The sequence below is a fragment of the Stegostoma tigrinum genome, chromosome 1 (assembly GCF_030684315.1).
Source record: "Stegostoma tigrinum isolate sSteTig4 chromosome 1, sSteTig4.hap1, whole genome shotgun sequence".
Taxonomy (NCBI): Eukaryota; Metazoa; Chordata; class Chondrichthyes; order Orectolobiformes; family Stegostomatidae; genus Stegostoma; species Stegostoma tigrinum.
In genome coordinates, this window is record NC_081354.1 from 3,477,773 (window position 1) to 3,549,249 (window position 71,477).

Sequence of the window (71,477 nt, forward strand, 5' to 3'; positions counted from 1 at the left end):
GTATTTCAAAAGACAGCGCCTCCAACAGTAGAGCACTCCCTTATTTCCAACATGGGAGGGTAAGCCTGGGGTTTTGTCCCAGAAGATTACAATATACAACACTCTGACTTAGAGCCCTGAGTCATAGTGACAGATGACACACACAGTTGAGCTTAAAATCTACTTTTCTCTATATTCTGGAGGCAACTTCCCCTTTCTGAAAATACTGTGGTGGCGAAACATTTATTTCATTCCATGTGAGTGAAAGCTGTGATGGTTATGAAATGCTTTTAAGAAGGCCTGAGGTTATAATTGAAGACTTTGCAAAGTGCAACTCCTTTCCCTCATTTAGGCATGATCAGATGTTCATGTTAATCCAATCATAACCACCGATTCCCATTTTGTTAGTACAAGTCGACCAAAGAAATTAAAAGGCAAAAGCTGGATCAGAAAACAATATTTAGGCTGCAATCAAAGCAACAGTTACCAGAGTGTGGAGTGAAGAGGCTTACAGTTCGGAGTAAGAGTGCTGTTTCTTTGCCTGTGCTGAGATGTGGCTTTGTGTGTAGTTGGTGTTGTGGAGACTTGCTGGGAATACTTTGTCAGCAGCAATTTTACTGGATCTGATAAAGGAGGCGGCTGGAGCTACAATCTCGCGAGTGCTCGGGGCCCCTTGAAGCAAGCAGACTGAGCAGCTGCAGGAGCAGGAGCAGAAACCTACATTTGGAACAGCAGAGAAACCAGAGCTGGCAGGAATCGGGACCAGCAGCAGCTGGAACCTGCACTGGGAGTGGCAGGAGCGTGGATTAAGAGCAGCTATAAGGAGGAGTTTACTTGGTGACAGTCAGCTGTAGCTGGTGAAGTCTGTACCCCTTGGAAGCTGACCATCAGTCTGTCTTCCATAGCTCGTCCCCCAGATTACGGGACCCGAATGAAACCATGAGCTTCTTATTGTGAGTACAAAAACAACTCGACCATGGGATACATCCATCAGAGTGTCAGCCTGTCCCCCCCATCCTGAAACTGTTATATTCCCATCAGATTGGCCACTAATAGATTAGCATGTAATTGATTGGATTTGTAACAGATTGGCCTGCAACAGTTTGGCCTGTGACAGTTTGGCCTGGATCAAATTAGCCTGTAACAGACCGGCCTGTATCAGATTAGCCTGCATCAGATTGACCTGTAACAAACTGGCCTGTAACAGAGCGGCCTGTATCAGTTTGGCCTATAACAGATTGGCCTGTAACAGACCGGCCTGTAACAGTTTGGCCTGTATCAGATTAGCCTGTAACAATTGGCCTGTAACAGACTGCCCTGTATCAGATTAGCATGTAACAGGTTGGCCTGTAACAGACCGGCCTGTTTCAGATTAGCCTGTATCAGATTGACCTGTAACAGACTGGCCTTTAACAGACCGGCCTGTAACGGACCGGCCCGTGACAGAATGGCCTGTGACAGACCGGCCTGTGACAGACCGGCCTGTAACAGATTGGCCTGTAACAGATTGACCTGTAACAGACTGGCCTATAACAGTCTGCCCTGTAACAGATTGGCCTGTAACAGACTGGCCTGTAACAGATTGGCCTGTGACAGACCGGCCTGTAACAGTTTGGCCTGTATCAGATTAGCCTGTAACAATTGGCTTGTAACAGACTGCCCTGTATCAGATTAGCATGTAACAGGTTGGCCTGTAACAGACCAGCCTGTTTCAGATTAGCCTGTATCAGATTGACCTGTAATGGATTGGCTTGTAACAGACCGGCCTGTAACAGACTGGCCCGTGACAGACCAGCCTGTGACAGACCGGCCTGTGACAGATTGGCCTGTAACAGACTGGCCTATAACAGACTGCCCTGTAACAGATTGGCCTGTGACAAACCGCCCTGTAACAGTTTGGCCTGTATCAGATTAGCCTGTAACAATTGGCTTGTAACAGACTGCCCTGTATCAGATTAGCATGTAACAGGTTGGCCTGTAACAGACCGGCCTGTTTCAGATTAGCCTGTATCAGATTGACCTGTAATAGACTGGCCTGTAACAGACCGGCCTGTATCAGATTAGCCTGTATCAGATTGACCTGTAACAGACCGGCCTGTAACGGATTGGCCTGTGACAGACCGGCCTGTGACAGACCGCCCTGTGACAGATTGGCCTGTGACAGACCGGCCTGTAACAGATTGGCATGTAACAGATTGGCCTGTAACAGACTGACCTATAACAGACTGCCCTGTAACAGATTGGCCTGTAACAGACTGCCCTGTAACAGATTGCCCTGTAACGGACTGGCCTGTGACAGACCGGCCTGTAACAGATTGGCATGTAACAGATTGGCCTGTAACAGACTGACCTATAACAGACTGCCCTGTAACAGATTGGCCTGTAACAGACTGCCCTGTAACAGATTGGCCTGTGACAGACAGGCATATATTAGATCACGCTGTATGTGATATATCAGATTGTCACTATGTCAAAACACAATCAGACTGGGGGCCCGTGACCAGGGGTGTGCCGCAAGGATTGGTGCAGGGCCCACTGATTTTTCTCATTAATATAAACAATTTGGATGAGAACATAGCGTGTACGGTTAGTAAGTTTGCAGATGATACTAAAATTAGAGGTGTAGTGGTCAGCGAAGGAGGTTACCTCAGAGTACAGTGGGATCTTGATCAGATGGAGCCAATGTGCTGTGGACTGGCAGATGGAGTTTGATTTAGATAAATGTGAGGTGCTGCGTTTTGGAAAGGCAAATCAGAGCAGGGCTGATAAGAGTAAGGTCCTGGGGAGTATTGCTGAACAAAGAGACCTTGAAGCGCAGATTCACAGTTCCTTGAAAGTACAGCCACAGATAGACAGGATAGTGAAGGAGGAGTTTGGTACGCTTGCCTTTATTGGTCAGTGCATTGAGTATAGGAGTTGGGAGATCATGTTGCAGCTGTACAGGACATTGGTTAGGCCACTTTTGGAGTACTGTATGCAGTTCTGGTCTCCCTGCTATAGGAAGGATGTTGTGAAACTTCAAAGGGTTCAGAAAAGATTTACAAAGATGTTGCTGGGGTTGGAGAGTTTGAGCTACAGGGAGATGCTGAATAGCCTGGGGCTATTTTCCCTGGAGCATCGGAGGCTGAGGGGTGACCTTATAGAAGTTTATAAAATCGAGAGGGGCTTGGGTAGGGTGAATAGACAAGGTCTTTTCCCCAGGGTGGGGGAGTCCAAAACTAGAGGGGCACAGGTTTAAGGTGAGATATAAAAGGGACCTAAGGGGCAGCTTGTTCACACAGAGGGTGGTGTGTGTATGGAATGAGCTGCCAGAGGAAGTGGTGGAGGATGGTACAGTTAGAGCATGTAAAAGGGGCCTGGATGGAGACATGGATAGGAAGGGTTTTAGAGGGGTTTGGGCCAAATGCTGGCAAATGGGACAAGATTAACTTTGGGTGGTGGCGGATGAACACAGCAGGCCAAGCAGCATCAGAGGAGCAGGAAGGCAGACGATTCAGGTATAGACCCTTCTTCAGAAATGAGGGAGAGGAAGGGGATTCTGAAATAAATAGAGAGAGGGGGAGGTGGATCGAAGATGGGTAGAGGAGAAGATAGGTGGAGAGGAGACAGACAAGTTAAAGGCGCGGGGATGGCGCCTGTAGAAGTGAGTATAGGTGGGGAGGTAGGGAGGGGATAGGTCGGTGTGGGGAGGACGGACAGGTCAAGGGGGTGGGATGAGGTTAGTAGGTAGGAAATGGGCGTAGTGCTTGAGGTGGGAGGAGGGGATGGGTGAGAGGAAGAACAGTTTGGGGAGACGGGTACGAGCTGGGCTGATTTTGGGATGCAGTGGGGGAAGGGGATGAGCTGGGCTGGTTGTGTGATGCAGTGGGGGGAGGGGACGAACTGGGCTGGTTTTGGGATGCGGTGGGGGAAGGGGAGATTTTGAAGCTGGTGAAGTCCACATTGATACCATTGCGCTGCAGGGTTCCCAAGCGGAATATGAGTTGCTGTTCCTGCAACCTTCGGGTGGCACTGCAGGAGGCCCATGATGGACATGTCATCTAAAGAATGGGAGGGGGAGTTGAAATGGTTTGCGACTGGGAGGTGCAGTTGTTTACTGCGAACCGAGCGGAGGTGTTCTGCAAAGCGGTCCCCAAGCCTCCGCTTGGTTTCCCCAATGTAGAGGAAGCCACAACAGGCACAGTGAATGCAGTATACCACATTGGCAGATGTGCAGGCGAACTCTTCTTAATATGGAAAGTCATCTTGGGGCCTGGGATGCGGGTGAGGGAAGAGGTGTAGGGACAGGTCCAGGAAGGAGAGAGAGGTATTAGAGATGGCCCAGGTGAACTTGAGGTTGGGGTGGATGCTGTTGGTGAAGTGGATGAACTGTTCGAGCTCCTCGTGGGAGCACGAGGTGGCGCCAATACAGTCATCAATGTAACGGAGGAAGAGGTGGGGTTTGGGGCCTGTGTGGGTGCGGAAGAGGGACTGTTCCATGTAACCTACAACGAGGCAGGCATAGCTGGGGCCCGTGCGGGTGCCCATGGCCACCCCCTAAGTCTGTAGGAAGTGGGAGGAATCGAAAGAGTTGTTGAGGGTGAGGACGAGTTCGGCTCGGCGGATGAGGGTGTCGGTGGAGAGGAATTGGTTGAGCCTGCGGGACAGGAAGAAGCAGAGGGCCTTTAGGCCATCTGCATGGGGAATACAGGTGTATAGGGACTGGTCGTCCATGGTGAAAATGAGGTGTTGGGGGCCAGGGAATTGGAAATTCTGGAGGCGGTGGAGGGTGTGGGTGGTGTCACAGATGTAGGTAGGGAGTCCCTGGACCAAGGGGGAGAAAATGGAGTCCAGATAGGTGGAGATGAGATCGGTGGGGCAGGAGCAGGCGGAGACAATGGGTCAGCCAGGGCAGGCGGGTTTGTGGATTTTGGGAAGGAGATAGAAGCGGGCCGTGCGGGGTTGGGGAACAATAAGGTTGGAGGCTGTGGGTGGGAGGTCCCCTGAGGTGATGAGGCTGTGGATAGTTTGGGAGATGATGGTTTGGTGCTCGGGGGTGGGGTCAGGATCCAGGGAGCGGTAGGAGGAGGTGTCGGAGAGTTGGCCTTTGGCCTCGGCGGTGTAGAGGTCAGTGTGCCATACTACCACTGCGCCTCCCTTGTTTGCGGGTTTGATGGTGAGGTTGGGGTTGGAGCGGAGGGAGCAGAGGGCTGCACGTTCTGTGGGGGAGAGGGTGTTGTAGGTGAGAGGGGTGGAGAGGTTGAGGTGATCGATGTCTCGACGGCAGTTGGAGATGACTAGGTCGAGGGAGGTTAGGAGGCCTTGAGGTGGTGTCCAGGAGGAGGTGGTCTGTGGGAGGCAGGAGGGGGGGTCAGTGGAGGGAGGGTTAGGCTCACGATTAAAGAAGTAAATGTGGAGGTAGCGGAAAAACTGTTCAACGTCCAAACGTGACTGGTATTCGTCGATATGTGGGTGGATGGGGGCAAAGTTGAGCCTTTACTGAGGACTGACCCATTCGCCCTCAGTAAGGGGGCAGTCTGGGGGGATGGTGAAGACCTGGCAGGGCTGGGTGCTACTGTTATTTTAGGATATCTGATCAGCGTGGACGAGTCGGACTGAAGGATCTGTTTTCAGGCTGTATATCTCTATGATTGTATTCGCAGGAAGAATGTTATAAATGGGAGATCTGCATTAACATGAATTCTAAAATGAGTTATTGATTGATTAAAGAAGACGCTGAAATAACTGGTCCCAAAGTGTTTTAAAACAATGAACTGCCTTTGATGTTCTGTTCATGTTAGTAAAATATATAACCCAAGATGCGCACTCACCAAGATCCTGTAAACAGCAATTGACCGATTTTTATTAAGTAATGTCTCACTAGTTTAGTTGTGTTAGTGGAGAGGCAGAAATATCGAATCGAATGTTTGGAAGTATCACTGTACTTCACTGCAGATAGGGCAGTATCTTGGCCCATTGCTGAGATGTACCATCTCTCACTGTATCTCTCTGGCAGGTCAGAGGAGGAGTGTGGCGCAAGGTAAAACTGACATTTATAAAATGTTACTGATTTATGCAAAGCTTTTAATCTATAGATAGATACTTACCTATTAAGCAGGGCTCCTCCCAAATGCTCCCGCTCGGAGTTAGCTGTCACCAAGCCAGAATATCATGTATCTCCGGGATAACAAAGTGTGGGGCTGGATAGAGGCACAAGAGAGTTGCAGTGGGAGAGAGATCCCCTGAGGCTTCTCCGGAGGGAGGAGGGTAACTTCTTCAGTTTAGGCATCCCTGGAAGAGGCTTCGCAGTGAGGTTAAAATTGTATCCTCACTGCGAAGCCTCTTCTAGGGATGCCTAACCTGAAGAAGTTACCCTCCTCCCTCCGGACAAACTTCAGGGGATCTCTCTCCACTGCACCTCTCCACCTATCTTCTTTTCTCTCCATCTTCGGTCCGCCGCCCCCACCTCCCTATTTATTTCAGAACCCTCTCCCCATCCCCCTCTGTGATGAAGGGTCTAGGCCCGAAATGTCAGCTTTTGTGCTCCTGAGATGCTGCTTGGCCTGCTGTGTTCATCCAGCTCCGCACTTTGTTATCTTGGATTCTCCAGCATCTGCAGCTCCCATTATCTCTATCCTGTATCTCCAACTGTTTGATATCCAGAATGTTCTATTATTTACCATTGAGGGTTTCTGCAGCTCTCCACTGAAGTAGTTTACATTGGCACCAAAGACAGCCTTTTATTTCCTTTTATTTAAAAGGAATCTACAGGCAGAAACATAACATCACTGGATTGACAGAGGGCAGTAAGATTGTGGGGCATTAAGGGACAGGGGATACTGTGTGAAGGGGGAGCTCAGGTAAAAGATAAGCCACGATTGGACAGTGACAGAGTGGGTTCAGCAGCAGACTCCTGCTTCTCTTTTCTACAAGTTCCTCCGACAGTCCCAGTGCCTTACAGATCGAGCCCTGCCCTACCACAGCTTCCAACTTTTAATTCAGGCCCTGTAAGACCACACAGTGTAGAAGCAGATGTAGGCCATTTAGCCCATCGAGTTTGCTCAGCAATTCAGTGGGATCATGGCTAATTGGATCATTCTGCCTTTTCCCTATAACCTTTCATTCCATTCCTGATTAAAAACCTATCTCTCTCAGCCTTGAATATACTTAGTGACCCAGCAACAACAGCCCTCTGTGGTAACGAATTCTGCAGATACAAACCCTCCTTGAGGAGTAATTCCTCCTCATCTCTGTCTTAAGTTTGTAGTCCTTTATTCTCTCCCCCCAAGGGGAAACAATCTTTCCACTTCTACCCGGGCAAGTCCCTTAAGAATCCTAATTACTTCAATAAGGTTCCCTCTCATTGTTCTAAACTTCACTGGGTACTGACCCAACCTACTGAACCCCTGCTCATAAGACAGCCCTTCTTTACTAGGATCAACCCATGAACCTTCTCTGGTACATCTCAGCAATAGGCCAAGATACTGCCCTATTTGCAGTGAAGTACAGTGATACTTCCAAACATTCGAGTCAATATTTCTGCCTCTCCACTAACACAACTAAACTAGTGAGGCTTTACTTAATAAAAAATCAGTCAATTGCTGTTTATCTCCGTCCTAGCAGGGACCGACGCACTTCAAAACTGTTTCATTGGCCATAAACTATTTTTGAGATGTCCTGAGGTTGGGGAGTTTATGCAGTGATCACCTGGAACTCTGCTGCTTGTACCCTAACAGGTCTATCTGTCCTGTGATAAGGGGCACAGAAACTGTTCACAGTGTTCCAGCTGAGGTCTAACCTTATATAGTATCAGCAAAACTTTCATACTCCATTCCCTTTGAAATAAAGACCAACAGCCCTTTTTCCTTCCCTACTAACTGCTGAACTTGGGTGATAGATTTTTGTGGTTCATGTATGAGGGTTCCCAAATCCCTCTGTTCTGTAGCTTTCTGCAGTCTTTCCCCATTCAAATCATATTCAACTCCTGTAAAAGTGCATAAACTCACATTTCTCCATATTTCTCCCTTGGGGAGGCAAGGGCCTCGTGGTATTATCGCTGGACTATTAATCCAGAAACTCAGCCACCGCCCTGTGAGCCTTGGTTCAAATCTCATTATGGCCAGATGGTGAAATTTGAATTTAAGGAAAAATCTGGGAAATGATGATATGTGTCCATTGTTGATTGTTGGAAAAACCCATCTGGTTCACTAATGCCCTTGAGGGAAGGAAACTGCCATCTTTACCTGGTCTGGCCCACATGTGACTCCATACCCACAGCAACGTTGTTGACTCTTAACTGCCCTCTGGACAATAAATACCGACATAGCCAGAGACGCCATCATCCTGCAGATGATTTTTTAAAAATTCCATCTGCCACATTAATGCTGAGTCACCTAATCTGGCCATGCATTGCTATGTTACTACTCCCCAAACCCAGGGCTCTCATTGAGTGGCACCTTCTTATATGGCAATTTATAAAACACCTTCAAAAAGTTAAAAATGCATCATATCCACTGCTGTCCCTTTAATTCCCTGCTTGTTACCTCCACAAAGATTTCCAACAAATTTGTCAGGCGTAATTTCCCCTTTGCGAGTCACCCCAATCAAATTAACAGACAGGATCTCCCAGGACTGCTTTGAAACCCCCACAGGTTTTCCCCTGAGTGATTCTCACTAAAACCGACTATCTGATTGTTATTATATTGCTGCTTGGGGAATCACACTGTGCACATATTGTCCACTGCTGTTTATCTCCGTCCTAGCAGGGACCGACGCACTTCAAAACTGTTTCATTGGCCATAAACTATTTTTGAGGTGTCCTGAGGTTGGGGAGTTTATGCAGTGATCATCTGGAACTCTGCTGCTCGTACCCTAACTCCACACACACACACACAATCCCGTTGAAACACCAAACCCCAGCCTCTAGCAACCATTTCGCAGAACACCTACATCTGCAGAAAATGATCCAGAGCTTCCAGCTGCCTGCCCACATTAACACACCACTCTGTTCCCTGGCCAGCATCTTTGACTCAGGCTTGCTGCAGTGCTCCAGTGAAGCTCAGTGTAAACTGGGAGAACAGCATCTCATTTTTCACTTGGGGGACCCTGCAGCCTTCTGGGACTCAATACCGAGTTCAGTAATTCCAGAACCTGAATACCTTCTCCCATGTCCTTCACCACAGGCCCTGTGATCGCATGGGCAGCTTTCAGCACAGCCAACCTACATTTACCCACTTATGGTCCTCAATATCTACTTTTCTTTCCCTTGGCATGCCATCATCTGTGCCTCTATCTTCCTGTCTTTCTCTCCCTCTAGGTCCTGTCTCCACCTAACACTCACCCCTTTACTCACTTCCCTCCGCCCTCAGTCAATACATGCCACCGTTTCCTCATTACTGTGTGGTTCTGATAAAGTTGGCAAGGTGTTCCAAAACTCACAAACTCTTCAGAGAAGAAATTCCTCCTCATCTCAGTCTTAAATAGATGCCCCTTCATTCTGAGACCTCTGGCCCTAGACCCTCCCCTGAGGGGAGACATCCTCTCAGCATTTGCCCTGTCAAGCCTCCTAAAAATCTGATATGTTTCAATAAGATCACCTCTCATTTTTCGAAACTCCAGTGAGTAGAGTCCCAACCTATATAATCTTGGCTCATAAGAAGATCTCTCCATACCAGGGAACATCATCATGAACTTTTCTGAACTGCCTCCAATGGAATGAGATCTTTCCTTAAATAAGGGGACCAAAAGTGCTCACAGTACTCCAGACATGGTCTCCCCAGCAGCTTGTAGAGTTGCAGTAAGACTGGCCTACTCTAAGACTCCAATCACCTTGAAATAAGGACCAATATTCCATTACCCTTCCTGATCACCCTGCTGCCTGTGTGCTAGCTTTCTGTCGTTCACATACAACTTCCCCCAAGCCTGTTTGTGTTGCAGCTTCCTGCAGTTTTGCTCCATTTAAATAATGCAGTGTTCTTTCGTTCTCCTTTCCAAAATGAACAATTTCACACTTGCCCACTTTGTACACCATTTACCAACATTTTGCCCATTAGTTCACCTATCAATATATCTCTGTTAACCGTTTATATCCCTCACAATGTGCATTACTGTCAATTTTAGTGTCATCTGCAAATTTAGCTACAGAACATTCATTTCCTTCCTCCAAGTCAGCAATATACATTGTAAACAGTTTGTTCTTAGCACTAATCCCTGTGGAATCCCACTGGTCACGGGCCACTAACCTGAAAAGGAACCCTTTACGACCGCTCGCTGTTTCTTGTCCTTGAGCTCTGTTTCAGCTAAACTCTATACTGAGTTTGAAAGAAAACTTGATTCAATTTTACAGAAGCAAAATAAGGCTCATACACGGATTCCCATTCTGCCCTGTCCCTTGGAAAATAGCTGAAGTGTTGATGTCCTACTGAAATGGGGTGATGGGTGAGTTGGATCTGGTGAGCTTTAGGATACAAGCAGGAGAATTTTCGAGGAATTCATGTTTAGGGAGTGGGAATGTCAAGCTGTGTGGTATTAGAGATATGGATACGGGCTTCAGCAGAGCCGAGGGGTGAGACAGGCCATGCTACAGAATGTGGAAGTAGGAGGTTTTGGGAACGGCATGGAAATGTCGCCTCAAGATCAGACTCACCCTCGAGAATAGTTTGGGTTAATCTCTGATGTTGGCTGGCAGACCAACAAAGGCTGTGGGTTAGGGAGCAGAGGGTGGGCCAGGGACCGAAGTCAGTGGCTTTCATCTTCCATGCATTTAATTTCAATTATCTGGGCCTAATTTGGTTAGCTCAGTTGGCTGGACAGCTGGTTTGTGATTTAGAGTGATACCAACAGTATGGGCTCAATTCCTGTCCCACCTCAGGTCACCATCCACATTCTACCTTCTTGACTTTGCCCCTTCCTCTGAGGTGTAATGACCCTCAAGTTAAACCACCACCAGTTCTCTCTCTCTAGTGAGACTGTGGCAACAATACCTTTTAATCCCAACACTCTCCCATACACCATCCTGACTCCAATAGGGGGCTGTCGTTCCTGGGTTTAGGGAATCTGATCTGGTTGGATTGAAAATGACACCAGTTACTGTATTTTGTTGTAATATAGTCCAGAGCCTTGGGTGCAGGTATCTACTTATTGCTGTACTTGTGATTGGTGTTGATTGACCTTCTATACCTGGGATCATCACTGGATGATCCAGACGATGGAGATATGACTCCCTGGATGAGGAGACCTTTGGAAGGCACAACAGTCTGAGCCAGGTTTGTACTGTACTCTTGTTTAGACAATGAGGTCTATTGTAAGGCATTAACATCACAAGAAAGTCTTTGATAATGGGAATTGCAGATGCTGGAGAATCCAAGATAATAAAATGTGAGGCTGGATGAACACAGCAGGCTTTGTTGGATTATAGCACGGGGTAATTTCCTTTCACACTGTGACCTCAGTCTGCGGTGAAGGAGTTGTTTCGATCCTGCTGTCTAATTGAGGTGCTGGGTAAATAGAACAGCCCCATTAGGATCATCCGAAACAGCAAACTGTGGCCAAATCTTCCCACACACCCTGCACTTTCCCTGTTTGCTTGCAAATACTCTGTCTCCAGGGATGTGTCCCAGCTTCTCCTCCTCCGCGGGAAGCTGCTAGCACATGGTATCGGTGTTGGACCTAGTAATCCAGACTCCAGGCAATGTTCAGTGCTCTGGTTTCTAATCCCATCATGGTGGCTGGGGGAACTATGAGTTTATGTAGTTCTTAGGGCTAAAGGGATTGAAGGAGATGGGGAGAGAGCAGGAACAAGGAATTGAGTTGGATGATCAGCCATGATCATACTGAAGGACGATGGGGCCTGAAGGGCTGAATGGCCTCCTCCTGCTCCTGTTTCCTAAGCCTCTATGTCTTGGATAATACTGTGTCCACCATGATTCCAGGGCACCATGTTGTGTTTGCTGCCATTTGTGTCTTTCTAGGCCTGTGGTTCTGTGGACGCTGATGAGATCAGTAAGAATTGTGCGGATGCAATAAGTTCAGCTCTGTCAAAAATAATACACAAGGCAATCTCAAGTTATTTAACTAATGTGTCAGCGTGAGTCTCAAGCACAGCATCGTATCGAAACTACAGTGCCATTCAGCCCAACTGGCCAGTGCTGGTGCTGATGGTTGACATGAAATGGGTGGCACAGTGGCTCAGTGATTAGCACTGCTGCCTCACAGTGCCAGGGGCCCAGGTTCGATTCCAGCCTCGGGTGTCTACCTGTGTGGAGTTGGCACGTTCTCCCCATGTCTGCGTGGGTTTCCTCCGGGTGCTCCGGTTTCCTCCCACAGTCCAAAGATGTGCAGTCTATGTGGATTAGCCATGCTAAATTGCCCATAGTGTCAGAGGATGGGTCTGAGTGGGATGATCTGAGGGTCAGTGTGGACTTGTTGGGCCGAAGGGCCTGTTTCCACACCGTAGGGATTCTGTGATTCTAAAGTTCCTCCCTTCCCCTCCATCTTCCAGCTATCCTGCAGGCAGGGTGAAGGGGAATAGGGCAGGAGTGGTGTTAGGCAGACTGAGGGCTGGCCACTCATTAGGGTTGGGAGTATTGTGAGCAGGCAAAAAGGAACAGAGATAATGATTGCAGAATGACAAAATTATTGCTGTGCAGGTGGCCATTTGGCCCATCACAACTGAACCAGCTCTCTTTGTGCCAATCACCTACTGTTTCACTGTAACCTTTGCACAATGTTTCTATTTAAATAATATGCAATGTCCCTCTTGAAATGCCTTGATGGAACCTGCCACCACCACATTCCCAGCCAGTGCATATACCCTCTCATTGTTTGTCCTGTGACAATTGGGAATGGTTTCTCCCAGTCTGTCTACACTCCACATGGTTTTAATACCTTCTATTGGTTCTCCTCTGAGTTTCCTTCTCTCCAAGGTGAACATTCCCACTCTTCCAATCTACCTTCATCACAGAAGTTCCTCATTCCTGGAAAACCTTCTTGTAAATCTTGAATATTGCATGCAGTTCTGGTCACCGCACTGCCAAAAGGATGTGGATGCTCTGGAGAGGGCGCAGAGAAGGTTCACCAAGATGTTGCCTGGTTCAGAGGGTTTTAACTATGAAGAGAGGTTGGATAAACTCATTGTTTTCACCGGAAAGACCGAGGCTGAGTGATAACATGGTAGAGGTCTACAAAATTATGAGAGGCATAGATAGGGTGGAGGGTCAGAGGCTTTTTTTCCCAGGGTGGAAAGGTCAACTACAAGAGGTCACAGGTCCAAGGTGAGAAGGGGGAAAGTTTAGTGGTGAAGTGTGAGGAAATGCACTGCCAATGGTGGAAGCAGGAACATTAGCAACATTTAAGGTGTATCTTGACAGACACGTAAACAGCAGGCAAACAGAGGGATAGAAACCGCGTATGGGCCATGCGTAGGGAGACTAATTAAGGAATAGGAATCAGCACAAGCTTGGTGGGCTGAAGGGCCTGTACCTGTACTCTATTTGTCTTAGTTCTAACTCACTTCCAGGGCTGAACAGAGTCTGTTCCTTTTAGTGCGATCTATTTAAGGACAACATCGAGTTAACCTTGTCCATTCTGCGCTTTACAGTGGAAACCGTTCGTCTAAGACTTTCAAGCCGAGGAAGAACATTCCAGAAGGGTCGCATCAGTATGAGCTGTTGAAACATGCAGAGACCACCCTGGGCAGTGGTAATCTGCGCCTGGCTGTAATGTTACCGGCTGGTGAAGATTTGAATGAATGGATTGCTGTCAATAGTAAGTGCTTGAGGAAGCGAGTTCATTTCAGTCATATGTGGGGATTAATCTTTTATCTACAATAATAGAACCACACAGTGCAGAAGAGGCCCTTCAGCCCATCGAGTTGACACTGTCAAAAACACACCACCGTTTACACTAGCCCCACTCCCCTGCATGGGGCCCATAGCCGTGAATGTTATGAGATTTCAGATGCTCATCCAAGTATTTTTTAAAGGTTGTGAAAGGTTGGCTGCCTCAATTACAATCCCAAAAGTGCATCCCAGATTCCCACCACTCTCTGGGTGAAAAAGATTTTCCATGAATGTCCCCCCAAACCTCCTGCCCATCCCCTTAAAATGATGGTCTTTTTATTAAATCCTTTAACTGAGGGGAACAGCTGTTTTCAATCTGCCCTGCCCATGCTCCTCATAATCACATACACCTCGACCAGTTCCCTCTCAACCTCCTCTGCTCCAGACTGTTGGCTTTGAGCCAGTTCTGAGGAAGGGTGACCGGACCCGAAACGTTAACTCTGTTTTTGTTTTTCTGCTGCCAGACCTGCTGAGCTTTTCCAGCAACTTCTGTTTTAGTTCCTGATTTGCAGCATCCGCAGTTCTTTCGGCTCTGAGCGTTGTGGTCGCTAAGGTGGGTTTGACAGAGACAATGCTGAGAGAGGAGAACACCTGGAATACAAGGACATCACTGTGCAGACCAATACAAAGTCCTGAGTCCAGATGGCAGCATTGCTTCAGACCGGGGCTTATGCCCAAAGACAAATCCAAAAGAGAAAAGACAAGTGGGGCCAGGAGACACCGCTCCAACAATATGCTAACTGCCAAGATGTGTGTGCAGCCTTTTTCTGTCCCAGCTATAGACTGAGGATGAATGGGCAAAATTCCTTTCACTGCTTATGTTTACGTGGCAAGTCCAGTCAATGGTAACCCCCAGCATGTTGATAGTGGGTGGCTCAGTGATGGTAACACCATTGAATGTTAATGGGCAGTGGTTAGATTGTCTCTTATTGGAGATGGTCATAGCCTGGCATTTCTGTGGCGCGAATGTCACTTGCCACTTATCAGCCCAAGCCTGGATATTGTCCAGATCTTGTTGCATGTGAACATGGACTGCTTCAGTATCTGTGGAATCACGAATGGTGCTGAACATTGTGCGATCACCAACAAACATCCCCAATTCTGACCTTATGATGGAGGGAAGGTCATTGATGAAGCAACTGAAGATGGTTGGGCCTAGGACACTACCCTGAGGAACTCCTGCAGAAATGACCTGGAGCTGAGATGACTGATCTTCAACAACCACAACCATCTTCCTATGGGTCAGGGATGACTCCAACCAGCAGTGAGCCTTCCCCTGATACCCATTGATTCCAGTTTTGCCCAGGGCTCCTTGATACTACATTTGGTTGAACGCAGCCTTAATTTTAATGACTGTCACTGTACCTCACCTCTGCTCACATCCAGATTCGGTGTGGAATTGGGAGAGGAAGAAATCCCCTGACTTCAGAAATTTGTAACAATCTTCAAGAAGGGAGAAAAACCATGCAGTAGAGATTATCGTCTTGTCTCTACTAGGGAATGCCCACATCCCCATGAATCGCCTGCTAAGAAAGCCCTCCCAGAGACAATGTGTGGTTTCAGACCTTCCAGAGGGACCTCTGATGGTCTGCATTATCAGAAATGTCCAAAAGAAATGTTGCGAACAAGACCTGGAGATATTTTAATTCGTTCTGACAAAGAGTTATACCAGATTTTTAACACTGACGTAAGTCAAGTGGGACTATCGTAGATTTAGAGTAGTTTCTCATTGGTGCATTCTCGCTGGGCCAAAGGGCTCTTCTGCACTGTAGGATTCTATGATTTCAGCTCAACCAACTTTGTCTGATGCTACTATTCAAAATTTGTTTGTGAAAGTCCATATCTCACAAATTTGATTGAGCTTTTTGAGGATGTGACCAAGAAGATAAATGAAGGCAGAGTGGTAGATGTTGTCTGCATGGACTTTAGAAAGGCCTTAGACAAGATTTCACAGAGTAGACTGGTTAGTAAGGTTAGATCATATGGTACCCGGAGGAGCCAGCCACTGAATACAAAATTGGCTTGAAGGTAGGAGACAGAGAGTGATGGTGGACATTTGTTGTTCAGACTGGAGACCTGTGACGAGTGGTGTGCTGCAAAGATCAGTATTAGATTCCACTGCCATTATAGAAATGATTTGGATGAGAGTATAGGAGACATGGTTATTAAGTTTGCAGTTGAGACCAAAATTGGAGGCGTAGTGGAGAGTGAAGAAGGTTATCTAAGAATACAATGAGATCTTGACCAGCTGGGCCAAAGAGTGATAGATGGAGATTTATTTTGATGAACGTGAGGTGTTGCACTTTCGTAAGACAAACCGAGACAGGGCTTCCATGTTAATGTCAGAGCCCTGGGAAATGTTGTCAAACAAAGAGACCTCGGGGTACAGGTGCATAGATCCTTGAAAGTGGAGTCGCAGGTAGATGGGGCGGTGAGGGAGGTGTTTAGTACATTTGCCTTCATTGATCAGTGCATTGTGTACAGGAGTTGGGAATGTCGTGTTGTGGCTGAACAGGACATTGATGAGGCCACTTTTGGAACAGTGTGTACAATTCTGGTTGCCCTGCTTTTGGAAAGATATTATTCAGCTGGAAAGAATGCAGGAAGGATTTACAAGGACGTTATCGAGACTGAAGGGTTTGAGTTATAAGGAGTGGCTGGATAGGCTGGGACTTTGTTCCGTAAAGCAGTTGAAGCTAGAAGTGACCCCTATAAAATTTTACAAAGTCACGAGGGGCATAGATAAGCTGAATAGCCAAGGTCATTTCCCCAGGGTAGGGTAGTCCAAAGGTGGAGGGCGTAGGTTTAAGGTGAGGGGGGAAAGATGTAAAAGGGCCCTGAGGAGTAACTTTTTCACACAGAGGGTGGTGCATGTATGGAGTGAGCTGCCAGGCGAAGAGGTGGAGGCTAGTACAGTTACAACATTTAAAAGGCATCTGGACAGGTACATGGATATAAAAGGGTTAGAGGGATACGAGCTAAGTGAAGGCAAATGTAACTAGTACAGTCTGGGAAACCAGGTCAGCATAGATGAGTTGGGCTGTTTCTGTGTTGTATGACTGTAAAATTGAGTTGGATTTTTGAGGATTTCCTGGATTGGTTTGGAGATGATCCGGGAATTCTGTTCCTTTGTTGGGCTGGTTTTAGCTGGGCTTGGGTGTTCTTCCTGTCAGGCCCTGGCGTGTTCTAGAGTCTTGGTGTGATGTGGATTTCATCACTCTCTGAAGAATCGGTGAGCTGACCCCTCCACCCCCCAACCCCAACACAGATCAGGTGGTACAATCATCACTTTGACCTTTGGTCTAATTGAGTCACAGCCAAGCTGACATTAATGCCCCCCAGGAGGATGACCTTTCCTCCATGGGGAGTGGCAATGAGGGCTTGGCCAGGGTCAGATTGGACACACCTCACCCTCCAGCTCCTAAGGGTAGTCGGTGATATTGACACGGATGTCCTATGTCATACTGCGAGGGGACGAGGAATGACTCACTCTGGCTTTTATATCCTGAATACCTTTCTCAATCGATCATTTACTTTTGAATGTCAACAAGCCTGGTACCAAAATGTGCATAGCAAGATCCCACACGACAATGACAGGTAGTTGCCCGGTTGGGTTGAGGGATGTATGTTGGCCTGCGTTCCTGGGGGACATACTGCTGCCAGAGGTGTGCTTTTTTTTAAACAAATGAGGAAGAGCAGGATAAGAGTTTAAGGTGTGACCTGAAGCCGCAAGTGCAACTTTCATTCCTGGAGGAGGAAGCTTTAGCACAGCAGTAGGGACAATACTGGGTGAGTGGGACGAGCTGGATAGCTCCTTCAGAGAGCTGTGACTGGCCCGATGGGCTGAGTGACATTCTTCTATACCAGCAAGATTCCAACAACTAAATATGAAAAATGCTGGAAATACTCCGCAGGGCTGGTCGCTTCAAGGGAGTGAAGGAAAGTTAACCTTTTAGGCTGTTAATTTTCCATCAAGATTGTGCTCATGCTGGTGACAGTAAAACATGTAACACCGCTGCATTTTAACACGGTGATTCTTAAAAATATTTTGTGTTTGTTTCATTCCCAACATTAGCCGTAGACTTCTTCAATCAGATTAACCTGCTGTATGGAACAATAACAGATTGCTGCACTGAGGATGGATGCCCTGTTATGTCTGCTGGTCCCAAGTAAGTACGAGGTTAAAATCCTTTGTCTTTTCGTGCACTTTCTTGTTCAATCTTCCATTATTTATGAGGTTCGATTTCCCAGCTGGCTGAGAAAGGAGCGCTGCAAAGTGTGACATTGAGAGCCTTTTGCTGGAGTATGTTTGTATGAAATGAAACAGAGGAGATTGCTTTGAAGCAGGTCCAAAACGCATCTGTACTTTCTCATCATATCTCAGTGTTCTAAGAGAATTATTTTACATTTATAAAGCACTTAGAAACACTCCACATGCTGGATCATTTCAGTGTGACCAGTTCTGAAGTAAATATTACTCTCACGCTGACTCGATCAAACAGGAGGAGCTATAGAGTCACCGAATCACAGATATACAGAATGGAAACAGACCCCTCAATCCAACTTGTCGGCGCTGACCAGATATCCTCAATGGATCTAGTCCCATTTGCCAGCATTTGGCCCATATCTCTCTAAACCCTACTTAGTCATACCTCTATCCAGGCCCCTTTTTAATGCTGTAACTGTACCAGCCTCCTCCACTTCCTCTGGCAGCTCATTCCATACACACACTACCCTCTGTGTGAAAAAGTTGCCCCTGAGGTCCCTTTTAAATCTTTTCCCTCTCACCTTCAACCTGTGCCCCTCTAGTTTTGGACTCCCCCAGCCTGGGGAAAAGAGCCCCAATGTTCTCACTGCTAACGTCAGAATGGGGTCACAGTGGGGGAAATATTTGGGAAGCACTACCTCAGCACTTAAAAAGTAATAGATCTAGGCCTTGTGTCTACCCAGCCAACAAGAACCAACTGTGCCGTGGGTTTTTAACAATAACAACTGCATGGCAACCATCAGTCTCCATTGTGTTCATTCCAGACGTCATTGACTGCGAGTTTCACCAGCTGTTGTGGTGGGATTTGAACCTAGTGTCCCAGAGCAATAGCCTGTGGTGCTGGAGTGCTACACGATTGTACCACCTCCCCTGCGTTTGACCTGGTCACCCTGTTCTCGGAAGGATATTATTAAGCTGGAGATGGCTCAGAAGAGATTTACCAGGATGTTGCCGGGAATGGAGGGTTGGATTTTTGCGAGAGGCTGGATAGCCTGTGATTTTATTTTTCCCTGGAGCGTAGGAGATTGAGGGGTGACTTACAGAGATTTATAAAATCATGAGAGGCATGGACAGGGTCAATAACAGGTGTCTTTCCCCAGGGTGGGGGATTTCAAGACGGGGGCATATTTTTAAAGTGAGAGGGGAAAATTTAAAAAGACATGAGGGCAAGTTGTTTACGCAGAGAGTGGTTGGTGCATGGAATGAACTTCCAGAGGGATGCAGGCACAGTTACAATGCTTAAAAGAGATTTGGAGAAGTGCATGAAAAGGAACCGTTTGGACAGATTTATTTAGTTTCGGACTACGAACAGCATGGACTGGTTGGACCGAAGGGTCTGTTTCCGTGCTGTATCACTCTATGACTTCCATACCAGAGTTTTCTGTCCTGCATAAACAAAGATCCAGCCCATTGAACCAGAAACCCTCATCGCTCCTGGGCAGTTTCTGAGTCTCGCAATGTTTTTGGGGACTGAAGGCCAAAGTCCAGGCCGACAGAGCACGCAAACACTGAGATGGTGACATACCGCAGAGGAACAAGCAAGAAGCCACACTGAGATAATAAAATGTGAGGCTGGATGAACACAGCAGGCCAAGCAGCATCTCAGGAGCACAAAAGCTGACGTTTCGGGCCTAGACCCTTCATCAGGCTGCAGATGCTGGAGAATTCCAAGATAATAAAATGTGAGGCTGGATGAACACAGCAGGCCAAGCAGCATCGATGAACACAGCAGGCCAAGCAGCATCTGATGCTGCTTGACCTGCTGTGTTCATCCAGCCTCACATTTTGTTATCTTGGAATTCTCCAGCATCTGCAGTTCCCATTATCTCTGATACTATTTTAGCCACACTGAGGCTGTTTGTCAGGTGGAGGTGGAATTCCACGCCCCGCAATGCCACCCCCGCCCCACCGCCAACACTGCCAGCCAGCTCCTCCACCCCATCCAAAGAATCTGCCGGAGGCAGTGGGGGGGAGGCAATGGTTAGGGTCTGGAATGTACTGTCTGAGAGTGTGGGGGGAGGCAGTGGTTAGGGTCTGGAATGTACTGTCTGAGAGTGTGGGGTGGAGGCAGTGGTTAGGGTCTGGAATGTACTGTCTGAGAGTGTGGGGGGGAGGCAGTGGTTAGAGTCTGGAATGTACTGTCTGAGAGTGTGGGGGGAGGAGGCAGTGGTTAGGGTCTGGAATGTACTGTCTGAGAGTGTGGAGGGAGGCAGTGGTTAGGGTCTGGAACGTACTGTCTGAGAGTGTGGGGGGAGGCAGTGGTTAGGGTCTGGAATGTACTGTCTGAGAGTGTGGGGGGGAGGCAGTGGTTAGGGTCTGGAATGTACTGTCTGAGAGTGTGGGGGGAGGCAGTGGTTAGGGTCTGGAATGTACTGTCTGAGAGTGTCGGGGGGGAGGCAGTGGTTAGTGTCTAGAATGTACTGTCTGAGAGTGTGGGTTGAGGCAGTGGTTAGTGTCTGGGCACTGTCTGAGAGTGTGGGGGGAGGCAGTGGTCAGGGTCTGGAATGGACTGTCTGAGAGTGTGGGGGGGAGGCAGTGGTTAGGGTCTGGAATGTACTGTCTGAGAGTGTGGGGGGAGGCAGTGGTTAGGGTCTGGAATGTACTGTCTGAGAGTGTGGGGGGGAGGCAGTGGTTAGGGTCTGGAATGTACTGTCTGAGAGTGTGGGGGGGAGGCAGTGGTTAGGGACTGTGCACTGTCTGACAGTGTGGGGGGAGGCAGTGGTCAGGGTCTGGAATGTACTGTCTGAGAGTGTGGGGGCAGGCAGTGGTTAGGGTCTGGAATGTACTGTCTGACAGTGTGCGGGGGAGGCAGTGGTTAGGGTCTGGAATGTACTATCTGAGAGTGTGCGGGGGGCAGATTTGGTTTTCAAGCTGCATTTTAGGTGGTTGTTGGGAGAGAAAGGATGTTCAAGGGCGAAAGGGAGAGATGATGTTCACTCGGAGAGCTGGCACTGACATGTGGGCTAAATGGCCTCCCTCTGCTGTTTACCAGTTCTGTGATGATTTCAGATCATCTCGTTGTGACAGAAACGTAGAAAGTGGGGGCAGAATTCAGCCATTCAGCTCAGAGAGCCTGCTTCACCATTTTATAAGATCTGGGCTGATCATCCACCCCAATGCCATACCCTCCTTTTTCTCCAAAATCTTTGATACTTTTTTAACCGAAAAAATGCATCTATCTCTGTCTTTTCCTCCGGTGCCTTTTGTGGCAGAGAATTCCAATGGTTTGCTACACTTTGAGTGAAGAAATCTTTCCTGATCTCAGACTGACGTGGTCCCCCCTGCACCCTGAGACTGCGTCCCTGGCACTAGACTCCCCAAGCAGGGGAACATCCTCTCTGTCTGCCCAGCCCTGTTCTAAGTTTACAAGTTCAGTCATGTCCCCTCATTTCCTTCAAAACTCACTAGTGAATGTCAGTCCAATCTAATCAGTCTCCCCTCTGGACAGTCCCGCCATCCCTGCTTAGAGAATCTCCACTGCACTGCCTCTGTAGCAAGTATAACCTCTCTTAGTTAGAGAGACCAAAACTGCACACAGTACTCAAGGAGCGGCCTCACCAAGGCCCTGTGTAACTGCAGTGAGGCACCCCTACTTCCAAACTCTCATCCTCTTGCAATGAAGACTAGTGCACCAGGTACTTTCCTAAATGCTCACAGCACCTGCCTGTCTACTTTCAATGAGAGGTGTGCAAGGAATTGCAATGATCATGTTGCTATCCTTGTGGGATCTTGCTGTGTGCAAATTGACTGCTGCATTTCCTACATTACAAAGTGGCTGCACCTTAGAAGTACCTCATTGTTTGCGGGGCGTTTTGGGACTCCCTGTGGCTGTGAGAATCACTGCGTAAATACCAATATTTTTCGATTGACACTTGTGGAGAAGACCATCTTGAAGGTTCACCAGTTAATTCAGGACAGGCGTCATCTTAAAGATTTTAATAAATGAACAAAGGTCAAAGACTTTTTATTGTCATTTGCTCATTACATCTGTGCAGCAAAACCCATGGCACATTCACCAGTGAGATCATCATTCAACAAGGGCATAAACACATTTACCAATTTTAAAGAAATTGAACAGAGCGGGGAGAGAGTGGGAGTGCGGCCCTGAGGTAGAGGATCAGCTGTTGTCATACTAACTGGGACAATAGGTTTGATGGGCCGAATGCCTGCTACCGCTCCCAGTTTCGATGTTCATCTGTCATGTGAGAATCCAGGATTGTGTAAAACCTTGTCTCAGATACTGTTTGAACCTACATTAAAATAACTCATTTATTCACAGACTTTCTGCTGTACAATGAACAAATTTATACAATGGTACATGTTGCAGACTTTCCGAAGATCAGCATTAACTGTGATATTGGACTAAGAAAGAAACTGGAGCGTCCACATTCAGAATTCTCCGAATGACCTCAGTGACCAGGCACAATGGCATTTTCCCTCCTGATTGCTGCATCATCAGTGAAGTCTGTCTTATGACAAAACCAAAATAAATATATTCTGCTTCTGCTTTTTCAGTCATGAGACCAAACAGAAAGCCTCATCCAGTGTCCCAATGACACCACCCAGAAACTTGGGGCGGGGGGGGGGCAGCACCTCATATTCCACCTCGGGACCCTACAGCCCGATGGCCTAAACATGGTATTCACCAGTTTCAAAATCTCCCCACCCCACACCGCCCTCATCCCATGACCAACCCTCCCTCTCATCCCCGCCTCCTTGACCTGACACACACCCTGTACATCATCTCCCCAACCTATCCGCTGCTCCCACCTCACTGACCAATCCCCACCACCCCCGACCTGCACTCACCTATCACTGTCCCACCTATCTTCCCCAGCCCCACCCCTCCTCTCTCCATTTATTTCGGATCTCCCTTCCCCCTCCGCCTTTGTGAAGAAGGGTCCTGACCTGAAACATCAACTTTCCTGCTCCTCTGATGCTGCCTGGCCTGCTGTGTTCCTCCAGCTCCACACTGTGTTCCCTCTGATGCTGCCTGGCCTGCTGTGTTCCTCTAACTCCACACTGTGTTCCCTCTGATGCTGCCTGGCCTGCTGTGTTCCTCCAGCTGCACACTGTGTTATCTATAGCTCACAGTGGTAACTGTTCTCAATAAGCTGGACCTTAAATGACAGAAAGACTCTGTAAGGCACAATGGTGTTTCTCTCAGATGATATGATTTATTATTGTCATGTGTATCTAGGGACAGTGAAAAGATTTGTTTTGTGTGCAGCACTTCAGATCGGACCATGCAAAGACCATAGGGTGCTGGTACAGAGCGAGGAATACAAAGTTACAGCTTCAGAGAAAGTGCCAGATCAAAATTAGATTAGAAATTTGAAGTCTAGTAACGGTAGGGAAGAAGCTGGTTTTGAGCCTGTTGGGGCGTGTGATTAAGCTTTGGTATCTTCTGCCTGATGGAAGAGGTTGAAAGAGCTTACAACCGGGTGGGGGGGGAGGAGGGGTCTCTGATGATGTCGGCTGCCTTTCCAAGACAGCGAGAAGTGTAAGTGGGGTCAGTGGAAAGGAAGTTGGGGTTTGCATAAGGGCCTGGGCTGTGTTAGCAACGCTCTGTAGTTTGTTACGGCCCTGGACGAAGCAGTTGCTGTACCAAGCTGTAACAGAATACTTTCTATGGTGTATCTATAAGAGTTAGTGAGGGTACTTATGGACAGGGTGAAATGTTGGTGACGCTGTGTGTCTGCTTTTCTGTGTGTATCTGTGGACAGACGCTGCCCAAGCACCTCCTCGTTAACCTTTGCCCATTTCTCCAGGTCGGAGTTTTTGAAGCCAGGATGTTTGGAAGTTGCTGTTCTGCAGTAGCCTCACAGAATCAGAGGGCATTCTGATCAGAGAGTGATGAGGCTATTAGTGCCCCTCAACCTGGAATCAGTACCACCCCCATGGGCGCAGAGGTCCTGCCTGGCAAGAGTGACTGGTCAATTGGGTGGCAACAGCTCTTGAAATCAGCAATGCCATGAGGAGAGTGCTAGCTGCCAGAGGGAAAGGCACGGGAGTCTCGGGTCATTGGAATTGTTGGGGGTGGAGGTAGTGAGGGTTTTTGGTTGGGGGGAGAGGGTGATAAACACAGGGAGGAGGGTGCAGGGGGAAAGGCGTTTCACAAACAGGGGAATTGGGATGTCTCCTGATGCGCATTTCCTTGACCAAGCACTAATAGCCTTTTATTGAGTGATCATACTCTGCTCCCACCGTGACCCGACAAGCAAACCATACCGTGTGAGCTACCCTGCATGCTGCTGAGCGACAGCCGCAGTTACACCAGAATCCAGCCCTTAAACACCTTGATCGGCCAACCATCAGCCTTCCCACTGAGAATGTAATCCTGGGGAGTGTGGGATCACCTACACCACTATCTTGTCTAAAGAGTTCTCCCACAGGTAGAGGCCATTCAGCCCATCTATCAAATGCTGGATCCTCAAACTGCAAGCCTGTCAGTTTGCCCACCCTCTGCCCCTTCTTGGTTCAGATGTTCGGATGGCAGGCTGTCAATTTCCTGGAAAGCCAACATGACAGCAAATCCTGCATTCTCAGAATGATACAAATCAGTTGTGAATCATGGTTGTAATTCATGATCTACTTATAGATGTTAAAACAAAAATCAGAGATAATTCAGATCATTTCAGCAGACAAATGATGACAATATCTCGCAAAATAGAAGTTTCCTTAATTAACAGATTAGAAATGAAAGATGCATTTCTCTCTCTAAGTTATGTACATTGCCCATAGATCATTTGTCCATTAACTTCTCAATGATTTCCATCTCTTTATGAATTTTATAAAGTAGGGAATCAGATGAAGTAGGGTGCATGGAGGATTGTGTATGTCTTTAAAAACCTGCATTGACAGGGTCAGGGCTGAGTGGCCTCTTTCAGTGCTGTAAATTCTAGTAGTAATCTTGGTAACCAATGGCTATGCCAATCTGTGTTTCCTTATAATATTTCAGGTACGAATATCACTGGGCAGATGGGACAAATATAAAGAAACCGATTAAATGCTCGGCACCAAAATACATTGATTACCTGATGACCTGGGTACAGGACCAGCTCGATGATGAGACACTGTTTCCATCCAAAATAGGTAAGATATTCACAGCTTAACACTAGCTGCTGGAATATTTATTACAATCTCAAAACCTCTTGTAGATTAAACAAAACTGTGGAAGTGACAGGGAATTTTATAGTACACATTTAAGGTCATAAAGTTAGGCATCTAATTGTTGGGAACAGAGGCATTTCTGAAATTTTACATACTGCTCTGGCCAGGAGCAATGCAAGAATACCAAATTTCACACAAGCACAACAGTTTATATCGAGGGAGGGAGTGCGTGTTCCCAGATGTGGGTGTGTTGTCAGGTGTCAGTGCACGTTCACGGGTGTGAGTGTGTTCTGGGTGTGTGCACACACGTGCGCACATGTGTGTGTGTGTGTGCGTGTGTCTGTATGTATGTTTGTGTGCCCACACACTCCCAGGAGTTGAGTGTGCGTGTTCCCTGGCCGTGTCTACGTGTCCCCCGGCCGTGTCTGCGTGACCCCGGCCGTGTCTGCGTGTTTCCTGGCCGTGTCTGCGTGTTCCCTGGCCGTGTCTGCGTGTTCCCTGGCCGTGTCTGCGTGTTTCCTGGCCGTGTCTGCGTGTCCCTGGCCGTCTCGTTGTGTCTCCGGCCGTGTCTGCGTGTTCCCTGGCCGTGTCTGCGTGTTCCCTGGCCGTGTCTGCGTGTTTCCTGGCCGTGTCTGCGTGTCCCTGGCCGTCTCGTTGTGTCTCCGGCCGTGTCTGCGTGTTCCCTGGCCGTGTCTGCGTGTTCCCTGGCCGTGTCTGCGTGTTCCCCGGCCTTGCCTGCGTGTTCCCTGGCCGTGTCTGCGTGTTCCCTGGCCGTGTCTGCGTGTTCCCCGGCCGTGTCTGCGTGTTCCCCGGCCGTGTCTGCGTGTTCCCTGGCCGTGTCTGCGTGTTCCAATGGCCGTGTCTGCGTGTTCCAATGGCCGTGTCTGCGTGTCCCCGGCCGTGTCTGCGTGTTCCCCGGCCGTGTCGTTCTGTTCCCCGGCTGTGTCTGCGTGTTCCCCGTCCGTGTCGTTCTGTTCCCTGGCCGTGTCTGCGTGTCCCTGGCCGTCTCGTTGTGTCCCTGGCCGTCTCGTTGTGTCTCCGGCCGTGTCTGCGTGTTCCCCGGCCGTGTCTGCGTGTTCCCCGGCCGTGTCTGCGTGTTCCCTGGCCATATCTGCGTGTTCCAATGGCCGTGTCGGCGTGTTCCCTGGCCGTGTCGGCGTGTTCCCGGCCGTATCGTTCTGTTCCCCGGCCGTGTCTGCGTTTTCCCTGGCCGTGTCTGCGTGTTCCCCGGCCGTGACTGCGTGTTCCCCGGCCGTGACTGCGTGTTCCCCGGCCGTGTCTTCGTGTTCCCCGGCCGTGTCTTCGTGTTCCCCGGCCGTGTCTGCGTGTTCCCTGGCCGTGTCTGCGTGTTCCCCGGCCGTGTCTGCGTGTTCCCCGGCTGTGTCGTTCTGTTCCCGGCCGTGTCTGCATGTTCCCTGGCCGTGTCTGCGTGTTCCAATGGCCGTGTCTGCGTGTTCCCTGGCCGTGTCTGCGTGTTCCCCGGCCGTGTCTGCGTGTTCCCCGGCCGTGTCTGCGTGTTCCCCGGCCGTGTCTGCGTGTTCCCCGGCCGTGTCTGCGTGTTTCCTGGCCGTGTCTGCGTGTCCCTGGCCGTCTCGTTGTGTCTCCGGCCGTGTCTGCGTGTTCCCCGGCCGTATCGTTCTGTTCCCTGGCCGTGTCTGCGTGTTCCCCGGCCGTGTCGTTCTGTTCCCCGGCCGTGTCGTTCTGTTCCCCGGCCGTGTCGTTCTGTTCCCCGGCCGTGTCGTTCTGTTCCCCGGCCGTGTCTGCGTGTTCCCCGGCCGTGTCTGCGTGTTCCCCGGCCGTGTCTGCGTGTTCCCTGGCCGTGTCTGCGTGTTCCCTGGCCGTGTCTGCGTCTTCCCTGACCGTGTCTGCGTCTTCCCTGGCCGTGTCTGCGTGTTCCCGGCCGTATCGTTCTGTTCCCCGGCCGTGTCTGTGTGTTCCCCGGCCGTGTCTGTGTGTTCCCCGGCCGTGTCTGTGTGTTCCCCGGCCGTGTCTGTGTGTTCCCCGGCCGTGTCTGCGTGTTCCCCGGCCGTGTCTGCGTGTTCCCCGGCCGTGTCGTTCTGTTTCCTGGCCGTGTCGTTCTGTTTCCTGGCCGTGTCGTTCTGTTTCCTGGCCGTGCCTGCGTGTTCCCTGGCCGTGTCTGCGTGTTCCCTGGCCGTGTCTGCGTGTCCCCGGCCGTGTCTGCGTGTTCCCCGGCCGTGTCTGCGTGTTCCCCGGCCGTGTCTGCGTGTTCCCCGGCCGTGTCTGCGTGTCCCCGGCCGTGTCTGCGTGTCCCTGGCCTTGTCTGCGTGTTCCCGGCCGTGTCTGCGTGTTCCCCGGCCGTGTCTGCGTGTTCCCCGGCCGTGTCTGCGTGTCCCCGGCCGTGTCTGCGTGTCCCCGGCCGTGTCTGCGTGTCCCCGGCCGTGTCTGCGTGTCCCCGGCCTTGTCTGCGTGTTCCCGGCCGTGTCTGCGTCTTCCCCGGCCGTGTCGTTCTGTTCCCTGGCCGTGCCTGCGTGTTCCCCGGCCGTGTTTGCGTGTTCCCGGCCGTGTTTGCGTGTTCCCCGGCCGTGTTTGCGTGTTCCCCGGCCGTGTTTGCGTGTTCCCGGCCGTGTCTGCCTGTTCCCCGGCCGTGTCTGCGTGTTCCCCGGCCGTGTCTGCGTGATCCCCGGCCGTGCCTGCGTGTTCCCGGCCGTGTTTGCGTGTTCCCCGGCCGTGTTTGCGTGTTCCCGGCCGTGTTTGCGTGTTCCCCGGCCGTGTTTGCGTGTTCCCCGGCCGTGTTTGCGTGTTCCCGGCCGTGTCCGCGTGTTCCCGGCTGTGTCGTTCTTTTCCCTGGCCGTGCCTGCGTGTTCCCCGGCCGTGCCTGCGTGTTCCCCGGCCGTGCCTGCGTGTTCCCCGGCCGTGCCTGCGTGTTCCCCGGCCGTGTCGGCGTGTTCCCCGGCCGTGTCGGCGTGTTGTGTGCTCGTCGTTGTACCTGGCGGGAGCTTTCACAATAAACTCACCCATTCTTAAAAACTGGAAACTCTGCAAGGCCCCGGCCAATGAAGAACGAAACACCAATCAATCAGTCCAGTTTTCTCCTGCAATTGTAAACACGGAAATTACTGGGGAAACTCAGCATGACTGGCAGCATCTGTGCAGAGAGAAAACGGGGTTAATGTTTTGAGTTTGAGAGACAGTAGGAACTGCCAATGCTGGAGAATCCGAGATAACAAGGTGCAGAGCTGGATGAACACAGCAGGCCAAGCAGCATCTCAGGAGCAGGAAAGCTGACGTTTCAGGCCTAGACCCTCCTTCAGATATGGATTTAGATAGATACATGATTAAGAAAGGTTTGGAGGGATATGGGCCAGGTGCAGGCAGGTGGGACTAGTTTAGTTTGGGATTATGTTGGGCACGGGCTGGTCGGACCGAAGGGTCTGGTTCTGTGCTGTATGACACTATGACTGTTCTTTTAAGACATTGGACATAAAATGGCGATTCTCTTTATGCATGTTGATTCACAGATCATCACCAATTCTAGTCATTTTGTTCCCTTCCCGTTTGGGTTTCTCTGCACACCGTAAGAAAATATTTACAGAAACTCTACCACCTTGTTCCGACATGTCCAGGTGCTTCACATTCCAGTAATTCCTTTGCAGTGTGCAGTAACTGGGGATGTATAAGAACATGCAGTCGCAAATCAATTTTGCATACAGTACAATACTACAAATAACAGCTCAGTGAATTGCCAACTAATGTTTTTTAGTGCTGTCCGTTTGAATCAGAGAGCACATGGGAGGCCATTTGGCCCATTAAATTTGCTCACACTTTAAATCCCTTTTTACCCTGTTCTGTGCCCCTCACAAGCTCCTATTGGCTTGAAACTGTTTCCAGGAATAAAGCACCAAACTGATGATTCAGACAAGGGGCCATATTTTTAAGGTGAGAGGAGAGAGATTTCAAAAATACAGGAGGGGTGAATTTTTTACACAGCATGTGGAATGAACTATCTGAGGAAGAGGTGGATGTGGGTACAGTTACAGCAGCTGGGTGTCCCTCGCTGTACAAGCAGACTCAGCGGGTTAATGACTGTTATCCGTGATCTAGCGAGATGCACACTCACTTCTGAGTCAGAAAGAAATGGGATCAGGTTCCACTTCAGAAACCTCAGCAGTAAACCGAGGCAGGGAGTGTGTATTATTGGAGAGTCTGTCTCTGTGATTAGCCCTTAAACAGAGGTACTCTCAGGCATGTGTTAAAGGTCTGCATGGGCGCACAGAAGGGTTCATGTCCAGACCAATCGTTCTCTCACAACTAACTTCACAAAAACAGACCATCAGGCCATTGTCACTGTGCAAGCTTGCCCTGTGCCATTTCCCTGCTATGTTTCCACAATATATCAATGACTGCACTTCACATGTTACTTAGAATGATACAGTTCAGAAAAGGACCTCTGGCCAATTGAGTTTGTGGCATCAAAAACAAACTGTCACCTACAATAGAGATAATGGGAACTGCAGAGAATCTGGATGAACACAGCAGGCCAAGCAGCATCCCAGGAGCACAAAAGCCGATGCTTCGGGCCCAGACCCTTCATCAGATATCCCCACTTACTCACACTGGGCCCATAGCCCTTCAGATACTCATCCAAATACTTTTTAAAGGTTGTGTGGTTCCCCACCTCAACTACCCGCCCAGGTGATGCAATCCAGATTCCCACCACCAGCTGGATGAAGGACACTTTAAGGGGAGAAGCTGCTTTCTATCCACCCTGCCCATGCCTCTCATAATCTTAAACACCTCGATCAGGTCCCACCTCAACCTTCACTGCTCCAAAGAAATCAAAGTCAGAAATCACATGACACCAGGTAATAGCCCAATGGGTTTATTTGAAAACGCAAGCTTTCGGAGGACTGCTCCTTCGTTGGGGGATGTCACTGAAAGGGCAGCGCTCCGAAAGCTTGTGATTTCACACAAACCTGTTGGATTTTAACCTGGTATCATGTGATTTCTGACCTTATCCACCCCAATCCCACACCGGCAACCCCACGCCAAAGAAAACAATCTGAGCTTATCCAGCCTGTCTTCATCACTGAATTGCTCCATTTGGGGCAACAGCCTGGAGAACCTCCCTCTGCACCCCTTCCAGTGAAATCACACCTTCCTATAGTGTGGGGACTGTTAAAACACTTTGGGACATTCCAAGGTTGTGAAAGGTGCTCTATGAATTCAAATTGTTTTTAAATATCAAAATAGTTTTACATCAAAGTAGTATAATGTTAATTTCTATCTCTCTCTCTCTCTCTCTCTCTCTCTAGGCGTTCCCTTCCCCAGGAACTTCATGGCAGTAGCAAAAACCATCCTGAAACGCCTGTTCCGAGTTTACGCTCACATTTATCATCAACATTTTGATTCTGTGATCCAGCTGCAGGAAGAGGCTCATCTCAATACTTCCTTTAAGCACTTTATCTTTTTTATTCAGGTACAGCCAATTGCGAAAATCCTCTAATGCAATAGGTTCTCAGCCCCAACTCAAAACAAGTAACAACATTGTCAGGCAGGAATGGACTTGTCTTATTGTTGCAAAGACAGATTCTGTGCTAAAAGATCCAAGATGCAGTGATCCCCCCTCCCCTGCAATTTCATGACAGGATCCTCCCTAACTCGCCTGGATCCAATTATCAGAAACCTTTCCACAACATTTACACATTAGTGGACCATAATTTGTGGTGGAACTAACTCCTATGATGCCTGTCATCAGCTGCGCCTGCTCCTTTGCATTCCAAGTTTTACTTACTAATAATAAAAACAGAAAGTGTTGGAGACATTCAGCAACATCTGTCGAGAGAGAAACTCTGTTTCCAGTCCAGTGACAATGTTTCAGAACTGAAGTGGGCTGGAAAATTTTGTTCTTTAAGGCTGTTGAAAGAGGAAAGGCAGAATATCTGGTGAAGGTGTCCAAAGCAAGAGACAGAGAGAGTATTAATGGGAGTGAAGGAGCGATATTGATATGAAATAGGTATTAATGGTGTGAATAGTCAAAAATAGGCTGGTTTTGCTGAGAGCAAGCCCATGCAAACTCGACTTTGGGGTAAGGGTAGGGAAGGTGAGGAGTGTGTGTAATCAAAATGAAAGTGACTGTTAATGCACTGAAGTTGCCGAACTCAATGTCGAGTCCAAAAGGCTGTAAAATACTATGCAATGTTTTTCTCTTGAGAGAGCGTAAAATGATAACATTGCAATGAGGAAAATTGGGTATTGGATTGAATGGATGATGAAACTGGCAATGCAAGGACTGAGAAGCGTAAGTTTAGAGTGGGCAAACTGAACTTGACATCAGAGGCTGGCCACAAATGAGCTACAGTGGGGTGTGGAGACAGGGAAGGTCAGACAGTGTGATATACAGTGATAACGCGTGGTCTGGCAGGAGCAGCTACAAGCAGCAGCAATAAAATCAGTTTCAGAGAGAGAAACAAAGAGAAGGAAATAACAACTAGGAGAGAGAAAAGAAACAAAAACAGAAGTTTCTGGAAAAGCTCAGCAGGTCTGGCAGCATCTGTGAAGGAAAATCAGAGTTAGTGTTTCGGGTCTGGTGACCCTTCCTCAGAACAGAGGAACCCGTTCTGAGGAAGGGTCACTGGACCTGAAACGTTAACTCTGGTTTTTCCTTTGCAGATGCTGCCAGGCCTGCTGAGCTTTTCCAGCAACTTCTGTTTTGTTCCTAATTTACAGCATCCGCAGTGCTTTTGGTTTTTATTTACAGAGAAAAGGTGGAGTGAAAGGAAAAGCTATATGTATTTAACAGTTTGCATACTGAAATCTCTAGCAATTCTACACGTGTCTGTAACAAGTAGGGCAGCGCATGCAATCTGTTACCCCAGATGGTTGTCACAACGCAGCATGATAACTTCTGCGGTAATACCACATCTCTTTCATTTTTCAGGAGTTTAACCTCATAGATCGGAAAGAACTCGCCCCGTTGCAGGAACTGATCGAGAAACTGACTGCAAAGGACAGATAGGAGTGAACAAAAGCAGCTGAGGGAAGAACACAATCCTTTTCCCCTCTTTAGCACGACTGGGCATGGGCGATGGATTGGATGTTGTAAAATCCACCCAGTGCTCGCGCCAATGAAATTTGAAGCTGTTTTCATTCGAAGGTCTGATACCAGATGATTCTAGACTTCTCTTTAAGCAAGTCACCACATGCGCAGGCAGCCTTAGCTGTGCCATCTTGCTATGCCACACACAACCCTGCAATGCTTGTACGATGTAACCCATTGGTACCGATGAGAGAAGCCACATCATTCAAGTGCCTGCGTTGATCCATAATCTGCACGTTACTTTTCTCTTTTTTTCAGTGTTTTGATAAAGAATAAAATAACATGCTGGGCTGATGCTTCGTTCAGGGAAATGCCATTGATTGTAACAAAAGTGTTCTATTTTGGATATGATTCATAAAGTCTTCACTGAAAAAAAAACACTGTTGTTTCTCGAGGTTTTCACAGCTGAAGCCTTCACACACTTGTTTGAGATGCTGGTCGTTCTGAGGGGTTTTGGGCTGTACCAGATCTGTCTGTTGTTGGCAGGAACAGAAACAGAAGTTGCTGGAAAAGCTCAGCAGGCCTGGCACCATCTGAGAAGAAAAAAGCAGAGTTAACATTTCAGGTCCGGTGACTCTTCCTCAGATGCTGCCAGACCTGCTGAGCTTTTCCAACAACTTTGTTTTTGTTCCTGATTTACAGCATCTGCAGTTCTTTTGGTTTCTATTGTAAATAGATCCAGGTCAGTAGTTTCAGGAATATTGTACAAAACCTGGCAGTCCAAACCTTGGAATCACTTGAATATTCCATACGCTGATACCCCTATGTCAAACTAGGCAGCAGGAGACTTTCAGAGATTCACAAGTGCTTTACTGTAAATCTATAGTTTAGTACAAACATCAGTTTCCACTTTTCCCTTCTGGATACTTTCTCTCTCCAGCAGTCAATTTCCATGAGGAAGAAGCCAGCTCTTTCTTTCTCCTAGATAAATATTCATAATACTTAACTTTATTTAATCTATAATTTACTCACAAAAGTATGGACAAGGAACAAGGGTAGGCCACTCGGCCCTTCCAGACTATTCCCCCATTCAATACAATCATGGCTGATCTGATTTTAACCTCAACTCTACATTCCGGCATAACACCCAATGATCTTCCAACCCCTTAGTCATCAAAAAACTATCTACCTCGACATTCAAAATATCTACAGATTCTGCATTCACTGCCTTTTGAGGGAGGGAATTCCAAAGACTCTCGACCCTCTATGAGGAAAAAAATGTTTCCTCATTCTCTGGTTCAGATTGGCTCCCCCTTATTTTTAAACTCTGACCCCTACTTCTTGACTCTCCCCCAAGAGGAAACATCCTCTCCACATCCGCCCTGTCAAGTCCCCTCAGGATCTGAAATGTTTCAATTAAGTGAGGTCTGACTCTGGTAAACTCCAGAGGACACAAGCCCAGCGTGCCCAGACTTTTCTCATATCGCAATCCATCCATGCCAGGAGTTAGCCTGGTAAACCTTCTCTGAACTGCATCCAACACATTGACATCCTTCTGTGAGGACAGTGAGCAGTACTGTACACAAGACCCCAGATCCAGCATCATCAATGCCCCTGTAGAACTGAAGCATAACCTCCGTATTCTTGTACTCAATTCCCCTCACACAATAAAACACAACATCCCATTGACTTGACGATGTAGCAGACTAAATGGAAAACCAAAGAAACACATATTTTCCATTGAAATCTGTGGGCTGTAAGCATAATGCACGTCAGGAGCGGTTTATCAAAACAAGTGATTATTTGTTCATTGCCACAATAACTGACGCGCACAGAAAGTAAACATTGAGCTCATTTAAGCATTACCCAAATGGAGAAACAGAGGCTCAGTCAGTGCTATATATTTCCCTGAAGTTGAGGAGAATGAGATGGGACTTCTATAAAAGTCTAAAAGCACTGGACAGGGTAGATGCAGGAAGGATGTTTCCTAATGACCGAGGAGTCCATTTAGGACTGAAAAGAGGGGAATTTTCTTCACTCAGAGAGTGGGGAGCATGTGAAATATTCTGCTGCGGGAAGTGGTTGAGGCAAAAACATTAGAGATAACAAGGTGTGGAGCTGGATGAACACAGCTGACCAAGCAGCATCAGAGGAGCAGGAAAGCTGACATTTCGGGCCTAGACCCTTCTTCAGAAAAAGAAGGGTCTAGGCCTGAAACATCAGCTTTCCTGCTCCTCTGATGCTGCTTGGCCTGCTGTGTTCATCCAGCTCTACACCTTGTTGTTTCAGATTCTCCAGCATCTGCAGTTCCTACTATCTCTGAGGCAAAAACATTGCATATTTTCAAGAAGGAGTTGGATATAGATCTTAGGGCTAAAGGGAATGGGGGAGAAAGCAGAAACAGGTGACTGAGTTGTCTGATCAGCCATAATCATGTTGAATGGTGGACCAGGCATGAAGGGCTGAATGGCCACCTCCTGCTGCTACTTTCTAAGTTTCTGATGACCTTGAAACAAACAGACGTAACACCTGCTATACATATATAATGATAAAGAACAGACTGTGGATGTGTACTACAGGCTGTGAAGAGCTCAGTTCTCTTTTTCATAGAATCCCTACAGTGTAAAAAAAGGCCCCTCAGCCCAAAAAACCCTCAGTAATCCTCAAAACATCCTACCCAGACCCATCCTCCTATGATCCACGTAACATGCACATCCCCAAACACTATGGGACAATTTCTGGCCAATCCACCTGAACCTGCGCATCTTTGGACTGTGGGAGGAAACCCACGCAGACAGAATGTGCAAACTCCACACAGTTGCCCGAGGGTGGAATCAAACCTGGGTCCCTGGCACTGTGAGGCAGCAGTGCAAACCACTGAGCCACTGTGTCACACAAACTGACCCACAAGGCAAGCAAACCCCCAATGAATCCATTATACTGCACCTCACCCCACCCCCTGTGGAGACCTGAGCTCTCCTTTATTAAAGTTGAACCCATTCCAGCACATTGTGACACACCTCCTGAGCAGGTGGGACTTGAACCTGGGCCTTCCAGCCCAGTGGTAGGGGCACTACCACTATGCCACAAGAGCCTAAATTCATCAATTTCTGAAATGCTATTTTAGTGACCCACCAACATTTCATCCAATCACCACCTGATTAACAATGAGCAGATTGGTTCTGAGGAAGGGTCACCGGACCGGAAACATTAGAGCATAGAACAATACAGCGCAGAACAGGCCCTTCAGCTCTCGTTGTTTAGCTCTGATTTTCTCTTCAAAGAAGCTGTCAGACTTGCCGAGCCTCTCCAGCAACTTCAGCTTCTGTTTCTAGACCAGAAACACTGCCCACCACGAGGGGTGTGACATTAGCAGCATTGTTTAAGAAGGGAGGAATCAAGGCAACGGCTAAACTAAACTGGAGTGTGCACCCCAGACCTCACAGTGTGCACTTCTTGCTCTAAATGCCTCCTGCGACTGGTGGATTCCGCATCCTCCCTCTCCCAGGGCACCTGGACATTAACCTAATCATGCGAGAGGGGCAGGCAATCAGGGAAAAAAACTCATCTCTTAGATATTTTCTGATCAACTGGCAGGGAGATGTTAGAGCACACCGTCTGGAGCAGGTGGGATTTGAACCAGGCCTCCTGCCTCAGAGGCAGAGGAAAGAGCTCAGCTGGCTTTTTTTGTATATCAAGAATTCAATTTGTTTCTTTCTTTTATATCCAGAAAAGCTCTTATACATAACTGAATGCTTTCTTTCCCATCACCAAAACACCCATGGTATTTTTCCAGCTTTTAACCATCATCGGTAAGTCTCCCATGTTTTCCAATTGATTAAGTTAGATACAAACATCAAAAGTGAGGGAGGGGCTACATCAAAATGGAGTTGGAGGGGGATCACTCAGAAATTTTTAAAAATTTAACCTATTTTTCCTAACCAACCTGTTTGGAGATGTTATTATGTACCAACTGGGGCAGTTGGGACTCGAAGCCAAGCCTGCTAGTCTAGGGGTACCCCTGCACTGTTAGAGGGCCCCTAACAACATGTTGCGTGAGGGACCTCTGAAGTGAGGAACAGGGGCCACTGGGATTTGAACCTAGGATCTCCTAGCTGGCTAGGCAGGCACTTTAATCAACTGGGCCATGGCACTGTCTTATGGAGCAGATGGAACTTGAACCTGGGCCTCCCATTCCAGGCATATGAACACTACCACTGCACTGCAAGTGGGCCCAGAACTCACCTATTTTACCCACAAACTTATTTTTCTTCATATATTTTCCTCAAATCACCTGTGGCTTTGTGTGTGTATATGTGTAGAGTGGCACAGTAAAAGATACACCACTGTGCAAAGTCTATATTCTCCACCCCAAGGAAAACACTCAGGTAGAACTCAGCTCTTAAATTCAACAGTGTGATGCACATCACTTCCTTTTAATCCACTCTGGAGCAGATCTGGATGAGCCTTAAAGGGACCTACATTTCAGTTTCATAAATACAGCCATTTTCGGACAGTTCCAGAGGTTGGTGACTGCGAGAACTGTGTGCCCACAGGATCTGCACACAATGTTGTTCAGAATTTGTCTCTGCAGCCCCTCATCCTCACCCCAGTCCTGCCCATTCCCTGGATATAAAACTGCCTGCTCCACCAGCGAGATAGGGTCACGGACTGTCTGCAGGCTTTCGATGTCAACATTCCTGGCCACTTTCGGATCCCGTTTCCAAAATCGGACAATGTCTCAAACCTGGCACATTCTTGCTCCTGACATAATTTCTTCAAGTGTTGTTTGATGATATCCTGTGAAGTGGCCTGAAGTGTTTTACTGTGTTAAAGGTGTGATGCTGCCTGGCATGCTGTGCTCCTCCAGCACCACACTGTGTTACGATAGAAATGCAGAATGTTGTATGATTTGGTAGTCCTGTTATAATCCCTACATGAGGACTGAATATAAGAAGAAGTTAGATCGCACTCAGAGTTGCCAATGTTGCACTGAATTTTGATTTTCCTGCTCCACAAAACATGACATCTGTTCATGCGTTTTGTTGGATTGTTCATGCTTCTTCCTTGTGCTGCGTCCCATTTTGAGACTCGGTTTCCCCGATCCAAGCTGGAGCTGAATGGATTCCTGGTAAAACTGTCTCAGAGGTAGCAAGAACTGCAGGTGATGGAGTCAGAGGTAACAAGGTGTGGAGCTGGATGAACACAGCAGGCCAAGCTGCATCAGAGGAGCAGGAAAGCTGACTTTTTGGGCCTAGACCCTTCTTCAGGTGACACAAAGCTGGGTGGGAGGGTGAGCTGGGGGGAGGATGCAGTGATGTTACCATGTGATTTGGACAGTTTGAGGGCATGGGAAAATATTTGGCAGATGTGGGATAATGCAGATAAATGCCAGGCTATCCACTTCAGGAGCAAACATGGGAAGCCTGGGTTACTATCTGAATGTCATTAGGGAAAGGTGCAATGAGATCACGGTGTTCTTGTACACCAGTCACCGAAGGTGGATGTTGTTAATTCAGCAGGTGGTGAAGAAGGCAATTGGTATGTTGGCCTTCACGGCGAGAGAAATTGAGTACAGGAGCAGGGATCTGTTACAGCAATTAACAGGGCTCTGGAGAGACCACATCTGGAATATTAATGTGTGTAGTTTTAGTCTCCTTATCTGAGGAAGGATGTCTTGGTGATGGATGGAATGCAGCAAAGGTTTTTCCAGACTCATTCCTGGGAACATCAGGACTGATGAGGAGGGATTGAATTGTTTTAGGATCATATTCATTAGAGTTTAGAAGAAGGAAGAAGTATCTCATAGAAACCTATAAAGTTCTGACAGGACTAGAAAGGAGAGAACACAGAACATAGAAAAATACAGCGCAGAACAGGCCCTTCGGCCCTCGATGCTGCGCCGACCTGTGAACTAATCTAAGCCCCTCCCCCAACACTATCCCATCATTATCCATATGCTTATCCAAGGACTGTTTAAATGCCCCTAATGTGGCTGAGTTAACTATATTGCCAGGCAGGGCATTCCACACCCTTACCACTCACTGAGTAAAGAACCTGCCTCTGACATCTGTCTTTAATCTATCACCCCTCAATTTGTAGCTATGCCCCCTTGTACAAGCTGACATCATCATCCTAGGAAAAAGACTCTCACCGTCCACCTGATCTATTCCTCTGATCACCTTGTATGTCTCTATTAAATCCACTTTTAGCCTTCTTCTCTCCAATGAGAACAGACCTAAGTCCCTCAGCCTTTCTTCATAGGACCTGCGCTCCAGACCAGGCAACATCCTGGTAAGTCTCCTCTGCACCTTTTTCAATGCTTCCACATCCTTCCTGTAATGGGACGGCCAGAACTGTACACAATATTCCAAGTGAGGCCTCACTAGCGTTTTGTACAGTTGCAGCATGACGTCACGGCTCTGGAACTCAATCCCTCTACCAATAAATCCTAAAATACCGTAAGCCTTCTTAACAGCACCATCAAACTAGGTGGCAACTTTCAGGGATCTATGTACATGGACACCAAGATCCGTCTGCACATCCACACTACCAAGAATCTTTCAACTGAATCTGCGTGTTAACCTTAAGAAAAACCTGAAATAGGTCGGATTCAATCATGTGTTAATGTCTCAAAATGCTCTTCTTTGTAAATGCATGTGCAATTTTAACATTATGGGAATCATGAGTTCAGCAGTAAGTTTTTAAAGAATGCAATGATCGGATACAGCAGCAATAATGCAACAGAAACAACTATTTCAAACTGTAAATAGACAGTGTCATAAAAATAAGCAAAGAGCCATTGAGGAAAGCTATAAAGGCCGCTGCTCCCAAGAGACCAGTTCTTAACAGGTGCATGGATAAGAATTTGGTCCACAACAAGACAGATTAAATCTGTGATAATGGGAACTGCAGATGCTGGAGAATCCAAGATAACAAAATGTGAAGCTGGATGAACACAGCAGGCCAAGCAGCATCTCAGGAGCACAAAAGCTGATGTTTCGGGCCTAGGCCCTTCATCAGAGAGGGGGATGGGGTGAGGGTTCTGGAATAAATAGGGAGAGAGGGGGAGGTGGACCGAAGATGGAGAGAAAAGAAGATAGGTGGAAAGGAGAGTATAGGTGGGGAGGTAGGGAGGGGATAGGTCAGTCCAGGGAAGACGGACAGGTCAAGGAGGTGGGATGAGGTTAGTAGGTAGGAGATGGAGGTGCAGCTTGGACTGGGAGGAAGTGATGGGTGAGAGGAAGAACAGGTTAGGGAGGCAGAGACAGGTTGGACTGGTTTTGGGATGCAGTGGGTGGAGGGGAAGAGCTGGGCTGGTTGTGTGGTGCAGTGGGGGAAGGGGACGAACTGGGCTGGTTTTGGGATGTGGTGGGGGAAGGGGAGATTTTGAACCTGGTGAAGTCCACATTGATACCATTGCGCTGCAGGGTTCCCAAGCGGAATACAAGTTGCTGTTCCTGCAACCTTCGGGTGGCATCATTGTGGCACTGCAGGAGGTCCATGATGGACATGTCATCTAAAGAATGGGAGGGGGAGTGGAAATGGTTTGCGACTGGGGGGTGCAGTTGTTTATTGCGAACCGAGCGGAGGTGTTCTGCAAAGCGGTCCCCAAGCCTCTGCTTGGTTTCCCCAATGTAGAGGAAGCCGCACCGGGTACAATGGATGCAGTATATACCACATTGGCAGATGTGCAGGTGAACCTCTGCTTAATATGGAAAGCCATCTTGGGGCCTGGGATAGGGGTGAGGGAGGAGGTGTGGGGGCAAGTGTAGCATTTCCTGCGGTTGCAGGGGAAGGTGCCGGGTGTGGTGGGGTTGGAGGGCAGTGTGGAGCAAACAAGGGAGTCATGGAGAGAGTTGTCTCTCCGGAAAGCACACAAGGGTGGGGATGGAAAAATGCCTTGGGTGGTGGGGATTGTAGATGGCGGAAATGTCGGAGGATGATGCGTTGTATCCGGAGGTTGGTGGGGTGGTGTGTGAGAACGAGTGGGATCCTCTTTGGGCGGTTGTGGCGGGGGCGGGATGTGAGGGATGTGTTGCGGGAAATGCGGGAGACGTGGTCAAGGGCGTTCTCGACCACTGCGGGGGGAAAGTTGCGGTCCTTGAAGAACTTGGACATCTGGGATGTGCGGGAGTGGAATGCCTCATCCTGGGAGCAGAAGCGGCGGAGGCGGAGGAATTGGGAATAGGGGATGGAATTTTTGCAGGAGGGGGTGTGGGAGGAGGTGTATTCTAGGTAGCTGTGGGAGTCGGTGGGCTTGAAATGGACATCAGTTACAAGCTGGTTGCCTGAGATGGATCCAGGCCCTCTGCTTCTTCCTGTCCCGCAGGCCCGACCAGTCCCCTTCCACTGACACCCACATCTGCCGAGCCGAACTCGTCCTCACCCTCAACAACTTCTCTTTCGATTCCTCCCACTTCCTACAGACAAACGGGGTGGCCATGGGTACCTGCATGGGCCCAAGCTATGCCTGCCTCTTTGTAGGTTACGTGGAACAGTCCCTCTTCCGCACCTACACAGGCCCCAAACCCCACCTCTTCCTCCGTGACATTGACGACTGTATCGGCGCCGCCTCTTGCTCCCCAGAGGAGCTCGAACAGTTCATCCACTTCACCAACACCTTCCACCCCAACCTTCAGTTCACCTGGGCCATCTCCAGCACATCCCTCACCTTCCTGGACCTCTCAGTCTCCATCTCAGGCAACCAGCTTGTAACTGATGCCCATTTCAAGCCCACCGACTCCCACAGCTACCTAGAATACACCTCCTCCCACCCACCCTCCTGCAAAAATTCCATCCCCTATTCCCAATTCCTCCACCTCCGCCGCATCTGCTCCCACGATGAGGCATTCCACTCCTGCACATCCCAGATGTCCAAGTTCTTCAAGGACCGCAACTTTCCCCCCGCAGTGGTCGAGAACGCCCTTGACCGCGTCTCCCGCATTTCCCGCAACACATCCCTCACACCCCGCCTCCGCCACAACCACCCAAAGAGGATCCCACTCGTTCTCACACACCACCCCACCAACCTCTGGATACAACGCATCATCCTCCGACACTTCCGCCATCTACAATCTGACCACACCACATAAGACATTTTTCCATCCGCACCCTTGTCTGCTTTCCGGAGAAACCACTCTCTCCATGACTCCCTTGTTCGCTCCACACTGCTCTCCAACCCCACCACACCCGGCACCTTCCCCTGCAACCACAGGAAATGCTACACTTGCCCCCACACCTCCTCCCTCACCCCTATCCCAGGCCCCAAGATGGCTTTCCATATTAAGCAGAGGCTCACCTGCACATCTGCCAATGTGGTATACTGCATCCATTGTACCCGGTGTGGCTTCCTCTACATTGGAGAAACCAAGCAGAGGCTTGGGGACCGCTTTGCAGAACACCTCCGCTCGATTCGCAATAAACAACTGCACCTCCCAGTCGCAAACCATTTCAACTCCCCCTCCCATTCCTCAGATGACATGTCCATCCTGGGCCTCCTGCAGTGCCACAATGATGCCACCCAAAGGTTGCAGGAACAGCAACTCGTATTCCGCTTGGGAACCCTGCAGCCCAATGGTATCAATGTGGACTTCACCAGCTTCAAAATCTCCCTTCCCCCACCGCATCCCAAAACCAGTCCAGCCTGTCTCTGCGTCCCTAACCTGTTCTTCCTCTCACCCATCCAGTCCTCCCACCCCAAGCCGCACCTCCATCTCCTACCTACTAACCTCCTTGACCTGTCCGTCTCCCCTGGACTGACTTATCCCCTCCCTACCTCCCCACCTATACTCTCCTCTCCACCTATCTTCTTTTCTCTCCATCTTCGGTCTGCCTCCCCCTCTCTCCCTATTTATTCCAGAACCCTCTCCCCATCCCCCTCTCTGAAGGGTCTAGGCCCGAAACGTCAGCTTTTGTGCTCCTGAGATGCTGCTTGGCCTGCTGTGTTCATCCAGCTTCACACTTTATTATCTTGGATTAAATCAGTGACTCATGTCTGTGTTTAGTATTCCTCCCATTGAACATGCGATTGCTAAATTATCTCTATTGGAAACGCAAATATCAAAATTTAGAAATGATACAGACTTAGAAGTATAACTGCCAGGAAATCAAAACTTGTTTATTCACAATGGCAACACCCAATATATTTATAAAAGATATTGGCAGGGCTGAAATAGCAAGAACTGCCGATGCCGGAGTCAGAGGGAACACAGTGTGGATCAGGAGGAACACAGCAGGACAGGCAGCATCAGAGGGAACACAGTGTGGAGCTGGAGGAACACAGCAGGCCAGGCAGCATCAGAGAGAACACAGTGTGGAGCTGGAGGAACACAGCAGGCCAGGCAGCATCAGAGAGAACACAGTGTGGAGCTGGAGGAACACCGCAGGCCAGGCAGCATCAGAGAGAACACAGTGTGGAGCTGGAGGAACACAGCAGGCCAGGCAGCATCAGAGGGAACACAGTGTGGAGCTGGAGGAACACAGCAGGCCAGGCAGCATCAGAGAGAACACAGTGTGGAGCTGGAGGAACACCGCAGGCCAGGCAGCATCAGAGGGAACACAGTGTGGAGCTGGAGGAGCACAGCAGGCCAGGCAGCATCAGAGGGAACACAGTGTGGAGCTGGAGGAACACAGCAGGCCAGGCAGCATCAGAGGGAACACAGTGTGGAGCTGGAGGAACACAGCAGGACAGGCAGCATCAGAGGGAACACAGTGTGGAGCTGGATGAACACAGCAGGACAGGCAGCATCAGAGATAACATAGTGTGGAGCTGGAGGAACACAGCAGGCCAGGCAGCATCAGAGATAACACAGTGTAGAACTGGTAGAACACAGCAGGACAGGCAGCATCAGAGGGATCACAGTGTGGAGCTGGATGAACACAGTCGGCCAGGCAGCATCAGAGGGAACACAGTGTGGAGCTGGAGGAACGCAGCAGGCCAGGCAGCATCAGAGGGAACACAGTGTGGAGCTGGAGGAACACAGCAGGCCAGGCAGCATCAGAGATAACACAGTGTAGAACTGGTAGAACACAGCAGGACAGGCAGCATCAGAGGGATCACAGTGTGGAGCTGGATGAACACAGCTGGCCAGGCAACATCAGAGGGAACACAGTGTGGAGCTGGAGGAACACAGCAGGCCAGGCAGCATCAGAGAGAACACAGTGTGGAGCTGGAGGAACACAGCAGGAAAGGCAGTATCAGAGAGAACACTGTGTGGAGTTGGAGGAGCACAGCAGGCCAGGCAGCATCAGAGGGAACACGGTGTGGAGCTGGATGAACACAGCAGGCCAGGCAGCATCAGAGGGAACACAGTGTGGAGCTGGAGGGACACAGCAGGCCAGGCAGCATCAGAGAGAACACAGTGTAGAGCTGGAGGAACACAGCAGGACAGGCAGCATCAGAGGGAACACAGTGTGGAGCTGGATGAACACAGCAGGCCAGGCAGCATCAGAGGGAACACAGTGTGGAGCTGGATGAACACAGCAGGCCAGGCAGCATCAGAGGGAACACAGTGTGGAGCTGGAGGAACACAGCAGGACAGGCAGCATCAGAGGGAACACAGTGTGGAGCTGGAGGAACACAGCAGGACAGGCAGCATCAGAGGGAACACAGTGTGGAGCTGGAGGAACACAGCAGGCCAGGCAGCATCAGAGGGAACACAGTGTGGAGCTGGATGAACACAGCAGGACAGGCAGCATCAGAGATAACATAGTGTGGAGCTGGAGGAACACAGCAGGCCAGGCATCATCAGAGATAACACAGTATAGAACTGGTAGAACACAGCAGGACAGGCAGCATCAGAGGGGTCACAGTGTGGAGCTGGATGAACACAGCCGGCCAGGCAGCATCAGAGGGAACACAGTGTGGAGCTGGAGGAACGCAGCAGGCCAGGCAGCATCAGAGGGAACACAGTGTGGAGCTGGAGGAACACAGCAAGCCAGGCAGCATCAGAGGGAACACAGTGTGGAGCTGGAGGAACACAGCAGGCCAGGCAGCATCAGAGAGAACACAGTGTGGAGCTGGAGGAACACAGCAGGAAAGGCAGTATCAGAGAGAACACTGTGTGGAGTTGGAGGAGCACAGCAGGCCAGGCAGCATCAGAGGGAACACGGTGTGGAGCTGGATGAACACAGCAGGCCAGGTAGCATCAGAGGGAACACAGTGTGGAGCTGGAGGAACACAGCAGGCCAGGCAGCATCAGAGGGAACACAGTGTGGAGCTGGATGAACACAGCAGGCCAGGCAGCATCAGAGGGAACACAGTGTGGAGCTGGATGAACACAGCAGGCCAGGCAGCATCAGAGGGAACACAGTGTGGAGCTGGAGGAACACAGCAGGCCAGGCAGCATCAGAGGGAACACAGTGTGGAGCTGGAGGAACACAGCAGGACAGGCAGCATCAGAGGGAACACAGTGTGGAGCTGGAGGAACACAGCAGGACAGGCAGCATCAGAGGGATCACAGTGTGGAGCTGGATGAACACAGTCGGCCAGGCAGCATCAGAGGGAGCACAGTGTGGAGCTGGAGGAACGCAGCAGGCCAGGCAGCATCAGAGATAACACAGTGTAGAACTGGTAGAACGCAGCAGGACAGGCAGCATCAGAGGGATCACAGTGTGGAGCTGGATGAACACAGTCGGCCAGGCAGCATCAGAGGGAACACAGTGTGGAGCTGGATGAACACAGCAGGCCAGGCAGCATCAGAGGGAACACAGTGTGGAGCTGGAGGAACACAGCAGGACAGGCAGCATCAGAGATAACATAGTGTGGAGCTGGAGGAACACAGCAGGACAGGCAGCATCAGAGGGAACACAGTGTGGAGCTGGAGGAACACAGCAGGCCAGGCAGCATCAGAGGGAACACAGTGTGGAGCTGGATGAACACAGCAGGACAGGCAGCATCAGAGATAACATAGTGTGGAGCTGGATGAACACAGCAGGACAGGCAGCATCAGAGATAACACAGTGTAGAACTGGTAGAACACAGCAGGACAGGCAGCATCAGAGGGATCACAGTGTGGAGCTGGATGAACACAGCCGGCCAGGCAGCATCAGAGGGAACACAGTGTGGAGCTGGAGGAACGCAGCAGGCCAGGCAGCATCAGAGGGAACACAGTGTGGAGCTGGAGGAGCACAGCAGGCCAGGCAGCATCAGAGGGAACACAGTGTGGAGCTGGAGGAACACAGCAGGCCAGGCAGCATCAGAGAGAACACAGTGTGGAGCTGGAGGAACACAGCAGGAAAGGCAGTATCAGAGAGAACACTGTGTGGAGTTGGAGGAGCACAGCAGGCCAGGCAGCATCAGAGGGATCACGGTGTGGAGCTGGATGAACACAGCAGGCCAGGTAGCATCAGAGGGAACACAGTGTGGAGCTGGAGGAACACAGAAGGCCAGGCAGCATCAGAGGGAACACAGTGTGGAGCTGGATGAACACAGCAGGCCAGGCAGCATCAGAGGGAACACAGTGTGGAGCTGGATGAACACAGCAGGCCAGGCAGCATCAGAGGGAACACAGTGTGGAGCTGGAGGAACACAGCAGGACAGGCAGCATCAGAGGGAACACAGTGTGGAGCTGGAGGAACACAGCAGGACAGGCAGCATCAGAGGGAACACAGTGTGGAGCTGGAGGAACACAGCAGGCCAGGCAGCATCAGAGGGAACACAGTGTGGAGCTGGATGAACACAGCAGGACAGGCAGCATCAGAGATAACATAGTGTGGAGCTGGAGGAACACAGCAGGACAGGCAGCATCAGAGATAACACAGTGTAGAACTGGTAGAACACAGCAGGACAGGCAGCATCAGAGGGATCACAGTGTGGAGCTGGATGAACACAGTCGGCCAGGCAGCATCAGAGGGAACACAGTGTGGAGCTGGAGGAACGCAGCAGGCCAGGCAGCATCAGAGCGAACACAGTGTGGAGCTGGAGGAACACAGCAGGCCAGGCAGCATCAGAGATAACACAGTGTAGAACTGGTAGAACACAGCAGGACAGGCAGCATCAGAGGGATCACAGTGTGGAGCTGGATGAACACAGCTGGCCAGGCAGCATCAGAGGGAACACAGTGTGGAGCTGGAGGAACACAGCAGGCCAGGCAGCATCAGAGAGAACACAGTGTGGAGCTGGAGGAACACAGCAGGAAAGGCAGTATCAGAGAGAACACTGTGTGGAGTTGGAGGAGCACAGCAGGCCAGGCAGCATCAGAGGGAACACGGTGTGGAGCTGGATGAACACAGCAGGCCAGGCAGCATCAGAGGGAACACAGTGTGGAGCTGGAGGGACACAGCAGGCCAGGCAGCATCAGAGGGAACACGGTGTGGAGCTGGAGGAACACAGCAGGCCAGGCAGCATCAGAGGGAACACAGTGTGGAGCTGGATGAACACAGCAGGCCAGGCAGCATCAGAGGGAACACAGTGTGGAGCTGGATGAACACAGCAGGCCAGGCAGCATCAGAGGGAACACAGTGTGGAGCTGGAGGAACACAGCAGGACAGGCAGCATCAGAGGGAACACAGTGTGGAGCTGGAGGAACACAGCAGGACAGGCAGCATCAGAGGGAACACAGTGTGGAGCTGGAGGAACACAGCAGGCCAGGCAGCATCAGAGGGAACACAGTGTGGAGCTGGATGAACACAGCAGGACAGGCAGCATCAGAGATAACATAGTGTGGAGCTGGAGGAACACAGCAGGCCAGGCAGCATCAGAGATAACACAGTGTAGAACTGGTAGAACACAGCAGGACAGGCAGCATCAGAGGGATCACAGTGTGGAGCTGGATGAACACAGCCGGCCAGGCAGCATCAGAGGGAACACAGTGTGGAGCTGGAGGAACGCAGCAGGCCAGGCAGCATCAGAGGGAACACAGTGTGGAGCTGGAGGAACACAGCAGGCCAGGCTGCATCAGAGATAACACAGTGTAGAACTGGTAGAACACAGCAGGACAGGCAGCATCAGAGGGATCACAGTGTGGAGCTGGATGAACACAGCTGGCCAGGCAGCATCAGAGGGAACACAGTGTGGAGCTGGAGGAACACAGCAGGCCAGGCAGCATCAGAGATAACACAGTGTAGAACTGGTAGAACACAGCAGGACAGGCAGCATCAGAGGGAACACAGTGTGGAGTTGGAGGAGCACAGCAGGCCAGGCAGCATCAGAGGGAACACAGTGTGGAGCTGGAGGAACACAGCAGGACAGGCAGCATCAGAGGGAACACAGTGTGGAGCTGGAGGAACACAGCAGGCCAGGCAGCATCAGAGGGAACACAGTGTGGAGCTGGAGGAACACAGCAGGCCAGGCAGCATCAGAGGGAACACAGTGTGGAGCTGGAGGAACACAGCAGGACAGGCAGCATCAGAGAGAACACAGTGTGGAGCTGGAGGAACACAGCAGGACAGGCAGCATCAGAGGATCAGGAATGTTGACGTTTTGGGTTGGGACCCCTCCCTCGACATGAGAAAGGGGAAGGCACCGGGACACAAACAGAGAGAGACAGGGTGGGGCTGGACCAATCGTCACCAGTCCCTCCCTGCGCTCACCTATCACCATCCCATCTACCTTACCCAGCCCCACCCCTCCTCCCTCCACCTATTCCCCAGCTCCCCTCCCCCCCACCTCCAAAAAGGGCCCCGACCCAAACCATCAACCCTCCTGCTCCTGTGACGCTCTCCGGCAGGACAGAAGCCCTCTTCAACATTTTAGACATCTATTACTTCATAAATGCAAAATGTTATAAATAATTATTATTGAGCAAAATACGTATCAAAATTAATGGGATATTTAGTTATGCATTGAGATTGTTTTAAAACAATTTCTATAGTCTTCAGAGGCTTAAGTGTTGTAAATGTTCTACTTTTTTTTTAGACAATCATTCGATAATCTTCATTACTTACCACATTCATATTGTGGAGATCTGGCTGTGAATCGTTCAGATTTCTTAAAAAAATGATTTCAAAATTCAAGCTTCACAATTTCCTTCAAGGTATGATTACTTGTGATATGTACGTTTCTACTTAAACTGAGTGAGTTTATTTCTGGCTTACATAGGAAATATTCTTGGACTGCTAGTTTATTTGCGTTTGTTTATTATTGCTCCACCCACTTTCTGATGAAGACCAGGAAGAGATTAAATAATCTATGTGGATTTTGATGCAGTCACGGTAAATTGTCAGACAACTATACTGCTCTAACCGAGTGTACCAGCGCAGTCATCTACTACAGGACAGTTTGAACAAACACTGATGAGTGGGGAAGCAAAGAACTGCAAACCATCAACTTGTCACACTTCTACTTTTGTTTTAATAGGAGTGCAAAATCTGCTGATATATACATCACAGCTTGAAACAAATCAGAAACAAAGTATAAATACCAGACTATTGAGTTAGTTGATTTTCTAACACTTTAAAACCTGAGACATCTGCTTGTAATTGTGAGTGATAGAAAATTTCTGAAATGAGAAGAAAATATAACATCAGAGATTTTTGTGATTTATTTGTCTCATAATACTGTCCTTGCTCAATGTCTTCATTCTAACTAAGTTAATAAGACCCTCTTCAAGCTTAACAACTGATGTAAGGTCTCACCAACAGTGCTATAAGCAGCACCTGCTCAGCAATAACCTGCCCATTGATGCCCAGTGTGTGTTCTGTCTGTGCCCTTCAGCTCCCAACCCCAGCACAGTCTTGGTTCAAACACGAAGGTGAAATGAGGATGACAGCCCCTGACAACAAGGCCGCACTCTGCCAAGTATGGTAACCAGGAGCTCCAGCAAAAGGGGCTAGCACCGGAATCAATGGGCATCAGTGGACAAATTTTCGCCAGTTGCAGTCACGCACAAAGATGGTCATGGTTGCTGGAGGCCTGGCACCCCAACTCCAGGACACCTCCACAGGAGCTCCCCAGGCCCAAACCACCCCAGCTACCTCATCAATGAGCCCCCCTCCCCACAAGGCCTGAAATTGGGATGTCCGCCGACCAACGCACAATAGTCAGCACCATCCATGACCCCAACAACACCAAAGCAGTTCACGTTCAAATGCAAAAAAAATCCGGGCAATATCCAGGCCTGGGCCGGCAAGTGACATTCGCGCCACACAAATGCCAGGCAACAACCGTCACCGATAAGAGACAATCCAACCACCGCTGCTCGACACTCAGTGTTTCCACAAATACGGGAAGGATGCTCCTAATGATCAGAGAGCCCAGAACCAGGGGGTCACTGTTTAAGAATACAGGGGAGGTCATTTCGGACTGAGATGAGGGGAAGTGTCATCACCCAGAGGGTGGTGAGCCCGTGGAATTCTCTGCCACAGAAAACAGTTGAGGTGAAAACGTTGAATGTTTTGGAGAAGGAGTTAGATATAGTTCTTATGGCCAAAGGGATCAAAGGGTGTGGAGAGAAAGTGGAAACGGGGGGACTGAGTTGGATGATCAGCTGTAATTGAGCATATTGAATAGCAGAGCAGTCTCGAAGGGCTGAATGGCCTACCCCTGCTCCTATTGTCCATGTTTCATTTATTGCCCATCCCTAGTTGCCCACTGAGAAGGAGGTTGAAAACTGCCTTCTCAAGCCACCAGTTGGTGCATGTAGATCACATAAAGCAGGTAGGGAGGGAGTAATGGGATGTTGACCCATGTTGAAGTATTGGTAACTTTTGGGCAGTGTCTAACAGTTGGAGAGGTCTGTATTAATTTCCTCGGTGCCCCTCTCCCCCCACTCTGGTTGTGTGGGTCAGGGTCCAGCCTCAGACTGGTTACTGATTTCTTACTGATCATTCAGGTGACAGATGGTACAGGGAAACCTGCCAACTCTTGTACTCTGCCCCCTGTTCCGAGTCATTGGCTGCAGTAGCACTGAGGCTGTGTGAATGTGGTATAAACAACATCTGCTCTTTGAAAGCACCTTTACTACTGCCAAACATCCCAAGACGCTTCACAGGAAATGAACGGTTATCAGATGTTAACCACTCGCTGCATGTAAGAGGAAAGCTCCTCATCTCCTGGGCTCTTTTGCCTTTAATCTGTCTCCCCTGGTGCCTGAGCCTTGTGCCGGTGGAAAACAGTCTCTCCATACAAGCTCTACTGAAACCCTTCATGTTGCTGAATACTTCCAATAAATCTCCACTTAAGCCGCTCTGCCTGAAGGGGAGACAATCCTGTTTGGTTTGATTTGGTTTATTACTGTTGCTTATCCCAAGGGACGGCATAACTTGTTGTCGTACAGGCTTAACAGGCAGATCGCACTGTAGTGAGTCAGGGTAATGGAACAGAGTGCACAATACAGTGTCACAGCTACAAAGAAAGTGCAGAGAAACATCAACGTTGACATTTGAGAGGGCTGTTCAAAAGCCTGATATTAGCGCGGAAGAAGCAGTTCATGAATCTGTTTGTGCGTACATTCTAACTTTTGTATCTTCTGCCAGATGGAAGAGGGTGGAAGAGAGTGTAACCGGGGTGGGAGGGGTCTGTAATGACGTTGGTTCCTTTCCTGAGGCAGTGGGAAGTGTAAATGGAGTGTGTGGATGGGAAGCTGGTTTGAGTAATGGACTGGGCTGTGTTCACATCTCCCTGTAGTTTCTTGCAGTTGAGCTGTGCTGCATTCACATAGGAACCTTTTCAATGGCACATCCATAAAAATTGGTGTGAGTTGTTGTCGACATGCTGAATTTCCTTAGCCTCCTGAGGATGTAGGGGTGTTGTTGTGCTTTCTGGATCGTTTTGTCGATGTGGATGGAGCAGGACAGATGGTCGGTGATCGTCACCCCCAGGATCTTGATGCTCTCAACCCTCTCCACCTCAGCCCCATTGATACAGACTGGGGCGTGCCGTCCACTCCAGGTCCTGAAGTCTACGGCCGGCTCCTTCATTTTACTGACATTGATGGAGAGATTGTTGACTTTACACCTTGTCCCTAAGCACACAATCTCTTTGCTGTGTTCTGTTGCATCACTGTTTGAGATCCAACTTACAATGATGGCCTTGTCAGCAAACTTGCAAATGGAGTTGGTGCAGAATTCGGTCACACAGTGGCGGTTATGGAGGGGGCTGAGCACACAGCGATGCGGGGCACCAGTGTTGAGGATTATGGTGGAGGAGGTGTTCTCCAGTATACTTACTGACTGTGGTCTGTGGCTCAGGAAGTCGAGGACCCAGTTACAGAGCGTGGAGCCGAGACCTAGGTCTCGGAGTTTAAAGATAAGTTTGTTGGAATTATGATGTTGAATGTAGAGCTATATGAAAAAGTAGGAGCCTGTACAGATATCCTTGTTATTTAGACGTTCCGAGGATGAATGCAGGGCCAAGGAGACGATATCTGCTGTGGGCCTGTTGCAGCAGTAGGCAAATTGCAAGGGATCAAGGCAATCTGGGAGGCTGGAGTTGACGTGAGCCATGACCAACGTCTTGGAGCACATCATTACGATGGAGTCGGAGTCACTGGGAGATAATCAGTGAGGCATTGTGGGATGAGACCTCTGCCCTCCTGATCTCCATAACCTGCTCAGGTCGTTAGCACCCTCTGGAATTGCTGCTCTCCTCCCAATTCAAGCCTCTTGACCATCCTCTGATTCCCATCGCTCTACCATGCCCTCAGCTGCCTGGGCCCCAAACTTTGAAATCCTCTCCCTACACCTTTCCACCTCTCTATCCTCCAGAAATTCCAGAAACCTACCTCTTGGACTGAACTATTGGCTACTAGTATCTTATAGTGTGTCAAATTTTGTATAATACCTGCTTGAAGTTCCTTGGGATACTTTTCGGTTGTTAAAGGCACTATATAAATATGTTGTTGTTGCAGTTGCCAATCTGCTTTTTTCTCCCCGCTGTGCACCTGAGTTTCTAGAAATGACTGGGAGTTGGTGCAGCTTCAGTTCAGATGAGAAACCGATGGGTTGGTGGTTAATAGCAAAACTGTCACTCTGGCTTCCTGAAGTCACAGGCCCACACAGAGCTGGTGCACAGCGAATTAATTGAATGAATGAATGAGTGAGAATGAGTTTCCTGTCCCTAAATCTCATGAAGCCAGCTGGACGTATTCAGTTCAGACAGAGACAGGAGGTTACCAACCAGCTCTCACACTCTTGCTTTCAGCTCCAGCCCTGGCCATGGCAGTTCCCCAAAGTAAAAGGAGCCGAGATCAGACCAACGGCATCAAGCCTCAGAAAATTTCAATCGAGGGGAATATCGGTGAGTGCTGACGAGCCTTGCAGACACACACACACACACACAAACACACATAAACACACATACACTCACATAAACACACAGAAACACACACACACATAAACACACAGACTCTCTCTCAGACATAAACACGAGCACACACACTCTCTCTGTCTCACACACACAAACACATACACACACAGAGAAATGCACACAGACACACATACACAGACGCGTGCGTGCGCACACACACACACACACACACACAGATACTCACACACAGATATACACATAAATACACACACACTCACATAAACATACAGACACACACACGCACACATAAACACACAGACTCTCTCTCACACATAAACACTAGCACACACACTCTCTCTGTCTCTCACACACACACACACACACACATACATAATGAAGGATCTTTACTAGAATGCAGAGTTGGCCACTGAGAGATCTCCAACCACTATCTGTAATCGTGATAATGGGAACTGCAGATGCTGGAGAATCCAAGATAACAAAAGTGTGGAGCTGGATGAACAACAGCAGGCCCACCCTTGTCTGCCTTCCGGAGAGACCACTCTCTCCGTGACTCCCTTGTTCGCTCCACACTCCCCTCCAACCCCACCAGACCCGGCACCTTCCCCTGCAACCGCAGGAAATGCTACACTTGCCCCCACACCTCCTCCCTCACCCCCATCCCAGGCCCCAAGATGACCTTCCATGTCAAGCAGATGTTCACCTGCACATCTGCCAATGTGGTATACTGTATCCATTGTACCCAGTGTGGCTTCCTCTACATTGGGGAAACCAAGCGGAGGCTTGGGGACCGCTTTGCAGAACACCTCCGCTCAGTTCGCAATAAACAACTGCAACTCCCAGTCGCGAACCATTTCCACTCCCCCTCCCCTTCCTCAGACGACATGTCCATCATGGGCCTCCTGCAGTGCCACAATGATGCCACCCGAAGGTTGCAGGAACAGCAACTCATATTCCCCTTGGGAACCCTGCAGCCCAATGGTATCAATGTGGACTTTACCAGTTTCAAAATCTCCCCTTCCCCCACCGCATCCCAAAACCAGCCCAGCTCTTCCCCTCCCCCCACTGCACCACACAACCAGCCCAGCTCTTCCCCTCCCCCCACTGCATCCCAAAACCAGCCCAGCCTGTCTCTGCCTCCCTAACCTGTTCTCCCTCTCACCCATCCCTTCCTCCGACCTCAAGCCGCACCTCCATTTCCTACCTACCACCTCATCCCGCCTCCTTGACCTGTCCATCTTCCCTGGACTGACCTATCCCCTCCCCACCTCCCCACCTATACTCTCTCCACCTATCTTCTTTTCTCTCCATCTTCGGTCCGCCTCCCCCTCTCTCCCTATTTATTCCAGTTCCCTCTCCCCATCCCCCTTTTCTGATGAAGGGTCTAGGCCCGAAACATCAGCTTTTGTGCTCCTGAGATGCTGCTTGGCCTGCTGTGTTCATCCAGCTCCACACTTTGTTACCATCTGTAATCAATTCTTGTTTGCACCAGATCCATTCAGCTCCAGTGTTGCTAAGACAATGCTCGTTCTCACTGTGGTTCAAATAGTGAGGATCAAAGGGATGGGTTGGTGCACACTGTGGTTAAAGTGTCTGTCCATCTTTGTGAGGTGTACTGCTGTGTTTTACATCAAGCTGTCATTAGTGACACAAGTTCAAACAGAAGTAGAACCTCAACGTTAATAGTAATCTGTCCATCCCTGACTGAGTAAGTGAACATGAGGTGTGAGGGTCATGTCTGCCTGAAATCATCACACGCTACAAAACTCTGTGTAATCCAAGTCAAACCCTGTGTGTGTTAGTGTGTGTGTGTCCCTCTGTGTGTATGTTCCCCTGTGTGTTCCCTTGTGTATGTGTTCACCTATGTGTGTGATTCCCTGTGTATGTTCCCCTGTGTGCATTCCCTGTGTGTGTGTGTGTGTGTGTGTGTTCCCCTGTGTGTGCGTCTATTCCTCTGCGTGTGTGCTCCCCTGTACTTGTTCAATGTGTGTGTGTTCCCCTGTGTGTGTGTGTGTTCCTCTGTGTGCGTGTTCCCCTGTGTGTGTGTGTGTGTGTGTGTGTGTGTGTTCCCCTGTGTGCGAGATCCCCTTTGTGTGTGTGTGTTCCCGTGTGTGTGTGTGTGTGTGTGTGTGTGTGTGTGTTCCTCTGTGTGCGTGTTCCCCTATGTGTGTGTTCCTCTGTGTGCGTGTTCCCCTGTGGGTGTTCCTCTGTGTGTGAGCTCCCCTGTGTGCGAGTTCCCCTGTGTGTGTGTGTTCCCGTGTGTGTGTGTGTGTGTGTGAGAGTGTGTGTGTGTGTGTGTGTGTGTGTGTGTGTGTGTGTGTTCCTCTGTGTGCGTGTTCCCCTATGTGTGTGTTCCTCTGTGTGCGTGTTCCCCTGTGGGTGTGTGTTCCCCTGTGTGTGAGCTCCCCTGTGTGCGAGTTCCCCTGTGCGTGTGTGTTCCCCTGTGTGTGTTCCCCTGTGCGTGTGTGTTCCCCTGTGTGTGTTCCCCTGTGTGTGTGTGTTCCCCTGTGTGTGTTCCCCTGTTTGTGCTGGCTGACCCATTCACTCGTGGTTTGCTGAGGCCTCGATTTGAAATTCTCATCCCTGTTTTCAAATTCACCTGGGTCTCACCCCTCCCTATCTCTGTCACCCCCCTCCAGCCCTGACACCCCGTCCCTATCTCTGTCACCCCCTCCAGCTCCTACACCCCCTCCCTATCTCTGTCACCCCCTCCAGCCTCGACACCCCCTCCCTATCTCTGTAACCTCCTCCAGCCCCTACATCCCCTCCAGCCCCTACCCCCCTCCCTATCTCTGTCACCTCCTCCAGCCCCTACACCCCCTCCCTATCTCTGTCACCTCCTCTAGCCCCTACACCCCCTCCCTATCTCTGTCACCCCCTCCAGCCTCGACACCACCTCCCTATCTCTGTCACCCCCTCTAGCCCCGGTAGCCCCTCCCTATCTCAGTCACCTCCTCCAGCCTTTCCACCCCCTCCCTATCTCAGTCACCTCCTCCAGCCCCTACACCCCCTCCCTATCTCTGTCACCCACTCCAACCCCTACGCCTCCTCCCTATCTCTGTCACCTCCTCCAGCCCCTACACCCCCTCCCTATCTCTGTCACCTCCTCCAGGCCCTACACCCCCTCCCTATCTCTGTCACCTCCTCTAGCCCCTACACCCCCTCCCTATCTCTGTCACCCCCTCCAGCCTCGACACCACCTCCCTATCTCTGACACCCCCTCTAGCCCCGGTAGCCCCTCCCTATCTCAGTCACCTCCTCCAGCCTTTCCACCCCCTCCCTATCTCAGTCACCTCCTCCAGCCCCTACACCCCCTCCCTATCTCTGTCACCCACTCCAACCCCTACGCCTCCTCCCTATCTCTGTCACCTCCTCCAGCCCCTACACCTCCTCCCTATCTCTGTCACCCACTCCAGCCCCTACACCTCCTCCCTATCTCTGTCACCCCCTCCAGCCCCTACACCCCCTCCCTGTGTCTGTCACTTCCTCTATCTCCGACACCCCCTCCCTATTGTTGTCACTTCCTCCAGCCCCTACACACCCTCCCTATCTCTGTCACCCCCTCCAGCCCCTACACCCCCTCTCTATCTGTCACCTCCTCCAGCCCCTACACCCCTTCCCTATCTCTGTCACCTACTCCATCCTCTACACCCCTCCCTATCTCTGTCACCCCCTCCAGCCCCTACACCCCCTCTCTATCTCTGTCACCTCCTCCAGCCCCTACACCCCCTCCCTATCTCTGTCACCCCTCCAGCCCCGATACCCCCCCATCTTTGTCACCTCCCCAGCCCCTACACCCCCTCCCTATCTCTGTCACCCCCTCCAGCCCCTACACCCCCTCCCTATCTCTGTCACCTCCTCCAGCCCCTATACCCCCTCCCTATCTCTGTCACCTACTCCATCCTCTACACCCCTCCCTATCTCTGTCACCCCCTCCAGCCCCTACACCCCCTCTCTATCTCTGTCACCTCCTCCATCCCCTACACCCCCTCCCTATCTCTGTCACCTACTCCATCCTCTACACCCCTCCCTATCTCTGTCACCCATCCAGCCCCTACACCCCCTCTCTATCTCTGTCACCTCCTCCATCCCCTACACCCCCTCCCTATCTCTGTCACTTCCTCCAGCCCCTACAACCCCTCCCTATCTCTGTCACCTACTCCATCCTCTACACCCCTCCCTATCTCTGTCACCCCCTCCAGCCCCTACACCCCCTCCCTATCTCTGTCACTTCCTCCAGCCCCTACACCCCCTCCCTATCTCTGTCACCTACTCCATCCTCTACACCCCGCCCTATCTCTGTCACCCCCTCCAGCCCCTACACCCCCTCTCTATCTCTGTCACCTCCTCCAGCCCCTACACCTCCTCCCTATCTCTGTCACCCCCTCCAGCCCCTACACCCCCTCCCTATCTCTGTCACTTCCTCCAGCCCCTACACACCCTCCCTATCTCTGTCACCCCCTCCAGCCCCTACACCCCCTCCCTATCTCTGTCACCCCCTCCAGCCCCTACACCCCGTCCCTATCTCTGTCGCCGACTCTAGCCCCTACACCCCCTCCCTATCTCTGTCACCTCCTCCAGCCCCCTACACCCCCTCCCTATCTCTGTAACCCCCTCCAGCCCCTACACTCCCTCCCTATCTCTGTCACCTCCTCCAGCCTCGACACCCCCTCCCTATCTCTGTCACCCCTCCAGCCCCGATATCCCCCCCATCTTTGTCACCTCCTCCAGCCACTACACCCCCTCCCTATCTCTGTCACCCCCCCAGCCCCTACACCCCCTCCCTATCTCTGTCGCCTCCTCCATCCCCTAGACCCCCTCCCTATCTCTGTCACTTCCTCCAGCCTCTACACCTCCTCCCTATCTCTGTCACGCCCTCCAGCCCCTACACCCCCTCCCTATCTCTGTCACTTCCTCTATCTTCGACACCCCCTCCCTATCTCTGTCACCTCCTCCAGCCCCTACACCCCCTCCCTATCTCTGTCACCCCCTCCAGCCCCTACACCCCCTCCCTATCTCTGTAACCACCTCCTGCCCCTACACCCCCTCCCTATCTCTGTCACCTCCTCCAGCCCCTACAGCCCCTCCCTATCTCTGTCACCTCCTCCAGCCCCTACACCCCCTCCCTATCTCTGTCACCCCCTCCAACACTAAACACCCCCCATCTCTGTACCCCCCTCCATCCCCTAGACCCCCTCCCTTTCTGTGTGTTTTTCCAATTCTGTGCTCTGTTATTTCTGATTTTAAGCTCTCTGCCTCTGTACCCTCCCCTGCCCTGGCTCCCTCATTCTGGAATTCCATCTTTAAACCTTCCAGCTGTCTCACTCTTTGTTTTGTTGACCTTTAAGAAACCTTAAGACTTAGGAACAGAAGCAGGCCATTCAGCACATCAAGTCTCTGGTATTCTATGGGGTCATGGCTGATCTGATAATCCTCAAGGCTTTCTTGCCTTTCCACTCACAATCAGTGATTCCTTTACTGATTAAAAATCTTGAACATGAATATACCCAGTGACCCAGCCTCAATAGCCCTCAGCAGGAAAGAATTCCACAGATTCGCTCCCCTCTGAGAGAAGGAATTCCTCCTCATCTCTGTATTAAACGAATTTCTTAAAATATTCTGAGTAAGGGTCACTGGACCTGAAACATTAACCATGTTTCTTCCTTCACAGATGCTGCCAGGCCTGCTGAGCTTCTCCAGCAACTTCTGTTTTCATTCCTGATTTAAAGCATCCGCAGTTCTTTCAGTTTTTCCTTAAAATATTCCCTTTTATACTCATTTTGGTCACCTGACCCAACATCCCCTTGTGTGTCGCTGTTTCTCTGATGAACCCCTCCTTCAAACACTTCATGATGTTTATAATAAAGGTGTTACATAAATCTGAGTTGACGTTATGATCTTGATCGCGACTTTGTCATAGCACAGTCTCAAACAAATAATGGGGGATGAAACATGTGTGACACATTGCTTTAGCAAACCCCACAGACAGAGAAGACCACACTCAGCTTATCAAGCCTGTGCTGGCTCATAGCAAAATAGGAACAGAAGGGGGCCATTTGGCCCATCGAGTCTGCTGTTCCCTTAATCCAGATTGCGGGCTAATCTTCAACCTTAAAGCTACTTTCCTGCTCGATCTCCACATCTCCTATGAACGAGCTATCTCCTGGGGGGGTAGGTCCTGCAAACTTTTCACACTCCATCAAGGGACGGGAGGTCACTCAAACTCTCGGACCCTGCCCCACTGCTCAGTCCCACCCTATTGGAGCTGCCCATTTCAACCGATGCCATCTTCAAATATATTTCCAGCTGCTGGCAAATCGACGTTGGTCCAGATTTTGGGAGAAACCAGTGAGGACTGGGATGTAGTTGCCGAGCCCATCGCTCGTTGGTGTAATGTGCAAACAGAGGGAGATGATTCTGAGGTAAGGGGGCAAATATTCTGTGGGAGGGAGATCACTGCTCATGCACCCGCCACCCCCGCCTTCGCATTCTGACCCTGAGATGAAGTATTGGTGTCACTCAGTGTCTCTGGGTGGAACTTGCACTGGGTGACATTGAGAGAACGAGAGCCAGATTTCTGCCTCTGGTGGGGGTGTGGACACCAGGCACTATAAGAATTTGGCCACATTGACACAGATGCGTACAGGGCCCCCTCTAAATGATGGACTTGCGCTTCCTGCCTTTTCTGGGGGACATCATGTAGAAATAAATGGCTGATCTGAGCCAGAACATATCCACTCTGTCTGCAGTTACAGCCTAGGATACATGGCCTGGAAATGTGACAGAGGCTGGCTCATTGGGGGCATTCAGGAGGGACACTGGACAGAGGAGTATGGGGAAAAGGTAGAAGGCTGGCAATATGTAGTAGTACTAGCACAGGCCCAATTTGCCTCTTGCTCTACGATAACACTGCAGTCCTGAAATATTGTGGCCTTCCGATTCCCAGCGAACAACTGCAGTGCAATACTTGGGTCTGTTTATAGACACCATTCCCTGTTGTGTTTTCGGTTTCAATGTCGGGCAAGCTGCCAATCTCACTCCCTGCCAGCCTACCTTGAGCAGGGGCTGGGTCAGGGTGATCGCAAAGATGGGGCAGGAATGGGGGTTTAACCTCCTGTCAGGTCTTACACACTCGCACTCATCACCAATAACATGGGTGTGATTGAGATGGCGGGGTACAATACAAGTTGTATCTTACACAGCTTTATGAAACCATGAGGGGCATAGCTAAGCTGAATAGAAAAGATCTATTCTCCGGGGTAGGTGAGTTCAAAACTAGTGGACATATTTTTAAGGTGAGAAGAGGAAAATTTGAAAGGAACATGAGGGGCAACTTTTTCATGCAGAGGATGCCATATGTATAGCGAGAAGGTGGTGAAAGTGGATATCATTACAACATTTAAAAGGCTTCTGGATGGGTACATGAATAGAAAGGGTTTAGAGGGATATGGGCCAAATGCTGGCAAATGGGACTAGATCGGTTTAAAACATCTGGTCAGCATGGACGAGTTGGGCCAAAGGGTCTGTTTCTGTTCTGTATAAGTCTAAGACTTTATGTGTACGATTACAATGACAGATCTGTACAATTACGCTCGTGTACATTCCAGCCCAAGCTGCTACTTGCAATCATCTCATACTGAGGTTGGCCAGTTAGGAGTGAGGTGAGGAGGAACATCTTCACTCAGAGGGTGCTGAGAGAGAGAGAGAGAGAGAGAGAGAGAGAGGAGGGCATGTTGAAATCTGGGAACAGTTTCCTGCAATGTGGTATCACTTTGGGCCAGTATTAGATGCCTGCCCCTAATGACCTGGAGAAGATGGTAGTGAGCTGCCAACATAATCACTGAGGCAAAGTGGCATACACGATGCCCTTGGGGAGGGGATTCCAGCATTGTGAGCCAGCGACAGCAAAGGAACAGTGACATATTTCCAAGCTGGGCTGAGGGGTGATTGATTTGTACAGCACTCTGCCCATGCGGTAACACAGTCAAAGTGAGCAAGGAAACACAGCTTGGCTTTTATGGTCACAATGAATAAGGGCAGGATGGAACATGGAGCATCTCACTTGAAGGGTGCCTTGTGCACATTAATGAGGGCGGGGTGGGGCATACACGCAACAATGTAAACCCCTTTCCTTAAGCATCATCTGACTCCCCTTACCTGTCCCCATGGCCCTATTCCTGGGCCCTCAGATCCCTCTTAAAAGCCCCAGACTCACCTTTCCAGGGCAACCGTAAGCCTCTTCAGACCTTAACAGGCAGTGCCCTTACCCAAGCAGATGACCCAGTAGATTCTGGGTGGAGGAAATCATTCTTTGTGTCAAATAGTAATGCAAATGGATTGCTGTGTTGTTGAAATGCCAGGAGAGTTTTATGTCCTGGACAAATTAAATGGTGCACACTTTTCACTGTGCAAGACAATATTGCCTCCAAAAGTGATGAGGGAATTCTTTGAGATAGGGCGCTACCTAGGATCTTTTAGTGAAGGGAAATACTGCTCAGTGACAGCCCTCGGATTAACTGAGCTGCTGTTTGTTACAATTGCACAGCAGCTAGACATCCTGAGCCTGTGAACTGACAATATCTTTCTCACCCTGTGCCTCTCCACATCAGCAAGAAGACAGAAAAAAACAAGAGAGATTAAAACAAAGAATTCTAACGAGAAAAAATCTAAATCCACCTGATCAACTGTCAAAGTAAGGAATGACCATTGTTTACAGACCACAATGCATTATTGGCGCTAAACATCAACCCACTTTATGATCAGGGGTTGTGATCTTCAGTATTTTGTCCACTATTTTTCCCCACCATTAATACCTGTGCCAAGCCGTCTGTCTTGGGATGGAATTTCGGATACAAAACAGTAGTTTAGTTATGCTTTTTCTATGCTATTTGGTAAAAGTTACATGAGTTAATTATAAAACCTGGCGTGAATTGTTTTTGTCCTGAATAGCAGTCAGCCGGGACAGTTGGTTGTCTCTTTAGGGTTTTACAAGTGTTGTCATTGCTGGTAACAGTGGGAGGTAATGTTCAGCGCACTCTTCCCTCTCACGTTCTGACAGATGTGTGATGGACATGGGCCCCAGGACCCTGGGGAGAACTCCTCTGCTCTTTTTTGAAACAGTAGCCGTGTGACTATTCTTGATTTCTGAGGGCCACCCGACAAAAGCGAATGGTTTAATGTCACATTGAAAGGTGGGTCCTGGCAGAAGAATCATTTCATTGAGGTCCCCTCTCTTGGTGTCATCAGCCATGCTAGCAAGGGGCCAGCTGTGTGGGGACGAAATATTTCTGAATCAGTGCCGAGCATTTTCTTTGAAGAATGTTTCGTGAAGTCTGTGTTTTTCTGCAGGGGGTTGGGTGTTTTTTTTTGTAATGTATGACATGTCTGTTTAAACCAAACTCTATCTGTGTTGTAGGAGCTAACAACATCGCAAAAGAGTGGAGGGAACCTGCTTCAGATGATGTACGACAAACCAGAACGCTGGTCCTTCACCTTTCAAAACTACGCCTCTTTAAGCAGACTACGGTCACAGCTCAAATCCCTCAGCGACAGAGTGACAGATTCAACCCAGCCAGTTCAGTTCTTTGAGCGCTCTCTGTACAGTGACAGGTAATAAGATACCTCAGAGGTTTCTCACGTCTTTGTGAATTTGACCATTTCTCCCGCTCCACCCAACAGACTGAGTGAAATGAGCCGTGTGTCAGTCGGCCACTCTCTCAGCTCGCTGTCACTTCATGTCCCACTCCAGAGAATAAAGCACAAATTCCAGGCTGACAATCTGAGCAGTGAGGGACTGCTGCAGTGTCAGAGGAGCTGTCTTTCAGTAAAGACCTTAAACTGAGCTCCTGCCTGGCCTCTCTGCAGATAATCCAATGGCACAATTTCTAGGAAGACCATTCACCCTTGTTTCCTGGACAATTATTGATCAGATTAGGATGTTGTCACATTGTTGTTCAGGGGAGATTGCTGTGTGTTACTTTGTTGCTGCCTTTACATCGCACCAGCAATTACACTTCAAACGTTCTTTGTGGAATTCCCTGAGTTTGCAAAAGTTGCAATCTTTCTGCTTTTGTACAGCATTATAGGGAAATATAGGTTTAAATTTGTCCTGCACGTAATGAAGTCAAATCAGGAGGATACAGTGTACTCCTGTAGTGTTACCTCTGATTGCAAACAGTGTTAGCCACATCTGCTATGAAGCTGTTCATGGGAGGATATCAGGTGAGAGTGGAATAAGTTAACGTGGTCATGGTCAAACAACTTGTTCAACACACTGCTCACAGTATTGGCTACCCATGGGAAAGATGTTCTGGAAAAGAAAGGAATTGGAGGACACTTTAAATAATTCAGTGACATGAACACTCTTTTATTTATTCATCCAGGAATGTGGGAGTCGCTGGCTGGGCCCAGCATTTCTTGCCGTGTCCCTAGTTGGCCCCTTGAGAAGGTGGGGGTGAGCTGCCTTGTTAAACCACTGCAGTCCATTTGCTGTGGATTGACCCACAATGCCCTTAGGGAGGGAATTGCAGGATTTTGACCCAGAGACAGTGAAGGAACGGTGATATATTTCCATGCCAGGATGGTGAGTGGCTCAGAGGGGAGCTTGCAGGGTGGTGGTGTTCCCATGGATCTGCTGTCCCTGCCTTTGCAGTAGACAGAGACAAAGTTTCCTCTAAGCTGCTCAACAGCAGTTGCTCCAAGGTTCTGTGTGCCGTGGTCACCATGCCAATGCGAGCTATCATATTGACCACCAGTTCTGGAAGACATTGCCATGCACAGTTATGAAGCTGGGTAAAGTTTGGGAGGCAGGATGTTAGAATTTGGTTTTAGAATTTGTTAGAACTTGTTGATTTTAAAATATTGGCGTTCGTCAAGTGTTCGGGTGCGATGTATTGGGTGCTCCTCTTAAAAGATTGCACCTTTCCTATGCTTAGAGATTTTAACAAAATGTCTGTGAGCAGGTTGAAAGTTTGAAAGTGCATAGAGAGCACCTGAATTGAAATATTTGTGTCAAAAGGCCGTAAAGTTAGCAGCAGTTTTGTTTGTTACCAAGATAATAAGTTTTGAATTTAGCCAGTCAATCTGAAGCCAGGCACTTATCCAACAAAAACCAATTCAAATAAATCTGATGATTTTGACAACGCAGGGCCAATCCTAGTGTAAGGAATTGCTGTGTCATCAAGCTATAACAGAAGAGGGCAGTTGGACAAAGATAGGAGAGCAAACTGCCATCTGCCAGAGTTAACAGCCACCAGCTCTCAAGAGAGAATCTCAGGCTCTCGCAGAATCCTCTAAGCCATAGAAAAAGCACTATCAAAAAATCAAAGGTGCCAACGACACAACTAGTTAATTTTCCTGACAGAAAATCAATGGAGAAAGCATAGAGCATTCTGGAGGATGCATAACCTGGCTGTAATTTCGAGAGACTAAATTATTTTTGTTTTAGTTTTATTTTACATAAGTGAGACTTATAATTATTGGAACTGCATGCCATTAGAAACTTGTTTTATTTGGGAATAGTTAATAGTTAGAAGGGGTTTATTCAGTTTGTTAATAGTTTAGTTAATTTGTTCACTGTTAGAGTCAGAGAAACTGTTACTTGTTGATTGTAAAGTGAGTGTCAGGGATTTACTTTATTTAACGACTAGAAGCTGCTGAAAGGCAGGTTAAACCATTTATCACACTCCTTTTCTAGATTATAGGGTGAGGTGCTCCTCCGTGGCTGTTTCGGCTTTAGTTTTTATAAGGGCTCAAGCTGAGCTATATAACAGCACAAACATTGGAAGTCAAAGCAACTGGAAAAATAATTGGGGGAAATACTGGTCACAGGTTTGGAAGATGCTGTTAGGGAACCTTGATGAATTACAACAATGTATTTTGTAGCTGGTACTCACAGCTATCACTGTGCATTAGTGTTGAAAAGAGTTAATGTAAAAGATAGTGGGTGTGGTGCCACTGAAACAGGCTGCTTTGTCCTGAATGGTTTTTATTTCATCATAGGACAAGGGCATCGCTAACTACAGCAGTATTTATTGCCCCATCCCTAACTGCTCAGAGGGCAGTTAAGAGTCAACCGCATTGCTGTGGGTCTGGAGTCACATGTAGGTCAGACCAGGTAAGGATGGCAGTTGCCTTCCCTCAAGGACATCAGTGAACCGTGGTGTCATGCTTCTTCAGTGTTGTTGGAGCTGCACCCATCCAGGCACCTGGGGAGTATTCCATCCCACTCTGGACTTGTGCCTTGTAAAGGAATATGCCCGTGGATAGGCTTTGGGGAGTCGGGAGGTGAGCTATTTGCTGCCGGATTCACAGCCTCTGACTTGTTCTTATACCAAGTGTATGTATGTTGAGTCTAGTTGCGTTTCTGGTGAAATGTTAAGTCCCCCAGGAAGTTAAAAGTGGAGATTCAGTGATAATATTGCCATCGAATGTCAAGAGACACTGGGTAAAATTTCCGTTAGTACTTTACAGGAAGGGGATCTTAATAAATAGCGGGGGAGAAAGGAATGGAAAGTTATGTTGATGGGTGAAGTGGGTCCTGTGAAGTATAGACCAGAGGGGCCAAATGGCCTGCTCTGTGCTATGAAACTTTCTGTAACTCTGTTGATGCGGATTATGAGTGCATACTCTCCTTGAGTGATCCAATTCCCTGTGGTGATGTATTATAGAGGCCTTCTTTAAGCAGAGCAGCTACATTTATAGGAAACAGAACAGCAGGTTGACAACTGATATTCATCTACATTTCAATTTTATTTCATTCACAGATATGTCTTTGCTTCCAACCTTTATGAATCTGAGTATATCAATGAGACTGAATGGATAATGTACCAGGACTGGCACGGCTGGATACACAGATACTTTGGTAGAAATATTGAACTCAATGGCATCATCTATCTCCGGGCAACACCTGAGGTGAGGTTTCCGGACACTCTGGTCCCGAGCAGATTGAATGCTAATCCAGATCTCCTGATACTATGCTCTTTATTTCACAAACAGTGAAACTGACCACAATAAATCTGGTAATTAATCATTTATTTTTAGAAAATAAAACCCACGATGCAAAGCTGCTGCATTGACTGGAAAGTGGCAAATGAGGCACTACTATCTAAGAAAGGTGGTAAGGAAAAGCCAGGGAACCATAGACCAGTGAGCCTGATGACGATGACACGTTAAGTTGTTGGAGGGGATTCTGAGGGACAGGATTGACATGCATTTGGAAAGGCAAGGACTGATTAGGGATAGTCCACATGGCTCTGCGTGTAGATCGGGTCTCAGTAACTCAGTCGGGGTTTTTTCAAAGAGTTGACAAGCAAGATTGATGAAGGCAGAGCGGTAGACTTCTATATGGAATTCATTGCACAGAGGTTCTGCATGGTAGGCTGGCTAGTAAGGTTAGATCACATAGGATCCAGGGAGAGCTAGCCAACTGGATACAAAATTGCTTAGAAGGTAGGAGACAATGGGGCCTTGATCGGATGGGCCAATGGGCCAAGGAGTGACAGATGGAGTTTAATTGAGATAAATATGAGGTGCTGCATTTTGGAAAGGCACATCAGGGCAGGACTTATACACTTAATGGTAGGGCCATGGGGTGTGTTGCTGAACAAAGGGACCTAGGGGTGCAGGTGAATAATTTCTTGAAAGTGGAGTTGCAGGTAGATAGGATAACAAAGAAGGCATTTGGTATGCTTGTTTTTATTGGTCAGAGCATTGAGTATAGGAGTTGGGAGATCATGTTGCAGCTGCACAGGACATTGGTCAGGTCACTTTTGGAGTACTGTAGGCAATTCCAGTCTCCCTGCCATAGGAAGGATGTTGTGAAACTTGAAAGGGCTCAGAAAAGATTTAAAAGGATGTGGCCAGGGTTAGAGAGTTTGAGCTATAGGGAGCGGTTGATGGGGAGGTGCTGGTGTTAGACTGGGGTGGGCAAAGTCAGAAATCACAAAAGACCAGATTATAGTCCAACATGTTTATTTAAAATCACAGGCTTTCAAGCTCTGCTCCTTCGTCGAGTATGGTGTGGAACAGAAGGTATACCGACACAGAATTAATAAGCAGAAAGGTAACAACCCTAAATATGGCTCATTGACTACCTCCTGTTGAATCTTTCATCAGGTAGAAAGAAGACAACAGGTTTCTATTGATTACAATGCAAATCCCAGAATTTCTTACAAGTGTCTGTTGGATTGAGGCCCTGAGATAATTAAAGGTTTTATAAATGTATACAAGAGGTGACCTCTCAGGTCAGACAATGCATTTTGGGTGTGAGGCCTTGTTTATAATCTGTTTGAGTTTCTAACCTGGAGTCAGGCCGGGTTTTTTTGAGCAAAATAGAATGGATCAGCAAATACACAAATATCTTGGAAATAATTCACCCCCTAGATTTATATGTGTGTGTGTGAGAGAGAGAGAGTGTGAGAGAGAGAGACAGAGAGAGAGTTGGCAAAAGCTAGTATTTTCAAATAAATTTGTTGGGCTAAAACCTGGTGCTGTGTGATTTTTGTCCTTTGGAGAGGATGAATAGGCAGAGGTTTTTTCCGCTGGAACATCGGACGCTGAGGAGTGACCTTATAGAAGTTTATAAAATCACGAGGAGCATGTATAGGGTAAATAGGCAAGGATGTTTTCCTGGGGTAGAGGGGTCCAAAACTAGAGGGGCATAAGTGTAAGGTGGGAGACGAAAGATTTAAAAGGGACGTAAGGGGCAACTTTTTCACACAGCGGGGTGGTGTGTGTGTGGAATGAGCTGCCCGAGGAAGTGGTGGAGGCTGGTACAGTTACAGCATTTAAAAGGCATCTGGATGGGTACATGAATAGGCAGGGTTTAGAGGGATATGGGCCAAACCTGGCAAGTGGGGCGAGGTTAATTTGGGTTATCTGGTCGACATGGACAAGCAGACTAAAGGGTCTGTTTCTGCGCTGTACATCCCCACGACTATGATTCTGATCATCTTCATCAATGCCCTTCAGAATTAAATTCCACCAACACTTCTCTTCACTGTAATAAAGGTGTCCTCAATCCAACAGATGCAGTCAAGAGAAACGACAGGGAGAGATAGTACAGTTTTCTGTCAAATCTGTCATTTGGGAAATGAGAATTAACCCAATCATTCTCATTGATGTAAGAGTTCTCAAGAGGTCACTAGAGTGCGATGCTCCCTCAGCACTGACCCTCCGACAGTGGCCCCCCCTCAGCACTGACCCTCCGGCAGTGCGGCGCTTGCTCAGCACTGACCCTCCGACAGTGCGGCGCTCCCTCAGCACTGACCCTCCGACAGTGCGGCGCTCCCTCAGCACTGACCCTCCGACAGTGCGGTGCTCCCTCAGCACTGACCCTCCGACAGTGCGGCGCTCCCTCAGCACTGACCCTCCGGCAGTGCGGCGCTCCCTCAGCACTGACCCTCCGACAGTGCAGCATTCCTTCAGTACTGACCTCCGACAGTGCGGCGCTCCCTCAGCACTGACCCTCCGACAGTGCAGCACTCCCTCAGCATTGACCCTCCGGCAGTGTGGCGCTCCCTCAGCTCTGACCCTGCGACAGTGTAACACTCCCTCAGCATTGACCCTCCGGCAGTGTGGCGCTCCCTCAGCTCTGACCCTGCGACAGTGCCCACTCCCTCAGCACTGACCCTCTGACAGTGACCCTTCCCTCAGCAGTGACCCTCTGACAGTGTGGCGCTCCCTCAGCACTGACCCTCCGACAGTGACCCTTCCCTCAACACTGACCCTCCGACAGTGCGGCGCTCCCTCAGCGTTGACCCTCTGACAGTGCGGCGCTCCCTCAGTACTGACCCTACGACAGTGCCCGCCCCCTCAGCACTGACCCACCGACAGTGCGATGCTCCCTCAGCACTGACCCTCCGACAGTGCGGCGCTCCCTCAGCTCTGACCCTGCGACAGTGCCCACTCCCTCAGCACTGACCCTCTGACAGTGACCCTTCCCTCAGCACTGACCCTCCGACAGTGCCGCGCCCCCTCAGCACTGACCCTCTGACAGTGACCCTTCCCTCAGCACTGACCCACCGACAGTGCCGCGCCCCCTCAGCACTGACCCTCCGACAGTGCGGCGCTCCCTCAGCACTGACCCTCTGGCAGTGCGGCGCTCCCTCAGCACTGACCCTCTGGCAGTGACCCTTCCCTCAGCACTGACCCACCGACAGTGCAGCGCTCCCTCAGCACTGACCCTCTGACAGTGCGGCGCTCCCTCAGCACTGACCCTCTGGCAGTGCGGCGCTCCCTCAGCACTGACCCTCTGGCAGTGCGGCGCTCCCTCAGCGCTGACCCTCTGACAGTGCGGCGCTCCCTCAGCACTGACCCTCTGACAGTGCGGCGCTCCCTCGGCACTGACCCTCAGACAGTGCGGCGCTCCCTCAGCACTGACCCTCTGACAGTGCGGCACTCCCTCAGCACTGACCCTCTGACAGTGCGGCGTTCCCTCAGCACTGACCCTCTGACAGTGCGGTGCTCCCTCAGCACTGACCCTCCGACAGTGCGGCGCTCCCTCAGCACTGACCCTCTGACAGTGCGGCACTCCCTCAGCACTGACCCTCTGACAGTGCGGCACTCCCTCAGCACTGACCCTCTGACAGTGCGGTGCTCCCTCAGCACTGACCCTCCGACAGTGCGGTGCTCCCTCAGCACTGACCCTGTGACAGTGCGACACTCCCTCAGCACTGACCCTCTGACAGTGCGGCACTCCCTCAGCACTGACCCTCCCGCAATGCGGTTCTCCCTCAGTACTGACCCTCCGACAGTGCGGTGCTCCCTCAGCACTGACCCTCCGACAGTTTGGCGCTCCCTCAGCACTGACCCTCCCGCAATGCGGTTCTCCCTCAGTGCTGACCCTCCGACAGTGCGGTGCTCCCTCAGCACTGACCCTCTGACAATGCGGCGCTTTCTCAGCACTGACCCTCCAACAGTGCGGCACTCCCTCAGCACTGACCCTCCAACAGTGCAGCGCTCCCTCAGCACTGACCCTCCGACAGTGCCCGCTCCCTCAGCACTGACCCTCCGACAGTGCAGTGCTCCCTCAGCACTGACCCTCCGGCAGTGCGGCGCTCCCTCAGCACTGACCCTCCGGCAGTGCGGCGCTCCCTCAGCGCTGACCCTCCGACAGTGCCGTGCTCCCTCAGCATTGACCTCCGACAGTACGGCACTCCCTCAGCACTGACCCTCTGACAATGCAGCGCTCCCTCAGCACTGCTACTCCGAAAGTCTGGCGCTCCCTCAGCACTGACCCTCCGACAGTGCAAATTCCCTCAGCACAGACCGTCTGACAGTGCGCCGCTCCATCAGTACTGACTCTCCGACACTGCAGCGCTCCCTCAGCACTGACCCTCCAACAGTGCGGCGCTCCCTCAGCACTGACCCTGCGGCAGTGTGGTGATCCCTGTGAATTGTGGCTTCAAATATATCAACATATTGTGCTTGTGTCATGCACCAGCTACAAGGTCCAGTTCTTGTAAACTCTTCCACATTGGAACTTCTCATCAGCAGAGACTAGAGGGTGACCCTTTTCATTTTGTTTTGAAATGAAACTGAGTTCTCAAAGACTTAAAGCATAACCTGAGACACAATGCATTCGTTGAGTCTGGCAATCGTTTCTAGGTCACAAAAGAAAGTGTGAATGCATTCTGCAGACCCAACTGGAGGGTTGGAGGGGACAATAAAGTGTGGAGCTGGATGAACACAGCAGGCCAAGCAGCATCTTAGGAGCAGGAAAGTTGACCTTACAGGCCTTGATCCTTTGTCAGAATGGCCTGCTTCCATACTGTAGGGATTCTATGAAAGTTTCGGTTAGCAATGAATTGATGGAACTCAGCTCCTTCTCCAACACGGTGAGTTACTGAACTCAGCAGGGTTTATAGACAGAGAGACAGAGATCTCATTGACAGAGGCAATTGTAAAGGAAAGTTCATTTGTAGTTGATAGTGACTGGCACATGAATGGAAGAGTGCGAAAAAGGTCATTATTAATGCGCTGAGATTATAATGAGAAGCGGGCAGTAGCTGGTGAGAATATCAGTTTCAAAGCAAGGACTGGAATAGTTTGGAAGATAATATATTTTCTGGAGACCCTGGATAGCTATTTGTTTTTTTTTTCAGAATTGTATGAAGAGGCTGACGCTGAGAGGTCGACAGGAAGAGAAAGGAATCCCAATGGAATATCTGGAAAAGCTTCACGTCAAACATGAGAGCTGGCTGCAACAGAGGACCACGAGGCTAGCGCAATATTCTTTACCTTCCTCTGGATTTGAAACGTGTCCAAATTTGAAATTGTATTCACACCACTGAGCTCTGTACAGATCCAAACCTTCTATCAATAAATGGATTAGGTAGTGGGGGAACAGCAACTGCAGAATATTGTAGACATAACACAGTGTGGAGCTGGAGGAACACAGCAGGCCAGGCAGCATCAGAGATAACACAGTGTAGAACTGGTAGAACACAGCAGGACAGGCAGCATCAGAGAGAACGCAGTGTGGAGCTGGAGGGACACAGCAGGCCAGGCAGCATCTGAGGGAACACAGTGTGGAGCTGGAGGAACACAGCAGGACAGGCAGCATCAGAGATAACACAATGTGGAGCTGGATGAACACAGCAGGCCAGGCAGGATCAGAGAGAACACAGTGTGGAGCTGGAGGAACAGCAGGCCAGGCAGGATCAGAGAGAACACAGTGTGGATCTGGAGGAACAGCAGGCCAGGCAGCATCAGAGGAGCAGGAAAGCTGACATTTCGGGTCAGGACCCTTCTTCAGAACTGAGGATGAGGAAGGAAGCTCAGAAATAAATAGAGAGAGGAGGAGTGGGGCTTGTTTTTTTCCTTATTCATTCATGAGTTGAGGACGTTGCTGGCTAGGCAATATTTATTGTCCATCCCTAATTGCCCAGAGGGCAGTTAAGAGTCAACCACGTTGCTGTAGGTCTGGAGTTACATGTAGGCCAGACCAGGTAAGGATGGCAGTTTCCTTCCCTAAAGGACATTAGTGAACCAGATGGGTTTTTACGACAATCGACAATGGATTCGTGGTCATCATTAGACTCCTAATTTCAGATATTTTTATTGAATTCAAATTCCACCATCTACCATGGTTGGATT

General features: G+C 49.6%; 2 protein-coding genes across 3 annotated transcripts in view; both read left to right on the plus strand.

The window, feature by feature from the left end:
* Positions 1-235: 235 nt before the first annotated feature.
* Positions 236-32,561, plus strand: LOC125453327 (MOB kinase activator 1B-like). Of its 2 annotated transcripts, XM_048532743.2 has the most exons (6): positions 236-932; positions 13,556-13,722; positions 17,872-17,965; positions 25,025-25,158; positions 30,450-30,613; positions 32,075-32,561. In XM_048532743.2, exons 1-6 carry the CDS (start codon positions 919-921, stop codon positions 32,150-32,152), a joined length of 651 nt encoding a protein of 216 aa, XP_048388700.1. In that variant the 5' UTR covers positions 236-918; the 3' UTR covers positions 32,153-32,561. The 2 variants fall into 2 exon arrangements, with proteins under 2 accessions (XP_048388700.1, XP_059504017.1); XM_059648034.1 differs by lacking the exons at positions 236-932; positions 13,556-13,722 and adding an exon at positions 16,641-16,740.
* Positions 32,562-52,157: 19,596 nt separating this feature from the next.
* Positions 52,158-71,477, plus strand: part of LOC125456089 (deoxycytidine kinase-like) — a 23,586-nt gene continuing 4,266 nt past the window's right edge. The window contains exons 1-5 of the mRNA XM_048538796.1: positions 52,158-52,352; positions 58,686-58,801; positions 61,795-61,988; positions 65,144-65,291; positions 70,484-70,599. Coding sequence (XP_048394753.1) covers positions 52,271-52,352; positions 58,686-58,801; positions 61,795-61,988; positions 65,144-65,291; positions 70,484-70,599 — 656 coding nt within the window. The 5' untranslated portion in view covers positions 52,158-52,270. The remainder of the gene's footprint in view (positions 52,353-58,685; positions 58,802-61,794; positions 61,989-65,143; positions 65,292-70,483; positions 70,600-71,477) is intronic.

Bases quoted from the DNA above. Each gene is read 5' to 3' on its own strand.
- LOC125453327 (XM_048532743.2), top strand. The intron at 13,723-17,871 runs GTAAGTGCTTGA...TCCCAACATTAG, and splicing joins TGAATGGATTGCTGTCAATA to CCGTAGACTTCTTCAATCAG. The intron at 17,966-25,024 runs GTAAGTACGAGG...ATAATATTTCAG, and splicing joins GTTATGTCTGCTGGTCCCAA to GTACGAATATCACTGGGCAG.